Source organism: Schistocerca nitens, chromosome 11, assembly GCF_023898315.1.
Source record: "Schistocerca nitens isolate TAMUIC-IGC-003100 chromosome 11, iqSchNite1.1, whole genome shotgun sequence".
NCBI classification, from domain to species: domain Eukaryota; kingdom Metazoa; phylum Arthropoda; class Insecta; order Orthoptera; family Acrididae; genus Schistocerca; species Schistocerca nitens.
The window spans coordinates 134,952,204-135,024,292 of NC_064624.1; positions in this window are offsets into that span (position 1 = coordinate 134,952,204).

Genomic DNA, 72,089 nt, shown 5'->3' on the forward strand with positions numbered 1-72,089 from the left:
TTTCATTAAGGAATAAATATACTAGGAAGCAGTGGTTAGAATACAAAGTTCCTTGAAGAGATTCCTACATGAATTTATACCACAAACGATTTTTATTACACGCTTTTACATGCTAAAAACTTTTTCTACGTTTGATGAGTTACCACAGAATATGCTCCCTTATGAAATAATACGGTGAATAAATGTGGTATGCCCTTCCCAACTGAATTTATTATCGAGTTGTAGTCCCAGAAATGTAACACTGTCAACCTTTTCGATCTGCATGTCTTCATATGTTATAAACATGCTGTAGCTGGAGAAATCGAGCAGTTTCCAAATCTCACATAAAACTTGGATTAGCGTACTCACATTTTCCCCAATAGGACTATCTTTTACAGCACAGGAGTAAACGAATCTGTCACATTACGTAGATTTTTTGTTGTATTACAAGGCTGTACACTTTATTCTATTATGTGAGCAGCACAAGAAATTAAGTTTCGAATTTAACCTACAGTACTCAGTTTACATATTACTTCATACTTAAAAATGCACGTTGTTAACCTTTTACTTAAACAGTGCTGTGGCGAAGTTCCGCGTACTTTCTGTTGCAACTGCGAAGATAATATTTCTAATAGCGACCGATAACCTACAAACATATAATATGAAACACTAATAATCGTTCTAACATCAACTAAAATGTACCCAGAGTTAATAAGCTAAGGTTATGAGACGATTCCTACGACATTCCTGGCATTTCACACTACTCGCAGTTATACTGATAACTAAACTGATGGATTCCAACTATGTCGTTATTTAATTGTAGCCCCTCGGAGTATTCGGTATTCGATAGCGAAAAATAACTTGGCAGTTATTTTATACAATATGAATGAAAAAACACACAACGAATTACTTCGTATAATCACAGTTGCTTCACGTACCTACTTAATCTCTCTAGTATATCTTATTTATTTGTAATTTAGGACTGCTTACAAACAAGTTTATTTTTTTCAGCCACATCTTTGGGGTATGTCAGCAATGTTTACTGTTCAATTCATTTCCTTGTATGAACAACTGTTGTAATTTGTACATACTTCATTAGTCTTGTTTTAGTTAAAAGCCGAAAGTGTAGTATGATTTAATCAGTTCTGTAGGAACTGGAACTCAGCACCTTGGTTTATCTCTCTTCATGAGTGGTAAGCAGCTTTGATACGCTCACCCTTGAAGTAAAGCTTCATGTTTAACATTCTTTCACGACCGGGGTGGTGAGGGGGAAGGCAAGGCTGGAGATTTGAATATTATTCAGTTTCCTAACAGATTTAGCAATAGCGAAGAATTGTCTCGTTCGCTACTTCGATGTGAACACGAAATGCACTCTGTAACTACACCGAATCTAGAATTGCGTCCCTCTGCAACAGTACGCTCCTTCTGGTCTATAATGTAGTTTACAGTGACTTGGTCGATATACACTAAAATATTTGTGTGTAGTGAATGTGATAAATTACCCATCACAGCTCTCAATGGAAAACATTGAAAGCCGCCGAACTCATGCAAGGAGTGTACGCGCTGCCATCTAGCGGCTACGTGGAAAAATAGATTAGAGGTTAACTTAAATGCCGCCAGATCGTCACATGAGTTACTATAATTTACTTCCGTATATAATTGTCAATCAGATTCACAGGTATGATAGATTGTTATACAATTGAAACAGAACTACAACTATGTATTAAATACAACCTTTGGCAGGTTAAAAAGGTATTATTTCGATAAATAATTTAGAAATTATATGGCTGTTCTCACAATGAATACTGTCAATAATGTTTTTAAGTAAAACGTTGAAAAGCGTCGGTGCTCTCCCGACCACGTCGAACTCCACTTTTACGGACTCGATTCTAACCCGAACAATTTGTTTGGGCGAGTCGGTCTTTGTACAATTTTTGAAGAGGGATGTTAAAAGCATCTTCTCAAAATAATTGCTAATTAAACTCTGTAGGACTATGATTAGAGCTGGTGGGGGAGCGCAAGGTATGGAGGCGGACGTAGTTTGAAGCTGTTCAAGGTGCAATTCTTTGGTAGCTTCCACCAACCACCCAAAAATGTTACGGACTTAGGAGAATTGGAGCTGGTGGGGGAGCGCAAGGTATGGAGGCGGACGTAGTTTGAAGCTGTTCAAGGTGCAATTCTTTGGTAGCTTCCACCAACCACCCAAAAATGTTACGGACTTACGAGAATTGGTTCGTAATTCTTTATGCTATGGACCTGTCATTACATACCGGTTGTTGCTATCCCCCTCCACTGCGTTGAAAATTTGTTTATTACGGTATATTGTTTGTTGTAAAGCTGATTTTCGCATTTTCTGGAACTACATATGCCTCGTATATATTAATCTCGACAAAACATAACGGTTTTCATTCTCAAATGATGTGATCTTTAAAAAACACACCAGTTTATAAACCGTGGCCACCACAAGTAAATGGGCAGAGAAAGGAATACGAGGTGAAGCATGCATTGCTTGTGTAGATAGCATCTTAGGTAGAGCACATCTGTGCCAAAGCATACGTAGCTGCAACAAAATGTAAGTACAAATCAATCACCCTGTGCATACATCCCATAAGATTAATGCAGTTTAACTATATAGCGTTGGTGAAACATAACTCTTTACTTGCAGTTAATGATTCCCATCTGATAATCCTCGTATGCATGTGATGGCTAGTAGGGAGTACAAAATGGGTATTGGTACAATTCATCCACATGAAGAAGCTATGCATGAAATAGTGTGTATTTAATTTAATTTAAATATGATAACAAACCAGCTGCACAGGTTCGCAGCCACTTGATAACAAACCAGTGGCCGAACACGATTGTTGTTTCAATTTTGATTTTAATAACTGATTCACAACTTGTACTTCTTCCACCTAACACCAGTTTTTCTAGCCTGTGCGGTACCTACTGCCCCTCGATCCTGACTTAAATAACTGTTGGTTTTGGCCGCGTCTCTCCCATCCACCCATCTTGCTTTACCAAAAACCTTAACTGTTTCAATTATCTTTCCATCTGACCTCTCATACAGATTCTTCATATCCCATCATTTGCTTCATTACACTATAATTAATGATTGTCAAATGGTAGTGTGGCTCCTGGGAAGACTCACTCTACATCTTTCATTTGTAACACAATGAGGAATGGAATTTTGTGTCTTCTGGGATAAAAGTGTTGAGATAACACTTGTCAGACAACAAAATGGTTCAAATGGCTCTGAGCACTATGAGACTTAACTTTTGAGGTCATCAGTATCCCTAGAACTTAGAACTACTTAAACCTAACTAACCTAAGAACATCACACACATCCATGCCCGAGGCAGGATTCGAATGTGCGACTGTAGCGGTCGCGCGGTTCCAGACTGCAGCGGCTTGAACCACTCGTCCTCCCTGGCCGGCACTTATCAGACAGCTACACACATTTTGTTTGTGTCCTGAGAACAAAACTTTTTCCCTTAGGGTACATGACGTCTTGTCGTGTGTACAAATGGATTGAAATTGGTCGTTATTTGTATATGTGATTTCTCTGACTTATTTAGTTGGCCTACCTATTTGTATAAGCATAGCTGTGAGTATCTGATCAGCCACTAGTTCTTAATATTATTGCTGCATTCATCATCAGAAATATCTTTCCACACCCCTCCAGCTGCCCTCCTTTCTTACACTTTACCATTCCTCTCCTAACACTGAGGTGATGTCATGCCTAATATGCTCTGGTAGCAGTTGGGAGGATCAGTTATGGTTCTTGGTCCGGCAATCAAAATTTATGTTTTGTATTGTTCTCCAGATCTTACCAGTCAGGTGCTAAACCTAGTAGCATGTGATAGCCAGTAGGGACTACAAAATGAGTATCAGTACAGTTCACCCACATGAATCAACTATGAACGAAATACTGTGTATTTAATTTTATTTAAATATGATAACAAACCAATTGCAGATATGGTTCCTTCTGAAGTGCATAGCCACTTCTTTTCCCAAAAAGTCTGATCAGTACCTGTCTCTAAAGACCATGGCCATCAACAGGACATATAACACTGCACTTACTTCCATTACAAAAACAATAATGTAAATCTGTGACGATATTCTTATAAATTTGGTGGAGGAATATGCTAGTACGAAGATTTACCCCTAAGGACAGCCTTATGTGGGAGCAAGGCACCACCCCCTTCCTCTCCCAGGTCTCATCAAAAGGAAAAATATAGTATAATCAGGTGTTTTTCTTTCAAGAAAATGATTTAAAAGGTAGCATTACACAGATTTCTGATAGGGATTGACCTGGAACTTTTTTATGGCTACTTAAAAGTCGCCATTCGAACAGTTTACTTCAGTAGCTCCGACATTTTCGCTGTCATACAAAAATGCAGAAGCATGACAGGTGCTTGGTAGAAATCATTTCACACACATACACACACACACTCAGTGTTTCATTGTTTCCAGTAATCAAATTTTAATCATACCTTCCGAGTTGGTAAAAGCCATAATGTTAAAGCTTGTTTTATAGATACACTAAACAATATAGGCAATGTATTGCTATGAGATCTTTGATTGTTTTTATAGTTCCAAGACCATGTGCTAAGAACTGAACTACCGGCGGTACAAGTAACCTGCAAACCGGAATTGAAAACGTTGAAATTTGCATATTATGATAGGCAGCGTCCTGAATTATGCTGAAACACAATGGTTCACATTGTAGCAGATACTGAGAGTATTAAAAAGTAACACCTCACATTCAACATTTGCAGGCCATCTAATGGCAGAGAATCACCATTCAACAAAAATACAAAATGATTTAAAAGTTCTTAAAATTATCAGTAGCCTACATAGTGGAAGTTTCTGAATATAAATAAACGTTTTGAAATTCACGCGCCAGTGAGCAAATAAAAGCACAACGAAACAAATAAACATTAAACAGTTGCACTAATGTGCTAGGTAAGAACAGAAACATTTTATGCATTCGCTATGTAGATAAAGTAAACATGTGTCAAACCATCAGAGCATCTCTTATAAAGAAAATAAGTCCCATAACACATCGTAAATAACAGAAATAGACTGGAAGAAGCAAAAATCGTATGTAACAGTATAAATAGTAATGGAAGAGGAAAAGAAACCGTTTGTTTATGTTGCAGGTGACAGATTGTAAGAAAATGTCTGGTAGTTAGAAATTTACCAACAAAAATGCAACTCATTAGCATATTGTAAAGTATGTACAGAACTATGTAAGTATTTGTTATCGAAACCTGTATTCTGTGACTAATATTCATGTCAACAAAAACATTCAATGTGTCATGTGCAGGATAAGCGCCATTGTGTAATTGTCTGCATCTATAAACCAACGCAAATTTCATGCCTGATGATCATTTCTTCAGGTGTACACGTATAACATTTTAAGTTGAAATTTGATTGTAACCGGAACATAATAATTTTCAGACTGGAAAATACAAACATCTCACTGATGAAGGCACAGAAAGAGCAGTAATTTGGGAAAAGTCATACAAACAGCATCTTGCATAAGGCGGAATTTTTATCAGCAAGCACAGAAAGAAGGAGAGCGACATGTAAAAGATGAGCTAACAACTAATTCACACAGTATGCAAGAATTACATAAGTTAGATCTTCACTGTTCAAGGAGCAGGAAGTGTATGGAGGAGAAGTCTGTTGATGAAGAATTTTCATGAGGACTTGAGTTGTACACTATGTAACACAGTAAAATATCTGGGAGTACTGTAAGGATATTGTTTGCCTTAACAGATTCTTTCCATCATACAGGTTGCAGTAAACAACAGATGAGAATTTCAGACTTACTCTCATTGAAGATTGTAGACAGAGTAGAAGATTTATTGGGTTTTACCATTGAAGATAATAGATAATTCGAGGGTTGGATCCCCACACTTCCTAATCGAGGATTCACACTGCTACACTTGGGGTGTATCTTCGTCTTGGAAGAGCCCCTACCGTTTCTGTTGTATCGTTGCCTGTCTGCACGCGATCACTGCTGCCTGCCGTCCGGTCCTCACCACCGCCACTGCCAGGAGCTTGCCGCCACCGCTGCCGCTGCCTCCGGTGCTCGCTGCTGCTGCTGCTGCAACCGCCGCTGCCTCCCGCCACCTAGTGCTCGACGCTGCCCCCAGTTTTAATTCCTTTCATACTTCGGCGACTCCTGTCGCACGTGGGCACTGCCTGCAATCATGGACACTCCTACTACCACCATCATCTACACCTCTCCTTCACCTGCCCACACTGTAACAACGTGGAGTGCTTCCACAGGGATTAACCCGTCTCATCAACCTCCCCTACTCACAGTCTCCTCCCCTTCTATCTCCTCCTCATCAATGTATCCTCATCTGTATGTCACTCCTTCCTCTCTGCCCCTGCTCCTGCGCGTGCTTCTGCTCCCCTCCCACTCCTGTTGCCCGCCGAGTCGACTTCCCCCCCAACCTCCCCCCTGCAACTACCACTGCATCCTCTGCCTGAGTAACCACCCGCTGCACCACAGTCGCCACCATAGACCGCCCTAACCTCACGCCAGTGCCACTGCCACACAAGAGGGCCCTGCCTCCCACCACCTCCCCCTCCATCCAGTCCCTCATCCCTTCTCCCAGGCCACACCCACCAAAAAATCTTCCAAACGCCCCAGTGGCGACCTCTCCTCCACCCCTTCATCCGAAAACCACTGCCCACCCCACTTCCCTCTGACCACGCCATGGATACCACCCCACCTACCTCCACTCTAGCCCCCTCCCTGTATATCTTTGTCCTTGCCAATCCTGATCCAAAATTCCTTGATTCCTGCACCCTCACCCTTGAAATCCAGAAGTACATCCCCAGTGCACCCATCACCCAACTTATACCTCGCAGAGATTCTGTTCTCATCAAGTCCCCCTCTCTTTCTTTCCATATTGATCTCCTCCGGCATCTTCCCCGCATCACCTTTGGCCCCCATGCATCCCTCACCCCTTTCCTTACATCCTCCTCTCCTCAGCAGCCCCAACCCCCCACTGTACGCCAACCCTCACCACCGTCATCATAAAACTCAGCTGTGTGGTCAAGGAGGCAGAAGTGTTGATGAAACTGGACTCCCACCCCACCCTGTAAATCTGCTCGGCCCGCCGTATTTACAACTCCTCTGGCCCTACTTTCCTCATGCATATATTTACGGAGTCCGCCTCCTCCATCGACCACCTCCTCACGCAGGGAGCCCAGATTTTCAACTGCCACCACTCTGTTGACCCGTCCCATTCCCCTCCTCAATCCTACTGCTGCCAGTGCTGTCTCCTGTACAACGACCACCTCACCCAAAAATGCAAGAACCACCCCCTCCCCCCACCTGCCCCCATTGTAAAGTCTCCCACTTCCTTAAACAGTGTCCCAAACCTGCCTCCCTTCCTTCCTGCAACACCTGCAACGAACCTCACCCCATCTATTCCTCCAAAAGCAAAGCCAAACCCCTCCCACCAACCCTGGGCTCACTGTCCCCATTCGCCCCATCTACCCGCCCATTCATCCCAACAACTCCATCCCCACACCACCTACAGCAGAAGACATCATCCGGTTCCTCACCATCGTCCTACAGAACATCCATCCCTTCCAGTGCCCCCACACACTCCAGCAGATTTCCCTTGCTGCCCTCTCTGTTTTCCACTTAAACACTTACGCCATCTACTCCCAAAACCAGGCCCACTTAACCTTCACCCGCCTCAGCACCCTCATTTAAGCACCTCTTCCCACTTCCTATCCACCTTCTGCCTCCTGGCACATCACCTGTATCATCTCCTCTACCTCAACATTCGCTCCCTCCCTGCCAACAAATACCTCTTCATGCATACCCTATCCCAGCACCAGGTTGACTCCTTCATCATTAATGAAACCTTCCTCCAACCCCACCCTGTTCTCCGCACCCCCTCCTATCTCCTTCACCACACTGACAACCCCCTATCCCTCGCCCGAGGTGGGGTTACTATAGGCCACCTCAAGCATCTCCCTGTCTGGCCACAACCCCTACTCAATGACCCGACTGAACACCTTCTCCTCAGCATATTTTTTCCCCTCCCTCACCATCACCTGTGCCACTATCTATATCCGCCCTGCAGCTCCTCTCCCCTTCAACTTCATTTCCCATGTTGACCATACTTTCTCCACCTATGTGATCGCTGCTGACCTCAACATCCACAACCGTGACCCTGCCACCCTTCGGCGGTGGCATCAGTTCCTTGCCACCCTCCATGGCGACCATGTTCCTCTTCCATAGCACACGCATCCTGAAAGTAACTCCACCCACGATGTTATCCTCACTTCCCCCAAACTCCTTGGTCGCATAGCCATTTACGTCCTTGATCCCATTGGTAGTGACCATCTCCCTGTGATTCTCACCACCTCCTCTGCCTGTCCCACACCTGCCGCCACCTGCCCAGCTGCCCCTCCCAAGTCTGTCCATGACTACTGCCGTGCCGACTGGGATGCCCACCAGGAATCCATTGCCTTACAGGTCAAAAGCCACCCCCTCACCTTTCACCATCCTGCTGACATCACCCATGCCTCTTCCCTCCTTCAGAAGACCATCACCGACGCTGTGGAGGCTCATGTCCCTACCAATCTCATCTACCCTCACCGCCCTACGCTTCCTCCATGGGCCATTCTTCTTCTGCAGAATCCCGCAGGCTCTACAGCTCCTTCCTCTGCAATAGTGACCGGGATACACTCGTCTGCCACTGGCAATTACAGCGACACACCTGGATCCTCTTTACAGCAAAGAAATGCCGGGACTTGCGCCAGACATGCACATGCCTCAACCACCCTCCATGTCAACTCCTCCAAGTACTGGCCAGCTTTCCATCGCCTTACTGGTAGCCTACCCACCCCGCATTACCCACTCCTCCAAGACGATTAACCCTTTCCTGACAACCTCAGTAAGGCTAACCATTTTGCTTCCCATCTCTACCAGGTCTTCTCCATTCCTGATTATTCCCATTTTGATTACTCCCTCTTCCCCATCATCCTTGACTGCACTGACACCTCTGTCCCTCTGCTCGCCCCTAGCTTCCAGTACTTGGATCGGTTACCCCCCTCAGACATCAACACTCCCATCACAGCACATGACATCATGCTTCTCCTCCAATCCAAATGAAACACCACACCTGGTCATGATGGTGTCACCTACCGCGACCTCAAGGAATCGCGCCCCCCCCCCCCCCCCCCCCATCCTTTCTGAATGTCCTTGCTACCCAGTACAATATTCTCCTCTCCACTGGATTTTACCCCGGCCTGTGGAGGACTTCTCATGTCCTGCTGTTCCCTAAACCCAACAACCCTCCCCCCTATCATACCTTTTCCTATCATGCCATCTGCCTCACCACCGTATTCAGTAAGGTATTTGAGACCACCCTCTCTCACCATATTCACCGCCACCTTAACCAGCACCACCTCCTTCCCCTTACCCAATGTGGCTTCTGGCCTTCCCTCTCCACCGACGACCAGCTCCTTCACCTTACCAATCTTCCTTCCTTCCCCTCGCTCCACTATCTTTGTTTCCCTTGACCTCCAGAATGCCTTTGACCATGTCTGCCATCTTGTCCGTCTTGTTGCTTCCTTCATCTCTCATCGTCCCTCCTATGTGACTATCCACAATTCCAACTCCTGTAATTTCTATCCCTCTGCCGGCGTGCCCCAAGGTTCAGTCCTTTCCCCTCTCCTCTATCTCCTGTTCTCTGCTGATATGCCCAAACCTCCCCCACCTGTTCATCTTCTCCAGTTCACTGATGACACCGCCTTCCTAGCCCTTTATCCTACCCTTCAACAGTCCCAACGTACCCTCCAAACCCACCTTGACCAATTCACTGCTTGGTGCAACCAGTGGTTCCTCCGTATCAACTCCTCCAAGACCCAGGCGATCTCCATAGGCCACACCACCCGCTCCTTCCATCTCCATGATTTCTACCTCACCATTTATGGCTGTGCTATCCACCTCACGCCTACCCTCAAATAACTTGGCCTCACCCTCGACCACCACCTCACCTGGACTCCCCATCTCCTTACCATCCAACACAAAGGTCACAACAGACTCCGCCTCCTGAAGTCCTGTCTGGCCAGACGTGGTGTCTGCATCCTTCCGCCATCCTTCACACCTTCAAATCCTTGATCCGCCCCATCCTCTGTTATGCCAAGATAACTTTAATTTCTGCCCCTCTCAGGTTCTATAAATCCCTCAAAATCCTTGAACGCCATGTGCTCTGCCTCGCCTTCCGCATCTGCCTTCCGTCCACCACACACATCCTCTACGACCTCATCCCCTTCACCCACCTTCTCCTTTTCCTTGAACACATCCACACATTATATATTGCCTGCCGCACCGATCTCCACCCCTTGGTGTCTCCCTTCGTCTCAACCCCCAGCCCGTTGCCTCGCCTTTACCATTGTGTCCCACCCTCTCTCAATCTCCACACCCTCTGCCTCCTTTCCCAACACACCTCCACCATCTACCCCTCCCAGATGATGAGCTTCACCCTGACATTTACCCTTCCTACCAATTCTAACCCCATCTTCCTCCTGCCTCCTCCTCAGAGCTCCCTCTCCTCCCCCTCCATTCTCCTGAGCAGCTTTCCCCTCCTACTCCACCACCCTCTCTTGTGCTCCCCTTCAGTGTCTCTGCACTCCCTCCTACCTTGTCTTCCCTCTTCATCTCCTGCCCCACCAGTCTCCTACCTCTTATTGTACCTGCTGATGCCCCTACTCTCTTCATTCCACCCCCTCCCCTTGCTGCCCCTTGCTCTCCCCTCCTTTTCCATCCTCTCTGGCCTCTCCCTTGGCAGGTCCAATCTGGCAGTTTTATTATTCATCATGTGAGCTGCAAGTGGGTTTTAAGTTTGTTGTTCTGGAGTGTTTTTAATACTGTGGCTGACTTTTAACCTGTGCGTGTGCCTTCAGTGTCTTCTTTGTGTTTTAAGAATTGCCAGTTGTGTTTTTTAACTTTAAGTCAACCTTTTTTAACTGTCCCCCCATGAACGTCTCCATGTCTGTGTATTTTTACCACCATTGTCTCCCCTTACTCTGTTTTATGACCCCTTTTTTTATCGCCTTACATGTAAAATTTTATTCTTGTCCTAGTTGTCATATCACTCAGATGAAGAGCAGCGGATTGGCCGATGACAGCCCATCCCTGTCCATGTGGGGCAGGGGAATGAAATCACAATAAAGAAAAAAAATTTGAGATAATGAATACATAAATACTACTAAACACATGTTGTTTCCCATTTCCTGTGTACTTCGTGAAAAACAGTTTACTTCACCATTTACAGATACTGGAATTGTGTTCTCCCAGAGACCACGCTGGTTTGAGGTGGCAGACAGATGCTGTTTGAGGTGTGTCATTAATTAGCGTGCGAATGTTAGCGATTAGCTCCTTGACGTGCCTGACAAATTTCGAGTTGCAGATTTGATCTGGAGGAACTGAAGGCTCAACTAGCTCGGCTGGGAGTGTGAGGGGTTCTCTTTACAGTACTTCTGCCAGGGATGCGCCGAGGTCCTCTATGTACATGGACAGAACGCCTAACATTACCCACGGTAAGGTGTCAGCTCACTCACCACCGTGGCATATTTCTCTAGTGAATTCAAAAAAATTAGTTTAAAACCAGAGTTCTGAATTATGTCAACAAACTGTTTTGAGCCACTGCTTTGACTTATTACAATTACATTACAATCAGCTGCTATTATGATATTTTTCCTCCTTACTTTCTTAAGATTATCAAGAAGACACTGGAGTTCGGACAAGAAAGTTTTAGTTACTGTACTTCCCATAATTCTGTGAATTGAAGTGACTATTTTGTTCATGTCTTCTAGTTCAACACAACTACTTTCAAAGGAGCACTCCTCATGTAAACAATCAAAATCTGTTTGTATTTCATATGTTATGCAGGTATCGAGAAGTATGCAGTCAAAAGCAGAGGAAATTCATCATTAGGAACTGTTGCCTTATCTCATCATGCCTCTAATATTTTGGGTCAAGTAATTTTAAGAGTCTGAAAAAATGCCATGCCAAGTAGCTGTGTCAGGTGTGCTGAATTTGCTGGAAGAAATATAAATCTTACGTTGTCATCTTGACACATCTCAACTGATTCTTAGAGAGGCGCAACAATAAATTGTCCCCAGTGAGAACTTTCTTCACTTCCAGCTTTATCAGACATGGGACAGCAACTGTAAGGACCTAATCTGCGAAGCAGAACACAGTTAACCAGCCAGACTTCATCTGATTGTATCTTGCATCTTTTGGCCTACCTTTAATCCGGCCTTGATATAAATGCAAAGCATTATACACAACATAAGGGGATGGTATTGTGCAGTCTGCAGCAACTGGTAACATCATGGGGGGGTCAATACCGTCCTGGAGTCCATGACCCTTTTAGGATATTTAGTTCCCCTACATGCGATTACATTTCATTTTCCTCAATTGCCTGTAAGGTCCATCTCACCATAATTCATTATATTGGACAGCGGCAAATTCTCTATTTTGTTTGACAGTTCATCAAAGTAACTGTTGGCAGTTTCTGGTGTCACTCTTTGTTAGGCACCTAAGTGTTACTAGCAGAGTACCCATGTAGATGTAGATGGACACTGGCTCTGGAGTGTTTTATGTTTTGGCACATTTGCTCTGTCAGTTGATCTTTGTATTGTCTCATAAATGATTCCACAAAATCATGACTGGGAGATTACGCTTAAACCTTTCCACCTGTACCCCTTTTTGTCCAGAAAGTCCTCTAGTAGAAGTTGTAAAACTGCAGAGTCGTTAGGATAGCCCCATTCGCTGCATATTTTCAATCTATCTACAGACAGCTTCAATTCTTTGAAAGATGGAACAGTTTTCCCAGCCTGAAGTTTAAAATTGAGGCTACCTTTTAGATGTCTGTGCAATTCACTATAATGAATCCCACATTTTTCAGCTACTTTCTGCAGCCTAACACCAAATTCGATGTTAGAGAGGGCATTTTTTATATGATCAGGACAGTATTTCTTGTAATCGCCTCCAACACTGTGTTTGTATTTCCATGACATACTTGAACAGCAGCTCTGAAACAAGAAGAATATGTTAGTTATTCATATAACATAAGTAGAGAATGGATAATAGCTTTTTATACAGCATTAGCATGGCATACTAGATTTCTTTTTAATCTTGCTATAATCAGGTGAATAGAAACACCAAAATTGTTATGTTTCTATACACTGCACAAACTATAAAAACCAAATGTAAAAAATATGATAATTCTCAAGAGCTGATTCGTTTAATGTAAAACAGAACCCAACCTTTACTGTTTTATACAGATGTTAGAAGTAGTATTTACAATGCCATTAACTAGCACACATATAATTCATATTTACTTTCCAGAGAAGTTCAAAGTAGGTAGGAAAACATCTTGAAAACTTTCGAGAAAGACACTAGAATAAATGTCAATGTACAGTGCTGACAAACAAATAAAACATAATTTCCTTGTTGGTTTAAAGTGTTGCTGACCCAAAACCAATAGTAATTAAAAATAATGTCAAATACAAACTTACAGTTTTCAGAGTAATTATGTGTATGGAGTTTGGTCTGTATTCACCCCCATTGTTTCTATTCACTCCATTTTACATTATATAAGGGAAGAAGAGTTACTTAATAGCCAATAATAACAAAAATAAACGCAAATACCTAATGAAAAAGAATCTTGAGCCCTTAGAAATTTTTAATTTGAAGGAAAGGTTTTACAAGAAATTGGAAAGTGCACTTTTGAGTTTTTCATGTTATTGACATCTAATGCACAAGTTTGGATTCGCGTCATTCTATCCCACACGTGTCATGTAATTGGACAACGTAAACTGGTATGCACTTCCAAACACATGTGTTTGGTGTGCTGTGGTGCAGGTATAAGTCTTTGTGTAATACGGGCTTTCCTATTTATACATTATTGCATGACAGTACGAATCCAGTGCTACTGAGTGCATGACTTTTGGTATTGAGTTGCTGCACCACTTTGCATAGCTGGAGATTTTTTGTGGAGACACGACAATAAAACCTGATGGCAAACTTGAGAACTATATTTAAAATTATTATGATATGCCTTGAAAATGTAAGTCTGATTTAGCAAATCGATCAAAGAGAGGTCAAGTTACTAAAGCCACTAGAATGCAACAAACCTTGGAGCAATCTCAGATCTGCCCGACCTTGTAGGCAGAACATAATGCTGTCTTTAGACCTACAGATGGTGGAATAGACAGAAGCCAATTGCTGTTTTGATGCTGAGCATCATGCATCTCTTCTAGCTTTTGAGACCCCTGAATGTTCACAATGGCAGCATCATTTAAAGGCTGTGGGACAGACACAGAAGTTATGCCTTTATATTTAGAACATGGAAGGAAATCAGTGAGGCTACATTTAATTATGATCCATTAATTGACTGTAATCCTAGGGAGAATGCCATTATAACCCATTTAAATGGAAGAAAGACTTGGTTTGTGTTGCTCTGGTGGCAAAATCTCTCTTCCATAGCTAGGTGAGCCAAAAGAATCCCTAAAAACTCTACTTCTGTGGAAATCCAATGAATCAAGGTTCTTTTTTTATTTTATTTTTTTAATTTATTATTATTATTTTTTTTTCTTTTTTTTATGATAAGAAAATATAATGCGTGCTTTCAGATAACTTCATTTGGCGGGGACGCAGAAATCAAATGCCAGGTTTTTCACCAACTTTTATGATTCAAGGTCAAATTTACCATAGAATTGTCTCTTTGCTTTCACCAGACAATCATCACAGCAAGTTCCTACAGATTTATTTCAGGGGTGATGAAACCAATGAAACAGACTATAGGTTTAGTAATATCCAAGTAGGGAATATGTGGGTGATATATTGCAGCATTAATAAATGAAGTAGCAGCCTTGGGTATAGTTGAACAGTTTTAAAGTCACAGAATCATTTTGTATGTTCATGATGGCAGACTAACCAAGGTGTCTCATGCAAAAATATATTATGATGCATTCCAGTATCCACAATTTGAGCCTACAACATGCTTATCCTTCCAAAACAAAAAAAGTGCCATGTATTGAAAAAAGTGCCACGTATTGACTGTTACGCACATCATATGATTATACAACAAAATGATTTTAATATGATATCACAATGCAAGCAACTCGCCAATCAATATTGCTTATAAATGTATGTTAAGGTGGAAAGTGAATGGCTGTGATACATATCATTTAATAAAGCTTAATTGAGAGAAGGGAATTATATTCATCTGAAAGACAGTGTTGCGAATGATACAAATATAAATCCTAATAATATGGGCAAGATGGTAACCCTATCCTATTCATCTGTTAATAGTCCACAATACCTGCATGAGTGTACTCAAGACAACATGTAACCCAGCATGGAAGGAAGTAGTTGATTCATTACCAGGACATGTGGCTGTTCATAGACATGATATAGTAGCAAGATTTTTAGGCTAAAAATAAAGAAGCTAATGTCAGTTATAACTAAGGGAAAAATATATGGAAAAATGCTATGTTTTATGTATACTGCTGGGTGACAAAAGTGAGCTTACAGCATGTACATATTTTACTTTGGTTAAAATATAGGTTGAGACCTTGTCAAGGTGCAAAAATACCCAATTCAAGTACTGACAAGACACTGCACAATATTATTGTAAAAGTGTGATCCATGGCTTACATGGATTTAACAATTCTCAATCTCCTTGCATCAAACATGTATATTGCACAAAAAAGTTCCCATGTAGGCCTCACATGCAAACCATACACAATGCAAACAGATATCCTCTGTACTGATGTAGAGCACCAGAACACGACAGTCAGACAGCAGTGGTAAAGCTTTGAAAAGGCGGTTATGTTAATGTCGATAATAGGCGGGTTGTCCTCTATTACCCAATTTTGTCAATAATGTTTAAAGTGCATACCAATTTGGAGGCTTGCAGTTCACTGCATGCCATAAAATGTATTTTGAAATACATTAACAGAGGCAGTAAATAAGCTATTTTCAACTTCAGAAACAAAGATCTCACAAATCTGGTAAATCAAGTGCACAGGTATCAGTCCAGCTGTTATTTCAGTAGCAACGAAGCTGTGTGGCGTCTTTTAGGTTTTCTGCAATTCGGAGACACCCCACCATAGCACACATCAATGTTCGTTTAGAGAATGGTGAAAGAGTGTATTTTAATAAATAATTTTTGTTAGATAATATTAAGCCTGCAAAAAGCACCACTGATTGCATTTTTTGATCATTGTCCAAGCAACGATTTCACAAAAACCCTTTTATATGTTGAGGTGACTAGATATAATACCTGGATTGTATCAAGGACAGAATGTAAATGTCACATTCAAGGAATCCATGTTCACAATTGACCTGGTGTTAAACCTGGCTGTGTTTTAGGCTGAGTCTATACAGTGCATGTCAGCAACATGGAATGCTTTTGCTTGAAAATGATGCTGCACCATTTATGAGGCCCAAACTGTTTCAAAGATCTTAAAAAATGCAAGGGTCAGGAATTATTGATATTTAGACAGGTGAGGGCTAAGAGTTGGTAGGAAGAGATAACCATTTTGCTCCAACACTGGAGGAGGCCGTACGGCACAGATCAGTGACAAAAGTGAGGCAGCTTTTTGCAATATTAATGGCAACCTCTGGGCTTTCAGATCCACAACAGGTGTGCGAAAACTACAGAACTGACATGGGAGAGGATATAATGCACACATTTAAATACCTTACTACTACATAGATTGATTTAAACTACAATGAAGCTCTCATGAATGTGGAAGACCACATAATAATGATACCTGGCAAAGATTCATCATACTCTGTATTGAGTAGACCAATTCAAACCGAAGGGATTAGCAGTGATTTACTATGAGAAATGAGTTATGATGCTGTTCATTGCAACAGCAAACTTGTGTAAATGTTCCACAATTAATACACAACTGACAACAGTTTTCTACAATGTTATGCAAAAAACTGGCAATGATGAAGGTGGTTTGTTCTTTCCAGATGTTCTGGCAGGAAATGGCATGGCATGAACATCATCAACACCTGTGGAGTGATGAAGCCATGATTCATGCAAGGGAGAGGGGTTGTTTATCCTCATTATAGAGCTTACTGGACAAAAGGTGATCCCAAAGGCACTACTGAAAAAATGCAGGGAAAGCAAAAAGTGACAGTGTGGTGTAGATTAACTTCTTCCAGTGTCATTGGATCCTGTCAATTGAGACACTGACAGATACCTGCAAATGTTAGAACATTTTCTATGGCCTACCATTTCTGAGTGCGACAATTCACATGAACTGCTGTTTACCCAAGATGGATCTCCTCCTCATTACACCTACAATGGCTCTACAGACACTTCACAAGATGCTGAATAGGTCGCTGAGATCCCACAGAATGTGCTCAAGAAGTCCAGACCTCACCCCATGTGGCTACTTTTTATGGGAGTAGGCTAAGGAAGAAGTGTATTGCAGCAAACAGCAAACACTTGGCAAGCATGAAAATAAGATCAGTGAGGTCATAAATGGTATTCCCACCAAATTATTGAGGATGGTCAGAGCTAATTTACCTGTTGATTTCAGAAACTGCCTAGAAAATATTGGAGTGCACACTGAATTTAAAATTAATGGTGTACAATAACTACATGAGTGCAAAAAATAGAATTTATGCCTACAGTATTTTAGGAGGGAAAAATATTAAAAACAGGAAGCTACTTTCCACCCATCCCATACTGTAATAACAATGAACCACCAGTACACTGCTTGATGCTATTCATACATATACCATCTAAAGGTAATTGAATATATTAGTAAGGGAGCTACTACTTTGGCAAGAGCTGGTGTCTGTGGCTTTACTGTACAGCTACTGTTTATCTGCTGTCAGATGCATAATGTGTACTTGATTGCAATGGCATTATCAAAGGCAAATATTCTTACATCTGTGACACCACGTAGATAGTCATCGTGATGACACACACAGTGAGCATTATCGCTGCCTAAAGACAGTTGTTGCCAGTACTTTGCTTAGGCGACACGTAATGTAATTGTGCTCTGATCAAATATGCAAGGTGTTTCTGTGAGAGTGTGCATAAATGTAACAGGACATAGAAAACACTCCACCAAACAATTTTAGCTTGGGAACCTGGGGTTGGAGAAACCAGCTTTGTCTAGCATTCCTATTTACTACTCACATGCATACAAGTATACACATATTGCACTGTTTACTTACATTTATGCTGGCCGTTGTGGCCGAGTGCTTCTAGGCGCTTCAATCTGGAACCACGCGACCGCTACGGTCGCAGGTTCGAATCCTGCCTCGGGCATGGATATGCGTGATGTCCTTAGGTTATTTAGGTTTAAGTAGCTCTAAGTTCTAGGGGACTGATGACCTCAGATGTTAAGTCCCATAGTGCTCAGAGCTATTTGAAACATTTTAACTTACATTTACATTTCTTATTTCCTGTGAGGAAACAAGGAGGACTAGCCTGATTACCAGGAAGTCATGATGGCGTTTTAGTTTACTTTATCTGTCTGGAAGGTGGCCTTGCTGTATCGTATTTGCATTGTGCCGTGACAGAACAGGCTATGAATCAGTGATAGAGCCATTCATTTTTCAGTGCTGTTCAGAGATGTGTAGTACAATATGATGGAGCAGTACTGGAACAATTTCACAGAACTCACTGACATGTGTATGGGGAAGTAAATTTCAATGGTCATGCTGTTGAAAGGCTGTACCAGGTCCAATTTCCTAACAGGCATCCTCCATCATGATGAGTGGTTGTTTCTCTAGATTGACAAATGTGGGATTCTGGTTCACTGGACAGAAGAAATGAGGGACATGGCAACATCATGACCACTTGCATGTTGGATTTTGAATAAAAGGTGCTGGAACATGTTGCAGCAGACCCCACTACAAGTACTCATTGTATTTCATGTGAAACAGACACAGCACACATTAGTGTGTGGTGAATACTCCATCAACAACAATTACACCCATATCACCCGCAGTGAGTCCATGCACTACTTGTGACTGACTTTGCACTAAGGATTGCATTGTGTCAGTGGTTTGTCCAACAGTGGATTAATAATTATGGCATGTGACGAGGGCCTCCCGTCAGGTAGACCGCTTGCCTGGTTCAAGTCTTTCGATTTGACGCCACTTCGGCGACTTGCGCGTCAATGGGAATGAAATTATGATGATTAGGACAGCACAACACCTAGTCCCTGAGCAGAGAAAATCTCTGACCCAACCAGGAATCGAACCCGGGCCCTTAGGATTGACAGTCTGTTGCACTGACCACTCAGCTAACAGGGGCAGTGGATTGATTGACCAGATTTCCTCCAAATTGTTCTGTTTACTGATGAGGCTTCATTTGATTGTGATGGTACTTCAAACAGCAGGAATAGCCATGTGTGGGATGAGCAAAACTCTCACACTGTAGTAGGGTCACACCATCAAGTATGTTCTGCTGTGAATATCTGGGCCAGCATTGTACGCAACTATCTCATGGGGCCAAATCTTATATGTGGCCATCTGAATGGCCACTTGTACAGAATTATTACAAATAATACAAAAGAAATATATAAAAGTACCTCTTGCAAGAGGATATCTGGTATAACACAAAATACACATTAATAGGTATAGAAAAATTACATTAAAAATATGGTAGATCTTAATAGCTAAATGAAAGACACAGTAATGTTAACAGTGATTGTGAGTATTGTAATGCACAATAGCATATCAAATTAGTAAATGAAAAAGTCTATTACATTTAACTCTATTCTACCGAATAGAAGGAATTACCTAATAAATACTGTTTGAGATGTTGTTTAAATTTGGAAGCTCGTGGATAAGTAATTTCAGTGATGGTGGGAGAGCATTGAACAACTTGCAGCTCATGTAATGGACTCCTTTATGTACAATAGTAAGGTTTTTGATTAATAATGGAAGTCCATCTTCCTCCTGGTATTGTGTGTATGGTATGAATCATTGGTTTTGTACGATTGTCCATTTTTACCAATGAAACATAACAGGGTGTAAATATATTGGCATGTGATTGTCAGTATCCGTAATTTTCTGAAAACATTCCTATGTCTAGGCTGGACTCCGTCCATTATCCTAATAACTCTCTTTTGGGCAATTAATATTTTTTTTGGATAGTGGCTGATTACCCCAGAAAACCATACCATACAGCAATAATGCATGGAAATAACTAAAGTAAGCAGTTTTTGAGGTGTCTCAGTCACATACAGTGGAAACAATACGAACAGCAAATGTTGCTGAGCTGAGTTTTTTGTGGAGGTGCAAAATACGTTCAGATCATTGTAGACTGTTGTCAATGTTTACACCCAGAAACCTGGTTGACTCAACTTGCAGTAACTCACTACCATTCAATGTAATACTTAATTGATCCTCAAATTTTTCCTTACTTGGAAATGCACAAACTGAATCTTATTAACATTTAGTGATAACCCATTATTTACAAACCAATTACATACTTCACTAAAGACAATGTTGGCCGATTCCTCAAGATTGAGATTGGGAGTTTTGTTGATGAGGATAGAGGCGTCATCAGAAAAAAGAGTAAAGTGGGTTCTAAAGCTGGTATGCAAGGGATGGTCATTGATAAAGATGAGAAAAAGAAGGGGGCCTTTGACTGCCCCAGAAGGCTACACTGTTACATAACAGAGAATGAAATATGTGGAATAAAGCAACACCTGACCAAATTTCATCGTCTGTGTGGTTGATTCTACTTAAATGTTTTCTTTTGTGATAAATTTATGAGAATATAATCCCCTTGATCAAAAGGATCTGCACTGAAATGAAAGACTAAAACTTCACACTGCTTTTCTTACTCTGGATCTTTCTCTTGCACAGAAAGGAACAAAGTATGCAGCCATAAGCATATTCGACCATCTCCATTCTATATTAAAGCTTCTGGCAGATATCGAAAGTTTGAAAAACAAACTCCAGTTACATCTCCTCACCAATCCTTTTAGTCCATAGATGAGTTTCTGAGTGTATAATTTCAGGAGCAGTCAAAAAGTTTCTTTTCAAAGGCTGTACCATCCAAAATTGGTTTGCCACTCAGGAAAAGCGCTATGAGAATTGAGGTAATCAACCCACTAAAACACTAGGTTGAAGATACCCATTTGATAAAACACTGTGTTGTGCTGCGTGAAGTAGCCTGTAATGGCCTGCTAATGTCCTCATATGACAGGAATTGTCAAGCCTTCGAGGCCTTCTTTAAGGACCAAAGGCACGATAATCACATGGGGAGGGATCAGGATGGAATGGTGGATGCTCGAGTGTCTCCCACACCTGTTGGCGTAACTTTGCACATCAACTGTAGTCTCGTGCCAAATTGTGACCGTCACAGAACTATGCATACCATTCTACAGCTGCCCCATATACATTCGTAATTCTCTGATGGATGTCTACTTGTGTTTGTCCTTCAACAGTTAATCAAAGAATATCAGCACATTGGTTCTGTTTGGGCACATGTGGTAACAACATCACCATACTTCACATTTCCGCATTTACTGTTTATACATTGAAAAGACACAAATGTCACACTTGTCCCTTACCCATATGTTGGGGGTTATATTGCTGCATTGGAGTTGCACTATGTTGCTTATACACTGCAGCAATGCCCTCGAATGGTAACTCATTGATCGTCCCTTGTTTGTAGTGCTTACCTGGTTAGGTTGCATTTTTAAGCTTCCATTGTAATTTAAGAGTAAAATAAAATATCCAGTTATGTAAATGGCCAGCAAGTAGCCACTTTTTCACATCGCATTTCGCATTAGGCAAGTAATACTTTAGCTAGCATTGTCCACTTCCCTCTGAGCCTACACTTTCGTGTTTCCTTTCTCACCTGTGCTTTTGGCAAAAGTTGTACATCATCTTATACTATCAAGAATGCAGTCAATGGACTGATAAAACTAATTTCAGTATGACTAGCTAGAGAAACTTTTTTTTTTTTTTTTTTTTTTTTTTTTTTTTTTTTTTTTTTTTTTTAAAAAAGCACAAGGTGGTGTAAAATCAGCTTCTCCAACAACACAGGCTTATTAAGGGTAACATATTTATTACATATTTATTATTAAAACACAGAAAGTAATAGTTCTGACTCTTCAATAAATACACAAAACAAATACTTGTGGAGGTGAGTAACTTGGGGTGTATACAGTACAGTGAAAGTTGGTCACATAACTGACACATTGGTGCTGAATAACAGTGTTTGTAGGTTGGACTGGAAAGCACTCAGAAACGAAGCACACACTCAGTGCACTCATATGTCAACACTTTGTCCACTAAAATCACAACTGTCTGCCAAATGGTGAGCAAAGGCAGTCCCAGACTGAGTGGATGCATAATCTCATGCTCTAGACAAAATCAATGGTATGCTTCAACAGGGTCGAAATGACAGTCCGTGAGAAAATTTCATACCACAGAGGCATTGTCAATAGGCACACCAAAGAGCCTGCAGTAAACATCAGCAGGTTGTGACAAGTTAGAACGTGGAACTCCACAGAAGCCCTTAAATCTGACACATGTGTTTTTCCATGTGACCTGACACCAGCAGACGTATTCTGTTGTGCCATACCCAGCCAACTTGCCAGATTTATATGGAATTACATCAGTTGATCTGTCAGTACATATGGTGGGATTGTGAGAGGAAAGACTCGTTTGCTTTCTCCAATACCTCCATCATAGATCCTTTGATAGCAGATAATGAAAGAAATTCTGGCTTGAGCTACCGGAGTCGGCAGTAGTGTGTATGTGAGCCTGTGTAAGTGCCATTTAACTGTGCCTGTCTGCAACTTAGTGTGTTATCCTTACAGTAAATAACAATCTACCTTTTCCTATGTTGTTGACATCCCTACCTGGAGTTTCCATTGTTTGATATTCCCACCTGGTGGGATAAAACCTGCAGCGTGAAATCCTTAAATTTGGTTTTTGATTATGTCACGGTTCTAGTATAGGAATCATTAGTAAACAGTGCCACATCTACATCTATACTCTGCAAAACATTGTGAAGCGCATGGCAGAGGGTACATCCCATTGTGCTACTTATTAGGGGTTTTGCCTATTACATTCATGTATGGAGAGTGGGAAAACTGATTTTTTTAAATACATCTGTACTGGCTGTAATTAATCCACTCTTTGTGGGCTCTTCAGCATTACCTGCAGTTAACATGAAGTTATTTGCAACCAAACGTCAAAAGTTTTAAATGGCAAAATAATACACAACATTACAGTACTCATTTTCCACAGAGTGTGGTCTCCAGGGTATGGTACACTTCTGTTACAAGGCTGCACTTTGCAGCTGGAGTGTGGAGGGAATGACATTATTCTTACACCATTTGCTTTTTCCAAGCTAATGATTGGTATCCTCAAACTGAGTTTCATGGTTGTCTGTGAGCTACAAAGTTAGCCTTTATGCACTTGGCATTAAATAGAGAACAAAGGACCAGAAAACCTGTGTGACAAATTGTTGGAATAAAATTAATTTAAGCATTATTATTAGAACTGATTATCATAGTTGGCTGATACGCATATCCGAGTTTTCATTTCTCTCCTGAGATTTCCTTTGTCACGGTTCAGGCATGGAAGTGTCGTTGATGGCTTAGCAATCCAATCCTAGCGTGGAACAGGCAGCCACAGACATTACAGCTGACGGAAGGTGGAGGACGTGGCTGAGCCTGGAGGAGTTTACGTCTCCGGCGTTTGAAGTTCCAGCTCAAAGTTTTGAAGAGCATTTGAGGTAACTGAGCACCAGCAACTTTGGTCTTCTACTATTGTGGTCCAGTTACTCGGATTGATGTTAAAGTTTTTCAGATTTTTCTTGTACTGATCCTTATAACGTTTGAGAGGGGCACCTCGTGGCCTTTTACCTGTGCTCACTTTGCTGTACAGCATCTGGCATGGAAGTCTGTCATTTTTCATCCGCTGGACATGTCCGACCCATCTCAGTTGATGCCCAATGATAAGAGCTTCCATGCTATACATTTTTGCTTTCTAAAGAACAGCTGTGTTGGATATGAAGTCATCCCATTTCAGGTTCATGATATATCTTAGCTTCTGCTGGTTGAAGCGTTCTAGTTTCTTCAGATCACAGCGATATAACGTCCAGGTTTCGCAACCATATAGCAGGGTGGAAATGACTACAGCTTTGTACACCATCAGTTTGGTGTACAGTGTTAGGTCTTTATTCAGGAAGACACGCTTTGTAAGACGTCCAAATGCTACATGGGCAGCACATAATTGATTCTCCACATCTTTTCCAGATGAGCAGTTAGATGACAGTATGCTTCCCAAGTACAGGAAATGGTCCACTTGTTCCAAGGGTGAATCATAAATGGATATGCTGAAGTCAGGAACTGATTATATAGCACTGGCATATCAATTGATGACAGAACACTTTTTAAATGTATTAGAATGTAAGACTCATAGTTAGTTTGTTTACTCATTATTACTACTATAATTTTTGTTGTTGTTTAAACACTTGAACCTCATGTATCAGTTTATATATGATTTAGTTTGTAAGCCTCATGACCATTTAGATTTAGTCATTACTGTAATAATCTGACACATTCTGCATCCTAGCAAACCACTGCATCAAGGATCTATGGAACACGAAAATAAATAAATAAAAATAAATCTGTAGTTGGCCTTCTTCTCTTCCTCATCTTTATCAATGACCTTCAGATTGGAATAGAATAGAATAGAATATTTTAGAATAGAATAGAATAGAATATTTTAGAATAGAATAGAATAGAATATTTTAGAATAGAATAGAATAGTGTAGTGCATCTAAAACTAATTTTACTATTTTCACTGATGACACCTCCATCCTCATCAACAATACTCCCAACCACAATCTTGAGGAATTTGCCTACATTGTATTTAATGAGGTACTTACTTGGTTTAAAAGTAATGGGTTATTACTAAATGTTCACAAGACCCAGTCTGTTCATTTCCAAGTAAGTAAAACAGTGGAGGATCAATTAAGTATTAAATGTAATGGTAGTGACTTACTACAAGTTGAGTCTTCCAACTTCCTCAGTGTACACATTGACAGCCATCTAAAATGGTCTGAACAGACTTTACAACTTCTCAAAAAACTCAGCTCAGCAACATTTGCTATTCACATTATTGCAACTGGGGTAATCAGCCACTATCCAAACACAAATTCACTGCCCGAAAGACAGTTATTAGGATAATAACCAGAGTCTAGCCTAGATATTCTTGTAGAAACCTTTCCAGAAAATTTTGGATACTGACAACTGCATGTCAACATGTCTGCTCCCTATTATGTTTAATTGGAAAAAATGAGCAACTACACAAAACCAATGATTTATACCATACTCACAATACCAGGAGGAAGATGGACCTCCATTACGAATTAAAAAACCCTAGTATTGTACCAAAAGAGGTCCATTACAGGGGCTGCAAGGTGCTCAATCCTCTCCCACCATCAATGAAATCACTTGTGCATGAGCTTCACAATTTTAAACAACAGCTCAAACTCTATTTAACAGATAATTCCTTTTATTTGGTTGAACAATATTTCAATTGTGTCAACACTAATTGATTTTTTCTTTTAACTAAATCTGATGTACTCTTATGCATTATAATATTGAGAATCATTGTTAACATTTCTATGTCTTTTAAGCAGCTCTTAATGTCTACCTTCATTTTAACTTTTTTAAATGTAATTTAGTCTATTCATCTTAATTGGTATTTTCTCTTACTCCTATGTCTCCTCTTGCAAGAGGAATTTTTTTTGTGTGTTCCTTTTGTATAATTTGTAAGAATCTGACTCGTCCTACATCCATGCGAATGTCTCACTGTATTGGATTTATGGGATCTAAATAAATAAATGATAAAAACTATTTACACAGTTCTGTACATACATAATGCTGATGAAATGCATACAATCCACTCCAACAATTCCCTCTGACATCCCCCTAAGCCTGAAGACATCAACCAGTTCCTGATCATCATCCTGCAGAACATCCACCCCTTCAGAAGTCCCTACACCATCCATAAGATCTCCCTTGCCGCCTGCTCTGTCTTCCATTTGAATGCTTATGCCACCTACTCCCACAACCAGGCCCACTTTACCTTCACCCACCAAGACACCATCGTTTAAGCCCCTCTCTCCTCCCCTGCCACTTCCTTTCCCCATCCCAACACCTGGTGCATCAATAAAATCGTCTCCTCTACCTAAACATTCGCTCCCTCCCTGCCAACAAATACCTCTTCATGCATACCCTGTCCCAGAACCAGGTCAACTCTTGCATCCTTAATGAATCCTTCCTCCAACCTCACTACATTGTCCGTACCTGCACCTATCTCCTTCACCGCACCAACAACTCCCTTCCCTTTACATGACGCAGGGTTGCTATTGACCACCTCAAGCATCTCCCTGTCTGGCCACAACCCCTACTCAATGACCCAACCAAACATCTTCTCTTCAGCATTTTTTTTTTTTGCCTCCATCACCTCTGCCACTATACATATCCAGCCCACAGTACCTCTCCCCCTATGACTTCATTTCCCTTGTTGACCATACCTTCTCCATTTATGTGATTGCTGCCAACCTCTACGTCCACAGCTGTGACCCTGCCACCCTCTGACAGCAGTATTCGTACCTTTGCACCCTCTATGGTCACCTTGTTCCTCTCATACAGCACACCCATCCTGAAAGTATCTCCACCATGGATGAAATCCTAACTACCCCCAACCTACTTGGTCGCATCATTGCAGGCACTCTCGATCCCATTGGTGGTGACCACCTCTCCATCCTTCTCACCATCTCCTCTGCCCTTCGCCCCCTTCTGCCCCCTCCCCCTACCCTGCTGCCCCTCAGAAGTCAGTCCACGATTACTGCCATGCTGACTAGGATGACTATCAGGAATCCATTGCTTCACAGGTCGAAAGGCATCCCCTTACCTTTCACCATCCTGCTGACATCACCCATGCTTCTTCCTTCCTCCAGAAGACCATCACTGACACTGTGGAGGCTCACTTTCCGACCAAACTCATCCACTATGACTGCCCTATGCTTCCTCCACAGGCCAACCTTCTCCGTGGGTCCCACAGGCTCTACTGCTCATTCCTCTCCTCCCGTGACTGGGATACACTCCTCCATAACCTGAAATTGCAACACATCCGCAACCCACACATAGCAAAAAAATGCAGGACTGGTACCAGATATATACACACCTCAAGTCCACCCTCCCTGTCAGCTTCTTCAAGTACTGGTCTGCTTTCCACCACCTTACTGGTAACACTTGGGCCCAGCATTACTCCGTTCCTTATGGCAACCATGCCTTCCCTGACAACCTCAGTAAGGCTAACGATTTTGCTTCCCACCTCTCTGAGGTCTAATCCATTCCTGATGATCCCCATTTTGATTACTGCCCTTCTCCGCCGTCCTTGAACACACTGATGCCACTGTCCCACCACACACACCCGTTTCTAGTACTTGGATCAGTTACCCCCTTCCAACATAAACACTTCCATATGACACACCACAAAAACACGTCCTCCATTCCAAACACTACACCATTCCTGATCACGACAGTGTCACCTACCGCCTCCTCCAGGAATTCCCCCTATGCTTCCTTGCTGCCCTTGCTACCCTGTACAATGTCCTCCTCTCCACCAGTTTTTACCCTGAACTGTGGAAGACTTCCCATGTCCTACTGTTCCCTAAACCTAACAAACCCCCCTCTGACACCTCTTGCTATCGTCCCATCTGCGTCACCTCCGTGTTCAGTAAGGTCTATGAGTCCTTCACCACCTTAACCAGAACCACCTTTTTCCAACTAACCAATGTGGCTTTTATCCCTCCCTGTCAGCCAAAGACCAGCTCCTTAACCTTACCAATCTCCTGTCCCTCCAACTTATCTCCTGTTGCTCTGCTGTCTTTATTTCCCTCAACTTCCAGAATGCCTACAACTGTGTCTGGCATTCCAGGCTCCTCTTCAAACTCCAGACCATTGCTCTCCCCATCACTTTTGTCCATCTTTTTACTCCCTTCCTCTCCCATCGTCCCTCCTATGTCCCTATCCAATATTCCAACTCCTGTACTTTCTATCCCACTGCCAGCATGCTCCAAGGCTCCATCCTCTCCCCTCTCCTGTATACTGCTGATATGCCCAAACTTCTACCGCTTTTCATCTCCTCCAATTAACTGATGACACCTCCTTCTTAGCCCTTTATCCTACTCTTATATGGTCCCAATGTACCCTCCAAACCCACCTCTAACATTTCACCACCTGGTGCAACCAGTGCTCCTTCGCATCAACCCTTCCAAGACCCAGGCAATCGTCATATGTCATATGACCAGCTCTTTCCAGCTCCACGATTTTTACCTCACGATTTATGGTCATCCTAGCTATCTCACTCCTACTCTGAAATACCTTAACCTCACCATTGACCATCAACTCCCCTGGTCTCCTTATCTCTTTACAAGCCAACACAAAGCCCACAATAGACTCCGCCTCCTGAAACTCCTGTCTTGCTGAACATGGGGACTGAATCCTTCCATCATCCTTCACACCTACAAATCCTTGATATGCCTCATCCTTTTTTATGCCACCATCACTTGGATTTCCACCCTTCCCAGATTCTATAAAGCCCTCCAAATCCTAGAACACCATGCACTACCCCCCCCCCCCTCCCACCTTCCATATTCGCCTTCTGTCACCCACGCCCTTCCTCTATGACTTCATCCCCTTCCCCCACCCTCTTCTTTTCCTTGAACACGTCCACAACCTGTACATTGTCAGTCGACTCGATCCCCCACCACGCCCTTGTGTCCCCCTTCCTTTCCACCCCCATCCTGTTGCCACGCCTTTACCGTAGTGTCCTGACCTCTCTTCATCTCCACACACTCCACCTCCTTTACCAATGCAACATCCAGCACCTACCCCTCCAAAATGATGGGCTTCGCCCTGACATCTACACCTCCAGCCAACTGTTACCCCATCTTCCCCCTCCTCCTCCTCCTCCTCCTCAGGGCTCCCTCTGCCCTCCTCTTCCCTTTCCCTGAGTGGTTTTCCTCCCTCCTATACCCCCCTTTCCTGTGCACCCCATCTGTGTCTCCGTGTTCTCTCCTGCCTTGCCTGCCTTCTTCATATGCCAACCCGCACATCTCCTGCCTCTTGGTGCGCCCCCCACCACACCTTTTCTTTCCTTTTCTGGCACCCCCAACCCCCCAACCCACTGATCTTCCTCTCCCCTCCTTTTCCCTCCTCTCAGGCCTACCATTCCTTGGCAAGTCCCTACCAACAGTTTTTATTCTTCATGTGTGCTCTGTCGTTTGCAGCGCTATTTTAAGTGTCTCTCGCTCTGTGTGTTTTTATACTGTGGCTGACATTTAACTTGTGTGTGTGATTTCACTGTATTTTAAGTGCCTCACAAATTGCCAACTGTGTTATTTTAACTGTTTGTCACTTTTTAACTACCCCCCAATGAATGCCACTGTGTTTGTGTATATTTTCACCTCCATTGTTTCCAATGAATGGCACTGTGTTTGTGTATATTTTAACCTCCATTGTTTCCATTTACTGTGTTTTTATATCCCCCTTTTTCCTTCATTTTTTATGTATCGTTTTGCTCTTTTATTATTTGTATGCCACTTGGTTGAAGAGCTGCGGATTGTACCACTGCCAGCCCTCCCGTAACCATGAGGGGCAGGGGAATGAAATTGCAATAAAGAAAAAGAAAAAACAAAGCTGTTCAGCATCAGGATGGTTGTGTGGTACAACCAAATGTATTGTTAGGGCGAATCTCTTACTCACTCAAAATTTTTTTTTATGGAGGATGTCATTATCCTGTAGTATATTGAAATGTTAAATATAGTTATACACACTGATTGATGTCAAAATTCGAGCCTTCAGAAATGGTCCTACACTTGACTCACTCAGTGACATTCATGTGACTCAATTTTAATTATGCAGAATTATATAAACATGTCTGATGGCCATTTTCTGGACCGAGAAGCATACATGTCTGAGAAGTTGAGAACACTGAAGGTTGTACATTTTGGTAGCAATGGAGGGATCCACAGCTTATGCAAGACAAAAGGGATCGTGAAGCTTATGAGCAAGATGTAGGTGTCCACGGCTATGCTTCCTCTGTGAGAAGAGATGTGCATATTACCGCCAGTCACCTAAAGGCATTACAAAACATAAGAGAATTGATGCCTAATGTTTTTTATGCTAGAGATTTGATGCTACATAATTGCATACCAAAAATTATACAGTGGAAAATACAGGATGGGATGTGATAATACCAGGGAAGGATAGTTGCTACTGACCACATAGCAGAGATGCTGAATCACAATAGGTACAACAAAAAGATTCACACAATTATAGCTCTTGGCCATTAAGGCCTTTGTCAGCAGTAGACACACATACACACATGCACACACACACACACTTACAGAAACACATTTTGCACACACGTCTGCAGTCTCAGAGAAATGGAACCACACTGAGGAACAGCAACAGTGCATGATGGGAGTGGTGACTGGGTGGGGGTAAGTAGGAGGATGGATTGAGGAGGGGGAGGGATAGTATGGTGGGAGTGGTGGACAGTTTAGATGGAAAACAGGAGAGAAGGTCTCAGAATGAGATTTTCGCTCTGCAGCAGAGTGTGCGCTGATTTGAAACTTCCTGTCAGATTAGAACTGTATACCGGACCAAGACTCGAACTCGGGACCTTTGCCTTTCACGGGCAAGTTCTCTACCAAGGCCTTGAGTTTGAGTGTCACTCTGGCACACATTTTTAATCTGCCAGGAAGTTTCAGGAGAGAAGATGAAGAGGGGGGAGGGGGTAAGTAGTGGAAAGGAGAGAAATAAAAAGAAATTAAAAGACTGGGTATGGCAGTGAAATGATGGCTGTGTAGTGCTGGAATGGGAACAGGGAAGGGGATGGATGGGTATGGACAGTGACTAACAAAGGTTGAGGCCAGGTGGGTTACGGGAACATAGGATGTATTGCAGGGAAAGTTCCCACATGCACAATTCAGAAAAGCTGGTGTTGGTGGAAAGGATCCATATGGCACAGGCTGTGAAGCAGTCATTGAGATGAAGGATATCATGTTTGGCAGCGTATTCAGCAACAGGGTAGTCCACTTCTTTTTTGGCCACAGTTTGTTGGTGGCCGTGCATGAGGACAGAAAGCTTGTTGGTTGTCATACCTACATATTCTAAGTGAACAGTACTTTATTTTAGGGATTCATTAAAAATGTGACGCAAGACTGCATTTATAAAGCCATGACAGTGATTGAGTATCTTGGTTTAAATATTATCAACTTGACAAGAGTTTTTTCACTTCATCTCTTTGATTGTTTTATTGATATCCCTAATTGCTATGCGGTTATCTGCATCTGGCAAACTCTGGCATTGTTAGCTATCACGTCAACCACTGAGCCTTCACAGCCAATTTCTTCTACAGCTGTTAAAAAATGTTTATTGAAGATATTGGCAACTTCCTCAGTATTTTTTACAACATTTCCACCCTGAATTAAGTCTAGGTCAGTCAAATACTCTACTTTTTTACCACTCTCCCTTTTTATAATTTGCCACTTGGTTTTTGATTTGTTGTTTGGGTTATCTATTTCAGATGTTATGTACATAGTTTGGATATTTTTATTCCTCTTTTTAAAATATTATTGTACAATCTATGGGAACTACATTGGTAATCGGGATATAGGAAACTTAATTTCCATATATGTCATAGATCGTATATACACCCTTGACACTGCGTCCGTACAGAATGAAGTATAACAAAGAACTGACTAAAGTTAAGATGGAGGCTTGACAGAGCACTTAGAGTTCACAGATATTACGTTTCGTGGTCGATACGAACTACTGTCGTCGTACAGCACCCCTCCCCCCCCCCCCCACAGTACGGAGTACTACAGATGTCCAAGGGTGAGGGCGTGTGGGCGTCGACATCAGTGGAAAATCGTGCGCGTAGGCAGGTGCACCACAGATACTTCCATCTAGAATGAGTTGGGTTGTGCAGGTGGAGTGGCAAGAGGCAGGTCCACTTTGTAGTCAGTCAGCCACTGTGGCTGGATGAGACAGCAGCGAGCCCGGGAGTAAGTGGTCGGGGCGGTCGATGGCGTGATGGACGCGTGCGTGGCCCTTAAGTAGATCGAGCCGTCCTTAGAAATGAAAGCACGTAGAGATGGGAGTGTGAGGTTGAGTGCAATGTTTACATGTAAGACACCGTCCGATGGGACCTCGGTGTCTGTCAAAAGAATGAGCACTCTGTCGTCGAATGTCACTATAGAAAAGTCTTTCACTCGGTGCAGCTGCACACTGCAGGACAAACTGATAGTGGGTGTGTGTGACTCCAATGTTGGAGGTGAGGGAGAGAATCCTGCACAGGGGGAAACGGGGCAAGGTCGGGAAACCAACAAACAGTGGTGAACAGTCTTCAGCAGAAGAGGTCGTGCGGTGGTGTTGATGAGAGCACATCTTTGTTCTCAAACAAGAAGGATGGATCGTCTGCAGAGTCTGACTGTGGTGGTGTGATACCATCAGGGAAAACGAGAATGTTGTCCAGATAAGCAAAGGAAAACTCGAACTGTCACAAGATAGAGTCGATGAAATGGCGCCACGTTTGCACCGCATTCTTTAGGCCGAAAGGCATGAAGTGGTATTGGAATAAGCCGCGTGGCGTTATAATAGCCGTGTTAGGAATGTCTTCTTGCGTGATGGGAATCTGGTTGTAGACGCATTTACAGTCAATAACACTGAAAATTGTAGCGCACGATAACATATGAGTGAAGTCATTGATGTTGTCGCCGCACATTCGAAAAGATCCATCGTGTTTGGGCATGAGGTGGATTGGTGAAGACCAGTTGCTGTCTGAAGGTTGCAGAACACCTGCCGCCAAAAGTTCATTAACCTGCTGCCGGGCCACGCGCAACTTGATAGGGGTGAGGTGTCAGACCTTATGCCTAATAGGAGGGCCAGTAGTGGTAACTATCTTGTGTGTTGTTCCATCAGTGACGGAAGAAACTGGGAACTGCAAATAAGATTGGTTAACGTCCTGGCATCGAGTTTTCAGACAAGTAGGTTGTGACAAGGTGTAGCCATTAGCACGAGTGGGGAAAGGTAGCACGAAAGTCACATGTCTCTTATGGGAGCACGGTGTGCGCTTGTGTGGAGGGTGTCTGTGTGTGTGTGTGTGTGTGCAGTGCTGAGCAAGGGGAACAGGTGGCAACTGTCTGCTGTTAACCTTGCACTGGACAACCGGCCACTGGGTCTTGTGGCCGGTGACTCAGGGAGGGGGAATGTTTATCAGCACGCACGGTAGCTGTCCAAGAGTTGGGCGTCATCGCAACGGGCAGGCGGCTGTCATTAGCAGCACTGTTTCAAACGAACGGCACTGGATGAGGCGAGGATGACGGTAGGGGGGAGGGGGGGGGGGTGGACATCACATGTAAGTAAAAATTGTGGACTAACCTGGTGAGAGTTCGAGCTAGGCTCGGCCGAGCAATCTTGTTTAGATGGCGGTGCCATGGACTGCAGTTGCAGAAGCGAGGTACAAGCCGCGACGTGCTCACTGTAAGTGGATGTGATGCGTTGTTGCAGCTTCTCATTGTCCTGGCGGAGTTGTGTCGCCAAGTCATATTTTGACAGTTGGTCGGTAACACAGGTCACAATGTTTCCCGCTAGGGCGGAGTTCTTGCATATGATAACGTATGTTGCGGTGGAAACAGAGTGTTGGACATAGATGCAGGTGCACAGAATGTGAGTATTGCTAGGATGGTGGAGCACTGAAGCCTGTACGATCTTCTGAGATAGTTTGTAATGAGACAAAAAATCCATAACAAGGATCAGTTCATGGATGTCGGCAATGTAGAACATCCACGGAAAATGTAGAGAAGAAGATGGGTACACTTTAACCTTTACTGAGCCTGAGGTAGGTAACGTTGTTGTGTTGACAGCTCATAGAAGAGACTTCATCTGTGAAGAAGTGGGTGGAACCATCTGTAACACCATAGCTCTTATACTCTACTAATTTATTTTGCTTTTGTTTTATTTAATGTTACATCGTTGAGATTCTGTAAATGTGTTTGTGTGAATCGATAACATAAAATTGTATACTCCTTTCTTTGTAAGAACTTTGATGTCATGATTTGATTCTATGCAATGTAGTGTATCTGTCATTTAAACTCTTTGTCCCATTTGGAGGGAACAAAACTTGCTGTATATGATTGTAATTTCTGTGTGAACAATTTTTTGTAGATATGTCAATATGTGCAAATGTTCTGTTTTATTTAAAATGTTTGTTTGCTGTTGTGTAAACTGCTGACCTTCACTTAGGGTTCTTAGTTATTTTGTACGTAAAACATCTTGTGGTTCCCCTCGCGAACAGAACTGTGTAGTGCATGCAAATTGTGGTTGGCATAGCTAGAAAAGGTGGAAACAAGTGTCAGTCGGGGACGAGCTACCAAACTGTCCACTGCCATGTAAAAGTTACATGTTGTGCTGGTTCATAGAGAGGCTTTTTCTGCTACTTTCCAATGCCTCGGATGGATGGATAAATAGCTGGAACGATTCTGGAAAAGGTATTCATCATCGTCACCAAGAAGGGCCAGAGTCCAGCAATTCTGTCTGCAAATCCACCTACCAACATACAGTTGCCACCACATTGCGCAATCACTGTAAAGGAGTTCTATAATAATGTACAGTGAAGGATCAGCTTATTGGGCGATTTAGTGTGCACAAATATAAGGTAACTTATAACTAAATTTATGTACCTACCTTGATTTTTTCCCTATCACAACACCTCTCAGGTTCCTCTCCATTTGAATTATGATTACCAAGTGTCCTATTTTGTGGAAAAAATGAAAGCCTCCAAGTTAGACAGTTAATTACATAATATTGTTTGATCTTTGATGAGAAGGGAATATTCAGATTTACTGTGGATTTAGTGAAATTGTGGGAGGCAGTAAATGTAGTTTTGTGAAGTTTAAAGTCACCTATTGAATCATTTACTTGAAAGTAGAAGACTGTGGTAATAAAGACAATTTGCAGTTTCTTTTAAAGATTAAAAGCTCTTAAAACTGAAGCTTATAAAGTTTTGCTTAGTAGATGATCACATTGCTGTCTGTAGTAAATTCTAAAAGGTGAGTCAGTCTCTTGCAATTTTGTCAATATTGTGTTTCACTGTAGTAAAAGTGGAAAACTGCAATAGTAGAAAATTATATGTTCATGATTTCTAAGTGTTTGTCTCTCTTGTGTATTGGAAGTGCATATTAACAGTATAACAGGATCCACAGTTTGCCTATTATGCTAATGCTAGGTAACAAGTAATGGGAAGACAACTATTTATGAAAACCATAATATCTTTATTCAAAAGATAGTGAGAAGCAACCTGTTAGGGGATTCCAATTAACTTTCATTTTAAATAGTAAAGTATTTAACTAAAAGAGACTTAATCTATGTCCAATTTATGATCCTGCAGTGAATGTTAATAGTAATGTTATAAAGACCATTCAGTTTGAACAAGACCTGAAAGTAATAGTGTGTTTTGGTATCTGTTATATTTTGCAAATAGTTTGTGCTGCTCTAGTTGTTAGCTTTAAACTTACCGTAAACATATGTATGTGTCAGAGTTCATTGCACTTGCGTGTGGCCAAGTCTAGGTTGTGTTTGTCCATTGAAGTTAGTTCATACCTATTTTCTTAAATGAGAATGTTAATCTTTCTCTTGCCTAATTAGGCTGGCGACCATTTTCCTTATTCTTTAAACAGTATAGCTAGGCAAAAACATTGTTTGTTACTGTCTGAATATTTATGTAATTCTGACTTTCATTTCCGATAAGTCATCTCCGTTAGGTGCAACATGGTCAACCTAGCAAAATTCCTCTCAGAGGGTAACACTGCTCTGTTGCTTTATACCATAATTGCTTTAACAAGATAGTTTTATTTCACGACCTGCCTCCAACTTTAAGGTTATGGTATAGCAGTAGTGGACAGGAGTGTTATACATCGAAGTAGGTATGATCAACACGTCAGCACCAGTGTCGACCAGAAAAGCTAGACCAACGCAATGTCACACACATAGAGACGACCACTCATCTGAGCAGACAAGTGAACATTGTGTAATGTAAGAGGACACCTGTTAGGTTCCCCACAGGATTCGGTGTCTCTTAATTCCAGCAGCCGGGATTTGGGTGTTGGCACGGCAACCTGCACTTCTTGGCTTCGTCGCCAAACACTTTGTGGTACCAGCAGAAAGAGTGAGGAGGAGGTGGAGACTGTGACAGTGGTGGTGGCTTGTCCTAGTTGATTTGTTCCAGCAAATAGACCGGAACCTAAGGTGTGCGGGCGATCCTGGAGTGTTCAGACAACGGAGAGCGTGAGCCGACGCTGCCAGGAGAAAGAGACGAGGTGACAGTGGAGCGAGCCCTGCCTCTGCCGGCCGAAGGTCAGTATGCAGGGGTGGCTGTGCCAACAAACGGTGTGGAATGAACCAGCTGATGTTGCCGCAGCAGTGAATACAACTGGCGAGAGCCGATGGACTCAAATGAGTGTGGTAACTGGTGGATCTGTAGATTGGTAGGTAGTTTGGCAGACACACAGTATATAGTATAGCGTCAGGCATGGTATGCTCGTTCACGAGCAACCAAAGGCGGTGCCAGAGCTGTGAGGGGCTGTGTTCCCCTAGGTGCACCTCATAGAGAATCTTGATTATTAACTCTTGTGGCAAACAGGCAAGTCGTTCCATTACAGTCTTCTTTGCAACCTCGTATTTTGATGCAGGTGGCGGCGAAAGGAGCAGATCACAAATCAAATCCAAGTGGTCATGGAGGTGTGTGACAAGGCAGATAAACTTTGAGTTGTTGTCAGACACATGATGTAACTCGAACAGATGCTCAACGAGCGCGAACCACAATGCCGGGTTGTCCTCGTATAAGGGTGGTAGCTTCGGCAGGCTGCCAGGAGGATGTGATGATGGTGGCTTCAGTGTCTCCTATGGTAGCAGCTGAACTGAGGTTAAGTCAGAGGCCGGCACAGAAGGCCCGGATTTAAACAAGGCGAGTGAATCCATAGCAGTGGCAGCTGTCATAATTGACTGTGTGTCATGAAAACACAGCGCGGCAGGCACAGATTGTACCACGGAAACAGGCGGATGGACGGCACATGAGGGGGGCCCAGAAACTGGACCGTGAGTGACGAGTGCTGGATGGAAGCAATCCACTTCCGGAACAGGGCAAGAGACCCGTGCGGAAGACACAGGCGGGTCTGTGTGAGAAGCTGGTGGTTGTGCGCTGACCCCGGGAAGTCGAGGGGAGGGGGGGAGGGGGGGGGGTAGTGGGTGTAGTTGAGAAAGCTACCTGTGTGGAAACTATCTGATGCACACAGTGCATGTGGCGGGCCACTGAGGTGCAAAACACTGAATTGTGCATGTAAATTGGATACAACTGGAACACCAGGTGCGCCCAACAGATCCGGCGTGGTTTGTAGAAATGGCAGCATCGCACACAGCCCGACAGTGTCTGATGTAGCAAGACGGTGGGTGGCTAAACCAGTGTTCAAATGGAGATCACTTTGTTCTTGGAACATTCAAACAAGGCATTGTTTGGCATGGTCATTGCGTAGTGCATATAACTTGTTGCATAAACACCAGAGCGGAAGATGTGAAATACGAACTGCAGAGCCATCATTATGGGAACGGGATCAGTAATCAGAATATGAAAAACTTAATTCCCATTCATGTCATACCTCATATATATTTACACTTGACACTGCATCCGTACAGAATGAAGTATAACAAAGAACTGACTAAAGTAAATTTAAGATGGAGGCTCGATAGAGCACTTAGAGTTCACAGATATTAAGTTTCGTTGTCGATACAAACTATCGATGCCACAAATCTATCGTCCTCATTTGTGATGGGATCATCAGATACCTAGCCTTACAGATTCATATAAATTTCCTTTTCTTCTACAGGAAATTCTGATGCCTTCAGTAATCCAGGGTTTCCATTTTGCAGCCTGAGGATTATTTCTCAAGATAATTTTTGGAAATAGAGATTAAATTTTTCATTAATATTGCTCTCCATAAATACAGGGCTCCAGTCGATCTGCTGTAAGAGAAGGTAGAAAATTTCTAAGTTATTATTGGCTGGCCTGACAGTTTTAAATGAGTGTTTTGGTTTATCACACAGTTTACTGTAAGCAGCTGATCATGATGATCTGACAGACTATTGAGAATTTGACTTACAATAATACTGTTGCTTCTGTATCTGCCCAGTGATATATTGTCAATAAGGCTCTTACAAGGACTAGTTACTCTAGTGGTAAAGTTAACAACTGAAATTAGGTTAAATGATTCCATCAGGTGCTCTAGTTCTCTTCGGCTGGTAGTTAAGAAGTTAATATTAAAACCATCCATGATAATTAAATCCTTGTGTTTTGAATATATCTGGTACAAAAGTTGTTCTATGTGGTTCAGAAAGATGCATATTTTCCTTGCAGGGGCCCTGAAAACTGACAAAATTATAACTATTATTTATAGTAATGTCGGTTCCACAGGCTTCAAAGTGAGAATTTACACTGTAAGTTTGCACTATCAAAAACAGATAGCAGCCGTGAATTTGCTCACTACCTCAAAAAATACAAGTTAACTCTGAGTTGTGTATTAATGGAAGCAAAATTAAGGGAAAATGACAAACTTATTATGAAATCATCAAACAAAGCTAAGACAACATGGAGCTCGGTACAGAGACTTACTGGAAAGGTGGAAACACACAAAACTATTGTATTGTCACAGGCAGGCAACAAGATCACTGATCCAAAATTAATTGCTAACCACTTAAATACTTACTACACCAATATTACTGGTGAGCTAGTGAAGGAACAAATGGGAAAAACATCAAACAAAATATTACAGGAAATTTCTGGAATTAATGTAACAAATACATCCATGTTCCTTCGACCAATAAGTAGGGAAGAACTGTTAGGCCTAAACACCATAAATTCATTAAAAACAAATATTCAGCCGGAGTTGACGATGTGCCACACTATATTATAAAAGTATTAGCTGAACAGATACTCGCACCACTGCTAGATATATGCAATTCTTCGCTATCAAGTGGTATTTTCCCACAACAGTAAAAACTGCAAAAGCTGTACCCCTTTACAAAAAGGTTGATCGGCAGCAGATGGTCAACTATAGGCCTGTGTCACTCCTCTCAGGTTTTTCAAAAATCATTGAAAAACTATTTCTGTCACAATTAACTGATTTCTTTAACAAAAAATAAAATATGATCTCAGGAAGTCAGCATGGTTTCAGGCCTCAGTGCAGCACTGAAACAGCCGCTTTTAGCCTCATAAATCGTATTTTAAAGTCAGTGGATAGTCACAAAAATGTTTTGGGGATTTTCCTGGATGTAACAAAAGCATTTGATTTAATAGACCATGAAATTCTCCTAAGAAACTTAGAGTGGTATGGTGTAAGAGGCCTGCCACACGAGTGGCTGAAATCCTACCTAGAAAATTGCTCTCACATAACAGAGGTAAAACACATGAGAAAACATGAACTACAAGCTTATCAATCGAAACCTTCCTCATTAACCCACGGTGTACCACAAGGATCAATTTTAGGTCCCCTTCTCTTGTTAATTCTCATTAACGACTTCCCCCTACACATTCAACACTCCGAACCAGCGCTACTTGCAGATGTCCCGAGCATATTAATTGAAGGTAAAAACGAAATTGCTGTAAGTTTAAATGCTAAAGTCACAAATGAAAATGTCACAGAATGGTTTATGAGGAATAAATTACTGATAAACCATCAAAAAACAGTCGTCGTACACTTCAATACACAACAAAATAAAAACCCATTAAAACAAAACATGTCCATGGAAAACCAAATAAGTAACAGTGTCACTAAAAACAAAATTCCTTGCCATCTACTTACAAGACAATCTTAAATGGAATTCCCACACCAAATCATTAAATTCTAAACTATCGAAAATGACTTATGCAATGAGGATTATATGGAACAACACAAGTCCTGAAACAGAACAGTGTATTATGCTTGCGTACACTCCGTATTGAGATATGGCATCATATTCTGGGGAAATTCTATTCATAGCATAATAACATTCCAGAAAAAAAGGATTGTGAGGATAATGAAAAATGCTGACAGCCGAAAATCATGCAAACCATTCTTTAAAGAACTGGGGATTCTACCCCTAGCATGTATCTATATACTAGAAGTTGTCATATACCTAAAAAAAAGCATACTAAAAATGGAAATGTATTTATTCAAAATAAATCTGTACATGAACTCCATACAAGGGCAAATAGTGACATACACAAACGTCATTGTTATACCACACTGTGCAAGAAAGTTGTATATCACTCAGGTTCACATTTGTTTAATAAGCTGCCAAGTAACTTAAAGGCCATAAACAAAATTCACAGCTTTAAAAAATCTGTAACTTCATATCTCTTGGAAAACTGTTTTTACTCCATAACACAATATCTAGAAAAATAAGTTAATTTCTGTTGTAACAATATGAAAATGTAATGTAACAATATAGCAATATAACAATGTAACAATTTATAAATGTAATGTATACAATCAATGTAACAGTATATTAATGTAATATCATTTTGTCAAACATCTAGGGTATAGTATATGTACCTCAAAGATTCAGGAAGTAAATAAATAAAATAAAGTACTTATGTCTAGGGTTTTATATTTCACGTTAGTTTTAACATAGACTGCAGTCTCTCCTTTCTCCTTTATGGATCCGCAATAGCTTTCTATCAGTGAGTAACCATCAATTTGAGGTATTTCAGTTCCATTTGTCACATGGCGTTCTGTAAGACATGTTACTTGTGCATGGTTTACAGATTCAGCGTCAATACTGTCGAGATTTAGAAGCTCCAGTTTGTTTCTGAGACCACTGGTGTTTTGATGGAACACACAGAGTTTACTGCTACTGGCATTTCTTGGTTCGTAACTACACTTTCATAGCTTAGCATTCCCCTATAAACTCGGACTCTTTATTACACCTCGGATTATCACCAGTCTTAACATTTAGCCTACAAAACCTTAGAAACAGATTGCTGATTTTCGTCTAACGATATTAACCGCGTGATTACCTCTTGAGGCTTATTTCCTATTTCACTCAGCACTTTATTCGCTACAAGTCGTATTCCCAGGCCATTTAGATGCCGTTCATGGGCCGTGTGAAATCGGTGGTCAATATTGTTTATATTCAATACAGCAAAGTTTTTGAAGTATATACCAATTGATTCATATTGATCATTAGCAGCAGGTATTTCATGATTCAAGCATGACCATTGTGGCAGATCATGATGATGCGGGATCTTGAGAACAACAATGTTAGAATGCGTTAAGTGATTCAAACATTCCTTTTGTTCCTGATAGGCATTTGATGTTTCGTTTTTAATGATATCGTTCGATCCTCCAATTACCACATCATAATCATTTGTGGATAATTTACCGACTTCTCCTGAGTTTGCATGTTTCCTCAATTCAGTTAAACCTGCACCTGGTTTGATGTATCCCATAGCAGCAATCGTTGTAGATGCCTCATATAGTATCGGAGAGGCGATTCCGCGCCCATGGCTGTCGGTAATAAGCATAAGTTTCCTTCTTGATTTTTCTTCCTTGGAGCATTGAGATTGTGGGTGATGGTATTGGGGAACAGCTGCGTGTTGATCAGACTGATTAGCTTCAGCGCTGTTATTCACCTAAAGCACCACTTATTTGAGTGTCTAATGTACGTCGATTAAGTGTGCCTTCACTGATAAATTGTGATGAAAGGGTTTTGTTGGTGTAAACACTATAATCCTTAGAACTGTTTTCACTTGTATGACTGGCAAGCACTTATTTGTGATGTTTATATCAGAAGTATCGGAGAGATCTGGACTGCTGTTCTTATTGAGTATGCATAATTCACACTTCCACACTTGTACGTAACGTACCTTATTCTTTAGTGAGGGGTCTAGTTTGCTACGTCCATAATGAAAAGTGCTTTTGCAGCACACACATACGCCACCATCCTTCATCTTTTTGGAACACTTTTTGCTAGAGGTGGCAAAAAATAACGTAACTGATAGAAATAACCAGTTACTGAGAAGTAACGGTTACTGCAATAATCGTTCCTCTGATACAGGCAGTTATTTCAATAAGTGTCTAATGTCAACTGTGCCTCGCGCCATCTGTTGACCGAAGATCGTACTACGCTTTCCCGTCAACTCATCGGAGATCTGGCTAGGAACTAAGGAGAGGGTAGACCATTTGGAAGGCGTTCTATAGGGCATGGGAATAACTGTGAGACTGTGCGCGATCTGTTGATAAGAACTGTGTACTATATCGTGCGCCTTCGTTACTTTTAGCACAAACAATTAAATAAAGTTAATGTCCGAGTGGTGACTGATAGGAGTTGCAGTACAGTCATTTAACAAGTATGGTCGTTCACTTAAGCCACTGCCTCATATGACAGTTTAGCTTGGACAGGTAGTATAAAGAGAGGTACCATAAGGAATTCGAGCGACTATGAAATAACTGTCAGAGATCGGTATTTTCCTCTGACTTCTCCGGCGGTGCTCCGCAAGGATACCGCCCTTCGATTGTGCCATTCCAGCACTAATTGAAGTGCTAGGTTTTCAGGTGGCAGCCAGCCAGCCAGCCGAGCAGCAGCGGTCCAGCTGTACAGCAGCAGCAGCGGTCCCTGCCAGCAGCAGCGGTCCCGGCCAGCAGCCAGCCAGCCAGCCCGCCAGCAGCCAGCCAGCCAGCCAGCCCGCCAGCAGCAGTGGTCCAGCCAGCCAGCGCTCCATTAGCAGCAGCAGCAGTAGCAGCAGCAGCAGCAGCAGCAGCAGCAGCTGCGGCATTCCTGCCAGCTGTCGTCGGAGTCAGCGCCTGCGCCAGCAGTGTGGGACTCTGGTCTTTGTCCATCTTCTTCTTCATCCGTCTTCGTCTTCATCCGTCTTCGTCTGTCCCCAGTTTTTTCTTTTCCTTTTTGTCCTGTGCATTTTTGTTTATCCCTGTCATCATGTCAGCCCCCACCACCACTACCACCACTACCGCCACAGCCATAGTTTATACTTCCCCCTCCGCCACCCCCACCACCATTACATGGTGTGCCCAGTCACACCCCCCTCCTTCCATCCCTCCTCTTCTCACTCTCCCTTGTCCCTCGCTCTTTGTCGCCCTCTCTCCAGCTTCTTCCTCCCGCTCCTCTCCCTCTGATCCTTTCTCCCCACTCCCCCAGCCTGTCACTGCCACTCCAGCTGGGGTGGTGGCCCATCGGGCCACTGCCCATGCCCAACTCTCCCCATCGCCTTCGCCATCACCGGCGTCGGCGTCGCCGTCGCCTTCACCGTCACCATCTCTGGTGCTGTCTGCTGTGTCCACGGCGGGACCTGCCCCTACCCGCAACCTCCCTATAGCGCCCGTCCCTCATATCACCACCCACCCTTCTGCTGCCATTAAATGCCGTGGTGGCACCTCCACCTCTTCCGCTCCCAAAAAGGCCCTGCCCCATCCTCCTTCCCCCCCCCCCAGGATGCGATGGATGTCTCCTCGCCTGGCCATGCTCCCTCCGCCTCCTCCTCCTCCTCCTCCCCCCTCTTTATACAAATACCTCCTCTCCTGTCCCGATCCTACCCTTCTTGAGGCCCAGAATCTCTCCCTCCTCCTCCGCCAACACTTCCCTGGTGCCCTCATCTCTCTCCTCACTCCCAGACGGGATTCCGTTCTCATCTCCTCCCCCAGCCCCATCCTCCATACTGACATCCTCTCCCGCCTCCCCATCACCTGTTTTGGCCCCAATGCCTCCCTCACCCCTGCTCCTTCTCCATCTCCTACCCGCCAACCCCAACCCCCACATCGCCCGCCGACCCTGACCGCCGTGATCACTCGGCTCAGTCCGTCGATCACGGAGGAGGAGGTGTTGGCGGAGCTCAAGGCGCATCCCACACTGGAGGTGCGGGCGGTCCGCCGCATTTTTAACTCGGCCGGCCCCACCCGCCTTACGCAGGTTTTCTCCGAGGACGCCCCCTCCATAGACCGTCTCCTGAAGGAGGGTGCCCTCCTCTTCAACCAGCGCTATAAGGTCGACCCCTCCCATTCCCCTCCTCAATCCCTGCGCTGCCAAGGTGTCTGTGCTATAACACACACCCAACAGCTGAGTGCTGGGAGGCCCCCACCTGCCCGCATTGTAGGCAAGCGCACTTCCTCCGGCAGTGCCACAACCTGCAATCTCCCCCATCCCACCTACTCCCAAAAGTGTAAAGCCCGACCCCCTCCGATCACTCCTGAACTCACCGTCCCTGTCTGTCCTCTGGACGCCCCCACCCCTCCTGGCAATTCCCTTTGTCCCCCCCCCCCCTCACCGCTGAGGCATCATCCGGTTCCTCGCCATTGTCCTACGGAACATCCACCCTTTCCAGCGCCCTCACACCCTCCAACAGGTCTCCCTCGCCGCCCGTTCCATTTTCCACTTAAAAATGTATGCCACCTGCTCCAACAACCAGGCCCATTTCACCTTCTCCCGTCTTGACACCTTTGTCTAAATCCCTGTCATGGCGCGACAGCACCATATCCTTTTCAACAACATCCGCTCCCTTCCCGCCAACAAGAACCTCTTCTTGCACCCCCTTGCAACCCACCGTGTGGATGCCTTCCTTCTCAATGAAACTTTCCTCCAACCCCACCACACCGTCCACACGTTGCCCTACCTCCTTCACCGCTCCAGTAATCCCCTCCTGATTGCGCGTGGTGGAGTTGCCGTTGGTCACCACCGCCAGATCCCAGTTTGGCTCCAACCTCTCCTTCCCGACCCCACCGAACACCTGATCCTTAGCTACTTCTTCCCCGGCCTTGCCGTCACCTGCGCCACCATCTATGTCCGCCGTAACGTCCCTATTCCCTTCGCCTTCCTCTCCGGCATTGACCGTACCTTCTCTTCCTACGTGATCGCCGCCGACCTCAACATCCATAGTCGTTCCACCGACCAGTTACAGCAGTGGCATCAGTTCCTCTCCTCCCTTCAAGGCGACCTCATCCCCATCCCCTAGCACACCCGTCCCAAATCCAACTCCACTTCCGATGTTATCCTTTCCTCCCCCAACCTCCTTGGCCGCATAACGGTGGATGTCCTGGAGCCTGTTGGTAGCGACCATCTCCCTGTCCTCCTCACTGTTTCAGACGGTAGTCGCCCCCGCCCCGAGCCACACAATGACCCTCCCCCTAAGTACGTCCATGACTATTACCGTGCCAACTGGAATGCCTACTGGGATACCCTTTCCACCCAGGTCGATAGCCACCCCTTCACCTACCACCACCCTGATGATGTAACCAATGCCGCCGCCTTTCTCCAGCAGACCTTCTCTGAGGCCATGGAGGCCCACGTCCCTACTGTCGCCATCCACTCACACCATCCTACCTTACCCCCACAGGCCGTCCTCCTCCTCCGTGAATCCCTCCGTCTCTACCGTGCCTTCCTCCACACGCGTGACCCGGACACACTACAACACCACTGGCAACTCCAGTGACATGTTCGAAATTTGCTTGCGGCTAAGAAACGCCGAGAGTGGCAACAGACATGCACCTGTTTAAATGTTCCCCTACCTATAAACTCGTCCAGTTCTGGTCAGCCTTCCGTCGCCTGACCAGAACTAAACCCTCCCCCTACTATCCTCTTCTCCATGATGATCACCTCTTTCCTGACACCCTTAGTAAGGCCAATCACTTTGCCTTTTGAATGAAATTTTTACTCTGCAGCGGAGTGTGCGCCGATATGAAACTTCCTGGCAGATTAAAACTGTGTGCCCGACCGAGACTCAAACTCGGGGCCTTTGCCTTTCGCGGGCAAGTGCTCTATCAACTGAGCTACCGAAGCACGACTCACGCCCGGTACTCACAGCTTTACTTCTGCCAGTACCTCGTCTCCTACCTTCCAAACTTTACAGAAGCTCTTGCCCGCGATAGGCAAAGGTCCCGAGTTCGAATCTCGGTCGGGCACACAGTTTTAATCTGCCAGGAAATTTCACTTTGCCTCTTACCTCTCCGATGTCTTTTCCATCCCCAATGATCCCCAGTTCGCTTACTCCCTCTTCCCGGATGTCTGGTTGAACTGACACCTCTGTCCCTCATTGCTACACTCACCACGAATCGCAACACCGCTCCTGGTAATGATCGTGTCACCTACCGTCACCTTCGTGAAGCTCCTGTCTCTTTCCTCTCAACTCTGACCAGGCTCTACAATGTAGTCCTGTCCACCGGTTACTACCCTGACCTGTGGAAAACTTCCTGTATCCTGATGTTCCTTAAACCTTGTAAACCGCAGTCTGCCGTCTCCTCCTACCGTCCCATCAGCCTTACCTCGGTCTTCAGCAAGGTCCTGGAATTTATCCTCACCCGCCGCATCCACCAGCATCTCCGCCAGCACCGCCTCGTTCCCGTTAACCAGTGTGGCTTTTGGCCATCCTTCTCTTCCGACGACCTTCTCCTTCACCTCACTCATCTCCTTTCCAAACAGCTTAATTCCTGTCGCTCCGCAATCTTCCTCTCCCTGGACCTCGAACGTGCTTATTACCGTGTATGGCATTCCGGTCTCCTCTTCAAGCTCCAAACCTTCGCCCTTCCCATTAATTACGTCCGTCTGATCGGCTCCTTTCTCTCCCACCGTCCTTCCTACGTCACCATCCATAACACGGATTCCTACACCTTTTTCCCCTCCGCCGGTGTGCCCCTAGGCTCCGTCCTCTCTCCCCTTCTGTACCTTTTATATACGGCAGACATGCCGCCGCCGTCACCCCCCGTCCACCTTCTCCAGTTTGGCGATGACACCGCCTTCCTTGCCCTTGCCCCCACCCTGCAGCACTCCCAACACCTTCTCCAATCCCATCTTGACCGCTTCACTGCTTGGTGCAACCAGTGGTTGCTCAAGGTCAATCCCTCCAACACCCAGGCAATCATTGTAGGCAAAACCACCCTCTCCTTCCGATTCCTTGATTTATATCTCACCATCTACGGCCGTCCTATCGCCCTCACCCCCCACCCTTAAGTAACATGGCGTCACCCTCGACCGTCGACTCTCCTGGACCCCCCATCTCCGGACAATCCAAGCCAAGGCACGCTCCCGACTCCGTCTCCTCAAGCTCCTTTCTGGCCGTACGTGGGGTCTGGAACCCTCCACCATACTCCACACCTATAAATCCCTCATCCGCCCTATCCTTTGTTATGCCCATCCAACCTGGATCTCCGTCCCCCCTACCTTTTATAAATCCCTTCAAATCCTTGAACGCCATGCTCTCCGCCTCGCCTATCGCATCCGTCTCCCCTCCCCCATGCGGATCCTGTACGATCTCATTCCATTCCCCCACCTCCTCCTTTTCCTTGAAAGGATACAGATCCTGTACACCTCTCGCAAACTCACCCGCTTGTCTCGCCCATCGTCTCCCGCCCCCGCTTGCTGCCGTGCCTGTATTCCCCCGTCCCACCCGGTCTCCATCTCTCCACCCTACTTACCCTCTCCCAAGGTGGCTTCCACCAGCTCCCCCTCCCTGATGATGTCCTCCTCCCCTCCATATACCCCTCCTACCAACATTGATCCTCCCTCCTTCTTCCTGTGTCTGTTCCTTTGGGCACCCTCCCTCCATCCTCCCTTTCTCCCACTCCTTCCCCCGGCCTCCTCTCCCCTGTCCCTCTACTCCTCGTCCCATCTCCTCAGCCATTGGCATCTTTGTTCTCCTCTCTCCACCCTCTCCACCCCCCCCCCCCCCTCACCCTTCTTCCCCTCTTAGCAGGTCCCCGGACTCGCACACTCTACGTGGACTTTCGCACGCCAGAGATCATCACCATCAGTGTCTCGTGTGTGTGAGCTCGTTTTGTGTTTTTAGTGTCTGCCATCACGCTTCTACGTTCACTTGTGCCGTCGGATTCTTCAGTGTTATGTGCGCCGTGTCAACGGGTTTTCAGTGTCGTCATCATCGAGTGTGAACGGCTCCGTGTTTTTTGTGTATCTGTGACCACTATTTTTTGCCCGTCACTATGTTCATTTTAATTCTCCATTATTGTACTGTTATTGTCAACAGTATGGCTGAAGAGCGGCGTAGCATGCCGCTGACAGCCTACCTGATTGTTCAGGTATTAAAATAACAATAAGGAAAAAAAAAAGTATTTTCATCTGGCAGTTATCGTTAATGGCTCACAGTTCTTGCTCTATGGCAGTTATCGGCTACCATTACAGGTAACCTGGAAGTTGGTAAAGGAATAACCGTGTGTCTGTGTTCCTGCACAGTGACTCCAGTATTAGGCCCCGGTGATATTTCAGAGACGATAGTTACTGGAGCGAACAAATATTTACGTACTTCTTCAGAAATAGCCGCTGGCCATTGCTAATGACAAATAACATGTCAGAATGTATAACATAATACAGTTGAATATAATAATTATTGTCAGGAGATTGTCAAAATATGTGAATATATTACAGTAATTGCTAATATTTACATAATTGATACACTGTCAGAATAAAACACAGTTACGCACTTTTAATAAATTTATCATACACAGAATACCCGATCTTGACTGTTGCAACCAAGTGCTGTCAAAACTGAAATATAGCAGAATTTTTACCTAAGCTGGTCTATCAGCCTCTGTTACGATTTTCATCTACAGGGTAGAAGGAGGGGTCAATGGAAGCGTCTGATTCTACCCGTCTGCTTCGACGTAAAAAGGTGTTGTGGTGTGTGAATGTCATTATGGCACGGTGTTTATCAACTGGTTTTTGTGTGTGTGTGTGGGGGGGGGGGGGGGTGGGAGGGGGGGCTGGCCCATCTAGTTTGCAGTGCCGGAATTTGCTGGTGGTAATTAATTTTTTTTTTCTAGCTGTGATGTTTTCTGTATTGACGGAGTATTGAATGTTATTTAATTTATGTAGGGATGATTGATTTGTGGACATTTGGGATTGTGGTTTTATTTTTCGCTGTTGTAGGTGTTGGTTTTTTGGCATCAGTAGCTGTGGTGGACCTATATAGCTCACCGGAAATGACCGATTCCCATTTTCATAGTTGTACGTGTTGATGTTTTGGTATCGTCATCTGAGGTTTACCTATGTAAGTCAAGGGAAATGTCCGATTCCAATTTTCGTGCTTTTAGTTGTGGGTATTGGTGTTTTGGTATGGTCACCTATGGTTGACCTGTAGTGTTCTAGGGAAGTGTCCGATTCCTGCAGATTTTTGTTGCTGTATTTTTTTTCTTTTTGTTCTTCATTTTGTGTTTTGAGATCATGGTGTGTTTTTTTTACTAGCTTGTCCTCACCCTAAAATCCCCAAATTCCCGCAGTTGTCTCGTTCGTTTGACTGTATTTTTGGTGGGAGATGTTATTGTATTATTTATATGTATCTTAGTGTTTGTTGCCATGTGTATGTAGTGATGTCATAGACACACTTAAAATAGCCATTTCCGGTATATTGATAATGGGTGGAATCAGACACTTCTGTATCATAAAGTCTTTCAAACACACTGTAAACCGTGCTCTATCCGAAACCAAGTTTTTAATGGTTGCTGACTTGCTGGCAGTTTATTGAAAATGCATGTTCCTGAATATTGGACCCCTTTTGGGCCAAGGTAAGTGATTTTAGGTCTTTATGTAGTTTGCTGTTCCCATTTCTAGTACTGATATTATGTATTGAGCTATTGGTTGGAAATACTTGTAACAAATTTCATTAAGGAATAAATATACTAGGAAGCAGTGGTTAGAATACAAAGTTCCTTGAAGAGATTCCTACATGAATTTATACCACAAACGATTTTTATTACACGCTTTTACATGCTAAAAACTTTTTCTACGTTTGAGGAGTTACCACAGAATATGCTCCCTTATGAAATAATACGGTGAATAAATGTGGTATGCCCTTCCCAACTGAATTTATTATCGAGTTGTAGTCCCAGAAATGTAACACTGTCAACCTTTTCGATCTGCATGTCTTCATATGTTATAAACATGCTGTAGCTGGAGAAATCGAGCAGTTTCCAAATCTCACATAAAACTTGGATTAGCGTACTCACATTTTCCCCAATAGGACTATCTTTTACAGCACAGGAGTAAACGAATCTGTCACATTACGTAGATTTTTTGTTGTATTACAAGGCTGTACACTTTATTCTATTATGTGAACAGCACAAGAAATTAAGCTTCGAATTTAACCTACAGTACTCAGTTTACATATTACTTCATACTTAAAAATGCACGTTGTTAACATTTTACTTCAACAGTGCTGTGGCGAAGTTCCGCGTACTTTCTGTTGCAACTGCGAATATAATATTTCTAACAGCGACCGATAACCTACAAACATATAATATGAAACACTAATAATCGTTCTAACATCAACTAAAATGTACCCAGAGTTAATAAGCTAAGGTTATGAGACGATTCCTACGACATTCCTGCCATTTCACACTACTCGCAGTTATACTGATAACTAAACTGATGGATTCCAACTATGTCGTTATTTAATTGTAGCCCCTCGGAGTATTCGGTATTCGCTAGCGAAAAATAACTTGGCAGTTATTTTATACAATATGAATGAAAAAACACACAACGAATTACTTCGTATAATCACAGTTGCTTCACGTACCTACTTAATCTCTCTAGTATATCTTATCTGTTTGTAATTTACAATTGCTTACAAACAAGTTTATTTTTTTCAGCCACATCTTTGGGATATGTCAGCAATGTTTACTGTTCAATTCATTTCCTTGTATGAACAACTGTTGTAATTTGTACATACTTCATTAGTCTTGTTTTAGTTAAAAGCCGAAAGTGCAGTATGATTTAATCAGTTTTGTAGGAACTGGAACTCAGCACCTTGGTTTATCTCTCTTCATGAGTGGTAAGCAGCTTTGATACGCTCACCCTTGAAGTAAAGCTTCGTGTTTAACATTCTTTCACGACCGGGGCGGTGAGGGGGAAGGCAAGGCTGGAGATTTGAATATTATTCAGTTTCCTAACAGATTTAGCAATAGCGAAGAATTGTCTCGTTCGCTACTTCGATGTGAACACGAAATGCACTCTGTAACTACACCGAATCTAGAATTGCGTCCCTCTGCAACAGTACGCTCCTTCTGGTCTATAATGTAGTTTACAGTGGCTTGGTCGATATACACTAAAATATTTGTGTGTACTGAATGTGATAAATTACCCATCACAGCTCTCAATGGAAAACATTGAAAGCCGCAAAACTCATGCAAGGAGTGTACGCGCTGCCATCTAGCGGCTACGTGGAAAAATAGATTAGAGGTTAACTTAAATGCCGCCAGATCGTCACATGAGTTACTATAATTTACTTCCGTATATAATTGTCAATCAGATTCACAGGTATGATAGATTGTCATACAATTGAAACAAAACTACAACTTTTTTCTAAATACAACCTTTGGCAGGTTAAAAAGGTATTATTTCGATAAATAATTTAGAAATTATATGGCTGTTCTCACAATGAATACTGTCAATAATGTTTTTAAGTAAAACGTTGAGAAGCATCGGTGCGCTGCCAGAGATGTCTGCGCTATAATGCACATACAACAGCCGAGTGCCGCGAGGCCCCCACCTGCCCGCATTGTCGACAAGCGCACTTTCTCCGGCAGTGCCCCAACCTCCAATCCCCTCCCTCCTGTAATACCTGCAGCCTCCCCCACCCTACCTACTCCCAAAAGTGTAAAGCCCGGCCCCCTCCCACCACCCCTGAACTCACCGTACCTGTCCGTCCCCTGGACGCCCCCACCCCTCCTGGCAATTCCCTTCGTCCCCCCCCCACTGCTGAGGACATCATCAGGTTCCTCACTATTGTCCTCCAAAACGTCCATCCCTTTCAGCGCCCCCACACCCTCCAACAGATCTCCCTCGCCGCCCGTTCCATATTCCACCTTAAAATGTACGCCACCTATTCCAATAACCAGGCCCATTTCACCTTCTCCCGCCTTGACACCCTCGTCTAAATCCTATCATGGCGCGACAGCATCGTATCCTTTTCAACAATATCCGCTCCCTTCCCGCCAACAAGAACCTCTTCCTGCACACCCTTGCTACCCACCGTGTGGATGCCTTCCTCCTCAATGAAACCTTTCTCCAACCCCACCACTCCATTCACACCTCCCCCTATCTCCTCCACCGATCCGATAATCCCCTCCCAGTGGCGCGTGGCGGCGTTGCCATTGGCCACCACCGCCAGATCCCCGTTCGGCTCCAACCTCTCCTTCCCGACCCCACCGAACACCTGATCCTTAGTCTCTTCTTCCCCGGCCTTACCGTTACCTGTGCCACCATCTATGTCCGCCCTAACGCCCCTCTTCCTTTCGACTTCCTCTCCCACATCGACCGTACCTTCTCCTCCTATGTGATCGCCGCCGACCTCAACATCCATAGTCGCTCCGCTGCCCAGTTACGGCGGTGGCATCGGTTCCTCTCCTCCCTTCAAGGCGACCTCATCCCCATCCCCCAGCACACCCGTCCCGAATCCAATTCCACTCCCGATGTTATTCTCTCCTCCCCCAACCTCCTTGGTCGCATTACGGTGGATGTCCTGGAGCCTATTGGTAGTGACCATCTCCCTGTCCTCCTCACCGTTTCAGACGGTCGTCGCCCCCGCCCCGACCCTCGTAATGACCCTCCCCCCAAGTACATCCATGACTATTCCCGTGCCGACTGGAATGCCTACCGGGATACCCTCTCCACTCAGGTCGACAGCCACCCTCTCGCCTACCGCCGTCCCGATGATGTCTCCCATGCCGCCTCCTTTCTCCAGCAGACCTTGTCTGAGGCCGTGGAGGCCCACGTCCCTACTGTTGCCATCCACCCCCACCGTCCTACCTTGCCACCACAGGCCGTCCTCCTCCTCCGTGAATCCCGTCGTCTCTACCGTGCCTTCCTCCGCACGCGTGACCCGGACACCCTACGACGCCACCGGCAACTACAGCGACACATTCGACATTTGCTCGCGGCTAACAAACGCCGGGACTGGCGACAGACATGCACCCGTTTAAATGCTACCCTTCCTATAAACTCGTCCAAGTTCTGGACCGCCTTCCGTCGCCTTACCGGAACAAAGCCCTCCCCCTACTATCCTCTTCTCCACGATGACCACCCATTCCCTGACGCCCTTAGTAAGGCCAACCACTTTGCCTCCTACCTGTCCGATGTGTTTTCCATCCCTGATGATCCCCGGTTCGATTACTCCCTCTTCCCCGATATCCGTGATCGAACTGACACCTCTGTCCCTCCCCTCGCTCCTGGTTTCCAGTACTTGGACAACATTCCACACACGGAACTTAATGCCCCCGTCACTACACAGGATCTCATTACTACACTCCGCACCAAACGCAACACCGCTCCTGGTCACGATCGTGTCACCTACCGTCACCTTCGTGAAGCTCCTGTCTCTTTCCTCTCCACCCTGGCCAGGCTCTACAATGTAGTCCTGTCCACTGGTTACTACCCCGACCTGTGGAAAACCTCTCGTATCCTCATGTTCCTCAAACCTGGCAAATCGCCGTCCGCCGTCTCCTCCTACCGTCCCATCAGCCTTACCTCGGTCTTCAGCAAGGTCCTGGAATCTATCCTCACCCGCCGCATCCACCAGCATCTCCGCCAGCACCGCCTCCTCCCCGTTACCCAGTGTGGCTTTCGGCCGTCCTTCTCTTCCGACGATCTTCTCCTTCACCTCACTCATCTCCTTTCCGAACAGCTCAATTCCCGTCGCTCCGCAATCTTCCTCTCTCTTGACCTCGAACGCGCATATGACCGCGTATGGCATTCCGGTCTCCTCTTCAAGCTCCAAACCTTCGCCCTTCCCATTAACTACGTTCGTCTGATCGGTTCCTTTCTCTCCCGCCGTCCTTCCCATGTCACCATCCATAACACCGATTCCTACACCTTTTTCCCCTCCGCCGGTGTGCCCCAAGGCTCCGTCCTCTCCCCCCTTCTGTACTTGTTGTACACGGCGGACATGCCGCCGCCGCCACCCCCCGTCCACCTTCTCCAGTTTGCCGATGACACCGCCTTCCTTGCCCTTGCCCCCACCCTGCAACGCTCCCAACACCTTCTCCAATCCCATCTTGACCGGTTCACCGCTTGGTGCAACCAGTGGTTGCTCAAGGTCAATCCTTCCAAAACCCAGGCGATCATTGTAGGCAAAACCACCCCTTCCTTCCGCCTCCTTGATTTCTATCTCACCGTTTATGGCCGCCCCATCGCTCTCACCCCCACCCTTAAGTACCTTGGCGTCACCCTCGACCGTCGTCTCTCCTGGACTCCCCATCTCCGGACAATCCAAGCCAAGGCACGTTCCCGACTCCGTCTCCTTAAGCTCCTTTCTGGCCGTACGTGGGGTCTGGACCCCTCCACCATCCTCCACACCTATAAGTCCCTCATCCGCCCTATCCTCTGTTACGCCCATCCAGCCTGGATCTCCGCCCCCCCTTCCTTTTATAAATCCCTCCAAATCCTTGAACGCCATGCTCTCCGCCTTGCCTATCGCATCCGTCTCCCCTCCCCCACGCGGATCCTGTATGACCTTATCCCCTTCCCCCACCTCCTCCTCTTCCTCGAAAGGATACGAATCCTCTACACCTCCCGTAAACTCGATCCTCCTCACCCGCTCGTCTCCCCGATCCTCTCCCACCCCCGCCCGCTGCCGCGCCTGTACTCCCATGTCCCACCCGGTCTCCATCTCTCCACCCTCCTTACCCTCTCCCGAGGTGGCTTCCGCCAGCTCCCTCTCCCTGATGATGTCCTCCTCCCCTCCATCTACCCCTCCTATCAACTTTGATCCCCCCCCCTCCTCCTGTGTCCTATCCTTTAGGCACCCTCCCTCCCTCCTATCCCCTCCCTTCTCTTTCCTTTCCCCCCTCCCTCCTCCCCTCTCCCCCGGGCTTCCCCACCCCCTTCCTCCCTCCCCCTCTCTCCTTTGCCCATGGCATCCCTGCTCTCCCCTCTCGCTCTCCCTCTCCACTTCCTCCTCCTCCTCTCTTGGCAGGTCCCCGGACTCGCACACGCTTAGTGAACATTCGCGCGCCGGAGATCATCGCCTTCTGTGTCTCGTGTGTGTGCCGCCGTTTAGTGTTTTTGGTGTCCGCCGTCCCACTACTGCGTTCACTTGTGCCGTCGGATTCGTCAGTGTTGTGTGCGCCGTGCCAATGTGTTATCAGTGTTGTTATCGTCACGTGTGAACGACTCCGTGTTTTTTTGTGTCTATGTGACATCTTTCTTTTGCCCGTCACTTTGTTTCATTGCCTTTCTCCGTTTTTCTACTTTTGTAAACCGCTGTGGCTGAAGAGCGGCGTAGTGTGCCGCTGCCAGCCTACTTGCTTTGTACAAGTATTAAAATAACAATAAAGTAAAAAAAAAAAAAAGCATCGGTGCTCTCCCGACCACGTCGAACTCCACTTTTACGGACTCGATTCCAACCCGAACAATTTGTTTGGGCGAGTCGGTCTTTGTATAATTTTTGAAGAGAGATGTAAAATGCATCTTCTCAAAATAATTGCTCATTAAACTTTGTGTGACTATGATTGGAGCTGGTGGGGGAGCGTAAGGTGTGGAGGCGGACGTATTTTGAAGCCGTTCAAGGTGCAATTCTTTGGTAGCTTCCACCAACCACCCAAAAATGTTACGGACTTACGAGAATTGGTTCGTAATTCTTTATGCTATGGACCTGTCATTACATACCGGTTGTTGCTATCCCCCTCCACTGCGTTGAAAATTTGTTTATTACGGTATATTGTTTGTTGTAAAGCTGATTTTCGCATTTTCTGGAACTACATATGTCTCGTATATATTAATCTCTACAAAACATAACGGTTTTCATTCTCAAATAATGTGATCTTTAAAAAACACACCAGTTTATAAACCGTGGCCACCACAAGTAAATGGGCAGAGAAAGGAATACGAGGTGAAGCTTGCATTGCTTGTGTGGATAGCATCTGAGGTAGAGCACATCTGTACCAAAGCATACGTAGCTGCAACAAAATGTAAGTACAAATCAATCACCCTGTGCATACATCCCATAAGATTAATGCAGTTTAACTATATAGCGTTGGTGAAACATAACTCTTTACTTGCAGTTAATGATTCCCATCTGATAATCCTCGAATGCATGTGATGGCTAGTAGGGAGTACAAAATGGGTATTGGTACAATTCATCCACATGAAGAAGCTATGCATGAAATAGTGTGTATTTAATTTAATTTAAATATGATAACAAACCAGCTGCACAGGTTCGCAGCCACTTGATAACAAACCAGTGGCCGAACACGATTGTTGTTTCAATTTTGATTTTAATAACTGATTCACAACTTGTACTTCTTCCACCTAACACCAGTTTTTCTAGCCTGTGCGGTACCTACTGCCCCTCGATCCTGACTTAAATAACTGTTGGTTTTGGCCGCGTCTCTCCCATCCACCCATCTTGCTTTACCAAAAACCTTAACTGTTTCAATTATCTTTCCATCCGACCTCTCATACAGATTCTTCATATCCCATCATTTGCTTCATTACACTATAATTAATGATTGTCAAATGGTAGTGTGGCTCCTGGGAAGACTCACTCTACATCTTTCATTTTAACACAATGAGGAATGGAATTTTGTGTCTTCTGGGATAAAAGTGTTGAGATAACACTTGTCAGACAACAAAATGGTTCAAATGGCTCTGAGCACTATGAGACTTAACTTTGGAGGTCATCAGTATCGCTAGAACTTAGAACTACTTAAACCTAAGAACATCACACACATCCATGCCCGAGGCAGGATTCGAATGTGCGACTGTAGCGGTCGCGCAGTTCCAGACTGCAGCGCCTTGAAACACTCGGCCTCCCTGACCGGCACTTATCAGACAGCTACACACATTTGGTTTGTGTCCTGAGAACAAAACTTTTTCCCTTAGGGTACATGACGTCTTGTCGTGTGTACAAATGGATTGAAATTGGTCGTTATTTATATATGTGATTTCTCTGACTTATTTAGTTGGCCTACCTATTTGTATAAGCATAGCTGTGAGTATCTGATCAGCCACTAGTTCTTAATATTATTGCTGCATTCATCATCAGAAATATCTTTCCACACCCCTCCAGCTGCCCTCCTTTCTTACACTTTACCATTCCTCTCCTAACACTGAGGTGATGTCATGCCTAACATGCTCTGGTAGCAGTTGGGAGGATCAGTTATGGTTCTTGGTCCGGCAATCAAAATTTATGTTTTGTATTGTTCTCCAGATCTTACCAGTCAGGTGCTAAACCTAGTAGCATGTGATAGCCAGTAGGGACTACAAACTGAGTATCAGTACAGTTCACCCACATGAATCAACTATGAACGAAATACTGTGTATTTAATTTTATTTAAATATGATAACAAACCAATTGCAGATATGGTTCCTTCTGAAGTGCATAGCCACTTCTTTTCCCAAAAAGTCTGATCAGTACCTGTCTCTAAAGACCATGGCCATCAACAGGACATATAACACTGCACTTACTTCCATTACAAAAACAATAATGTAAATCTGTGACGATATTCTTATAAATTTGGTGGAGGAATATGCTAGTACGAAGATTTACCCCTAAGGACAGCCTTATGTGGGAGCAAGGCACCACCCCCTTCCTCTCCCAGGTCTCATCAAAAGGAAAAATATAGTATAATCAGGTGTTTTTCTTTCAAGAAAATGATTTAAAAGGTAGCATTACACAGATTTCTGATAGGGAGTGACCTGGAACTTTTTTATGGCTACTTAAAAGTCGCCATTCGAAAAGTTTACTTCAGTAGCTCCGACATTTTCGCTGGCATACAAAAATGCAGAGGCATGACAGGTGCTTGGTAGAAATCATTTCACACACATACACACACACACACACACACTCAGTGTTTCATTGTTTCCAGTAATGAAATTTTAATCATACCTTCCGAGTTGGTAAAAGCCATAATGTTAAAGCTTGTTTTATAGATACACTAAACAATATAGGCAATGTATTGCTATGAGATCTTTGATTGTTTTTGTAGTTCCAAGACCATGTGCTAAGAACTGAACTACCAGTGGTACAAGTAACCTGCAAACCGGAATTGAAAACGTTGAAATTTGCATATTATGATAGGCAGCGTCCTAAATTATGCTGAAACACACTGAACCATTGTAGCAGATACTGAGAGTATTAAAAAGTAACACCTCACATTCAACATTTGCAGGCCATCTAATGGCAGAGAATCACCATTCAACAAAAATACAAACTGATTTAAAAGTTCTTAAAATTATCAGTAGCCTACATAGTGGAAGTTTCTGAATATAAATAAACGTTTTGAAATTCACGCGCGAGTGAACAAATAAAAGCACAACGAAACAAATAAACATTAAACAGTTGCACTAATGTGCTAGGTAAGAACAGAAACATTTTATGCATTCGCTATGTAGATAAAGTAAACATGTGTCAAACCATCAGAGCATCTCTTATAAAGAAAATAAGTCCCATAACACATCGTAAATAACAGAAATAGACTGGAAGAAGCAAAAATCGTATGTAACAGTATAAATAGTAATGGAAGAGGAAAAGAAACCGTTTGTTTATGTTGCAGGTGACAGATTGTAAGAAAATGTCTGGTAGTTAGAAATTTACCAACAAAAATGCAACTCATTAGCATATTGTAAAGTATGTACAGAACTATGTAAGTATTTGTTATCGAAACCTGTATTCTGTGACTAATATTCATGACAACAAAAACATTCAATGTGTCATGTGCAGGGTAAGCGCCATTGTGTAATTGTCTGCATCTATAAACCAACGCAAATTTCATGCCTGATGATCATTTCTTCAGGTGTACACGTATAACATTTAAAGTTGAAATTTGATTGTAACCAGAACATAATAATTTTCAGACTGGAAAATACAAACATCTCACTGATGAAGGCACAGAAAGAGCAGTAATTTGGGAAAAGTCATACAAACAGCATCTTGCATAAGGCGGAATTTTTATCAGCAAGCACGGAAAGAAGGAGAGCGACATGTAAAAGATGAGCTAACAACTAATTCACACAGTATGCAAGAATTACATAAGTTAGATCTTCACTGTTCAAGGAGCAGGAAGTGTATGGAGGAGAAGTCTGTTGATGAAGAATTTTCATGAGGACTTGAGTTGTACACTATGTAACACAGTAAAATATCTGGGAGTACTGTAAGGATATTGTTTGCCTTAACAGATTCTTTCCATCATACAGGTTGCAGTAAACAACAGATGAGAATTTCAGACTCACTCTCATTGAAGATTGTAGGCAGTGTAGAAGATTTATTGGGTTTTACCATTGAAGATAACAGATAATTCGAGGGTTGGATCCCCACACTTCCTAATCGAGGATTCACACTGCTACACTTGGGGTGTATCTTCGTCTTGGAAGAGCCCCTACCGTTTCTGTTGTATCGTTGCCCGTCTGCACGCGATCACTGCTGCCTGCCGTCCGGTCCTCACCACCGCCACTGCCAGGAGCCTGCCGCCACCGCTGCCGCTGCCTCCCGGTGCTCGCTGCTGCTGCTGCTGCAACCGCCGCTGCCTCCCGCCACCTAGTGCTCGACGCTGCCCCCAGTTTTAATTCCTTTCATACTTCGGCGACTCCTGTCGCACGTGGGCACTGCCTGCAATCATGGACACTCCTACTACCACCATCATCTACACCTCTCCTTCACCTGCCCACACTGTAACAACGTGGAGTGCTTCCACAGGGATTAACCCGTCTCATCAACCTCCCCTACTCACAGTCTCCTCCCCTTCTATCTCCTCCTCATCAATGTATCCTCATCTGTATGTCACTCGTTCCTCTGCCCCTGCTCCTGCGCGTGCTTCTGCTCCCCTCCCACTCCTGTTGCCCGCCGAGTCGACTTCCCCCCCAACCTCCCCCCTGCAACTACCACTGCATCCTCTGCCTGAGTAACCACCCGCTGCACCACAGTCGCCACCATAGACCGCCCTAACCTCATGCCAGTGCCACTGCCACACAAGAGGGCCCTGCCTCTCACCACCTCCCCCTCCATCCAGTCCCTCATCCCTTTTCCCAGGCCACACCCACCAAAAAATCTTCCATACGCCCCAGTGGCGACCTCTCCTCCACCCCTTCATCCGAAAACCACTGCCCACCCCACTTCCCTCTGACCACGCCATGGATACCACCCCACCTACCTCCACTCTAGCCCTCTCCCTGTATATCTTTGTCCTTGCCAATCCTGATCCAAAATGCTTGATTCCTGCACCCTCACCCTTGAAATCCAGAAGTACATCCCCAGTGCACCCATCACCCAACTTATACCTCGCAGAGATTCTGTTCTCATCAAGTCCCCCTCTCTCTCTTTCCATATTGATCTCCTCCGGCATCTTCCCCGCATCACCTTTGGCCCCCATGCATCCCTCACCCCTTTTCTTACATCCTCCTCTCCTCAGCAGCCCCAACCCCCCGCTGTACGCCAACCCTCACCACCGTCATCATAAAACTCAGCTGTGTGGTCAAGGAGGCAGAAGTGTTGATGAAACTGGACGCCCACCCCACCCTGTAAATCTGCTCGGCCCGCCGTATTTACAACTCCTCTGGCCCTACTTTCCTCATGCGTATATTTACGGAGTCCGCCTCCTCCATCGACCACCTCCTCACGCAGGGAGCCCAGATTTTCAACAGCCACCACTCTGTTGACCCGTCCCATTCCCCGCCTCAATCCTACTGCTGCCAGTGCTGTCTCCTGTACAACGACCACCTCACCCAAAAATGCAATAACCACCCCCCCCACCTGCCCCCATTGTAAAGTCTCCCACTTCCTTAAACAGTGTCCCAAACCTGCCTCCCTTCCTTCCTGCAACACCTGCAACGAACCTCACCCCATCTATTCCTCCAAAAGCAAAGCCAAACCCCTCCCACCAACCCTGGGCTCACTGTCCCCATTCGCCCCATCTACTCGCCCATTCATCCCAACAACTCCCTCCCCACACCACCTACAGCAGAAGACATCATCCGGTTCCTCACCATCGTCCTACAGAACATCCATCCCTTCCAGCGTGCCCACACACTCCAGCAGATTTCCCTTGCTGCCCTCTCTGTTTTCCACTTAAACACTTACGCCACCTACTCCCAAAACCAGGTCCACTTAACCTTCACCCGCCTCAACACCCTCATTTAAGCACCTTTCTCCTCTTCCCGCTTCCTATCCACCTTCTGTCTCCTGGCGCATCACCTGTATCATCTCCTCTACCTCAACATTCGCTCCCTCCCTGCCAACAAATACCTCTTCATGCATACCCTATCCCAGCACCAGGTTGACTCCTTCATCATTAATGAAACCTTCCTCCAACCCCACCCTGTCTGGCCACAACCCCTACTCAATGACCCGACTGAACACCTTCTCCTCAGCATATTTTTTCCCTCCCTCACCATCACCTGTGCCACTATCTATATCCGCCCTGCAGCTCCTCCCCCCTTCAACTTCATTTCCCATGTTGACCATACTTTCTCCACCTATGTGATCGCTGCTGACCTCAACATCCACAACCGTGACCCTGCCACCCTTCGGCGGTGGCATCAGTTCCTTGCCACCCTCCATGGCGACCATGTTCCTCTTCCATAGCACACGCATCCTGAAAGTAACTCCACCCCCGATGTTATCCTCACTTCCCCCAAACTCCTTGGTCGCATAGCCATTTACGTCCTTGATCCCATTGGTAGTGACCATCTCCCTGTGATTCTCACCACCTCCTCTGCCTGTCCCACACCTGCCGCCACCCACCCAGCTGCCCCTCCCAAGTCTGTCCATGACTACTGCCGTGCCGACTGGGATGCCCACCAGGAATCCATTGCCTTACAGGTCAAAAGCCACCCCCTCACCTTTCACCATCCTGCTGACATCATCCATGCCTCTTCCCTCCTTCAGAAGACCATCACCGACGCTGTGGAGGCTCATGTCCCTACCAATCTCATCTACCCTCACCGCCTTACGCTTCCTCCACCGGCCATTCTTCTTCTGCAGAATCCCGCAGGCTCTACAGCTCCTTCCTCTGCAACAGTGACCGGGATACACTCGTCTGCCACTGGCAATTACAGCGACACACCTGGATCCTCTTTACAGCAAAGAAACGCCCGGACTTGCACCAGACATGCACATGCCTCAACCACCCTCCATGTCAACTCCTCCAAGTGCTGGCCAGCTTTCCATCGCCTTACTGGTAGCCTTCCCACCCCGCATTACCCACTCCTCCAAGGCGATTAACCCTTTCCTGACAACCTCAGTAAGGTTAACCATTTTGCTTCCCATCTCTACCAGGTCTTCTCCATTCCTGATGATTCCTATTTTGATTACTCCCTTTTCCCCATCATCCTTGACTGCACTGACACCTCTGTCCCTCTGCTCGCCCCTAGCTTCCAGTACTTGGATCGGTTACCCCCCTCAGACATCAACACTCCCATCACCGCACATGACATCATGCTTCTCCTCCAAGCCAAATGAAACACTGCACCTGGTCATGATGGTGTCACCTACCGCGACCTCAAGGAATCGCCCCCCCCCCCCCCCCTGTCCTTGCTACCCAGTACAATATCCCTCTCTCCACTGGATTTTACCCCGGCCTGTGGAGGACTTCTCATGTCCTGCTGTTCCCTAAACTCAACAACCCTCCCCCCCCCCCCCCCCCCCCTATGATACCTCTTCCTATCATGCCATCTGCCTCACCACCGTATTCAGTAAGGTATTTGAGACCATCCTCTCTCAGCATATTCACTGCCACCTTAACCAGCACCACCTCCTTCCCCTTACCCAATGTGGCTTCAGGCCTTCCCTCTCCGCCGACGACCAGCTCCTTCACCTTACCAATCTTCTTTCCTTCCAGCTTAACTCCCCTCGCTCCACTATCTTTGTTTCCCTTGACCTCCAGAATGCCTATGACCATGTCTGCCATCTTGTCCGTCTTGTTGCTTCCTTCATCTCTCATCGTCCCTCCTATGTGACTATCCACAATTCCAACTCCTGTAATTTCTATCCCTCTGCTGGCGTGCCCCAAGGTTCAGTTCTTTCCCCTCTCCTCTATCTCCTGTTCTCTGCTGATATGCCCAAACCTCCCCCACCTGTTCATCTTCTCCAGTTCACTGATGACACCGCCTTCCTAGCCCTTTATCCTACCCTTCAATGGTCCCAACGTACCCTCCAAACCAACCTTGACCAATTCACTGCTTGGTGCAACCAGTGGTTCCTCCGTATCAACTCCTCCAAGACCCAGGCAATCACCATAGGCCACACCACCCGCTCCTTCCATCTCCATGATTTCTACCTCACCATTTATGGCTGTCCTATCCACCTCTCGCCTACCCTCAAATAACTTGGCCTCACCCTTGGTGCAACCAGTGGTTCCTCCGTATCAACTCCTCCAAGACCCAGGCGATCACCATAGGCCACACTACCTGCTCCTTCCATCTCCATGATTTCTACCTCACCATTTATGGCTGTCCTATCCACCTCACGCCTACCCTCAAATAACTTGGCCTCACCGTCGACCACCACCTCACCTGGACTCCCCATCTCCTTACCATCCAACACAAAGGTCACAACAGACTCCGCCTCCTGAAGTCCTGTCTGGCCAGACGTGGTGTCTGCATCCTTCCACCATCCTTCACACCTTCAAATCCTTGATCCGCCCCATCCTCTGTTATGCCAAGATAACTTTAATTTCTGCCCCTCTCAGGTTCTATAAATCCCTCAAAATCCTTGAACGCCATGTGCTCTGCCTCGCCTTCCGCATCTGCCTTCCGTTCCCCACACACATCCTCTACGACCTCATCCCCTTCACCCACCTTCTCCTTTTCCTTGAACACATCCACACATTATATATTGTCTGCCGCACCGATCTCCACCCCTTGGTGTCTCCCTTCGTCTCAACCCCCAGCCCGTTGCCTCGCCTTTACCATTGTGTCCCACCCTCTCTCAATCTCCACACCCTCTGCCTCCTTTCCCAACACACCTCCACCATCTACCCCTCCCAGATGATGAGCTTCACCCTGACATTTACCCTTGCTACCAATTCTAACCCCATCTTCCTCCTGCCTCCTCCTCAGAGCTCCCTCTCCTCCCCCTCCATTCTCCTGAGCAGCTTTCCCCTCCTACTCCCCCTCCCTCTCTTGTGCTCCCCTTCAGTGTCTCTGCACTCCTCCTACATTGTCTTCCCTCTTCATCTCCTGCCCCACCAGTCTCCTACCTCTTATTGTACCTGCTGATGCCCCTACTCTCTTCATCCCACCCCCTCCCCTTGCTGCCCCTTGCTCTCCCCTCCTTTTCCATCCTCTCTGGCCTCTCCCTTGGCAGGTCCAATCTGGCAGTTTCATTATTCATCATGTGTGCTGCAAGTGGGTTTTAAGTTTGTTGTTCTGGAGTGTTTTTAATACTGTGGCTGACTTTTAACCTGTGCGTGTGCCTTCAGTGTCTTCTTTGTGTTTTAAGAATTGCCAATTGTGTTTTTTAACTTTAAGTCAACCTTTTTTAACTGTCTCCCCATGAACGTCTCCATGTCTGTGTATTTTTACCTCCATTGTCTCCCCTTACTCTGTTTTATGACCCCTTTTTTATCGCATTACATGCAAAATTTTATTCTTGTCCTAGTTGTCATATCACTCAGATGAAGAGCAGCAGATTGGCCGCTGACAGCCCACCCCTGTCCATGTGGGGCAGGGGAATGAAATCACAATAAAGAAAAAAAATTGGAGATAATGAATACATAAATACTACTAAACACATGTTGTTTCCCATTTCCTGTGTACTTCGTGAAAAACAGTTTACTTCACCATTTACAGATACTGGAATTGTGTTCTTCTGCCACTTCAAGTAGAAAATTTGGAACAGGTTTTTTGGATTTCTGTTTCATTTTTAGGGCAAGCAATGGATGAACTACAAGTTCTATCTATGAAAGAGATTCCAGTTGCAGACTACCTTCAGTGAAGCCTCAACATAGTTAGCAACTGCATTAATTTTTAATTAAAATATCACTTGTGGGCAAAGTCAATTAAAAATAAATGCCATTGTATTCCTTCTCAGGTCACATGATTTATTTCTGCCAGCAGCTGAGAGGCACTGTTGTGTTCATTGTCCTGTTCCTCGCTGTTGTGGGAAATGTAATGCACACAAAGAAGATTACCATTGTGCATTACCTGGTTGTGTAACATTGAGGTATGTTAAGAGAGAACATTTATTTGCGTCAGTGCATATCACTTTGACTCAAATGAACATCTTCAAGATGCAATAAACAGGAGCACTACACAACTAAACCCATGGCTTAATTCAAACAGACTACTCCTACATATAAAAAAAGACAGCTGGTATTACTTTCCACACAGTCCAAAATAAAAACCCACCAGTACCAAACATATCACTGAGTGATGATAAAATCTACTATGTAAAGGAAACCAAATTTTTGGGGGCTACCATTACTGACACACATACATGGAAAAGTCATATTGATATAACCTGCACCAAACTGAGTAAAGTATGTTTCATGATTAGACAAATAACGAAAATTGTTAATACCAGCACCCTCACATCAACGTATTATGCTCTTTTCCACTCTATATTAAGCTACAGAATTATCTTTTGGGGCCAGAGTGCAGAAGCAGTGGGGCTGTTTAAACTCTGAAAAAGAAGTAGTTAGAATAATATTATTCAAACAGCAGAAAGAATGATTTTAAAATAAAATGACAGTCACTCCTAATTAAACACTGCCTCTACAGCATACAGGATTTCCTCAAAAACAACCTGCTATAAGGAACTGCTCAACAAAAACATCAGATAATGGATCCCAAACTACTAACCATATGTAACATAACTGAATGTAAATTTTATTGGTATAAATGCAAAATTCTGGTACAGAATAAATATAAGACCTAAGTACATTACACATGTGACATAAATATGTAATCATTTTATAGATTCATAGACATGTACCTCTTCTTATAAATGCCTAATATGTATCAAATGACCTGTTCTACATCATGATGTGCATCATTTCTGTACTATGTACGATTCAGAGGGTCAAAACAAATAAATAAATATAAATTAAAACTCTTTAAATAATCGTCATAGCAATATGCCTATCAAAGTCAGATGAAAGATAAAAACAATAAAACTATTTGATAACCTTACCTTTGTGTGCAACAGAAACATATGTTCCTGGAGGACAAATAAGGCATTGTGCTTCATATTCACTTCTTTCTGTCTTGAAACACTTATACTTTAATGACAATGCATCACTGAATTTGAATTTTGATTTTCGCATTTTGGCTTGTCAAAAAGCACTGTGAATTAACTTTTGACTTTCCACAATCTTAATCTTTGATAACCAAACTGCAAATGGAAGAGAGAGAAAATCAAGTCATTGGCTCTTCACATCTGTATTATGATTTGTTGTCTTGATTTCTCGTCATTCACCACACCGTTACCAACATCTGCAAAGCACGCAGACACCAAAGTCCAATTTAAGCCAGAGTTCAAATGCTGTGGAGCCACATTGAACATTCTTTGTTACTATGGAATGTGTTTGCTGCATCACTGTAACTGTGTTGCCATAGGCGACTTGCAGTTGTGTCTAATAACCAATTATTCGTTTCTATTTCCACAGCTGCCAGTTCATATCTAACGATCACTGTTTGTTTCCGCAAATGTAGGACATTAGAGACTTTTCCAAAATTCCCCCCAGAAGCCAGACAAACGGTTAAAATGTAGGGCATGTCTGGGAATTTCCAGACTTCTGGTAACCCTAATTGTCACACTCAATAAACTCATATTTTAGAGTATATCGAGCAAGTCAGTGTAAAGTAAAATGTAGAGCAGAAGGACAGAATGCCTGATGCTTCCTGGGACCCTATTCTTGATTAAGTGTAGTTATAAAGTGTATTTTGTGTTCACATAGGACTAGTTTCCGTCCCACGTCCGTCCCTCCCAGGCCCTCTTCAGAACTCCCCCCCCCCCTCCCCGGCTCCTCCACTCCCTCCCTTCTTCCCTCCTCCTCCTCCTCTCCCACTGCCCTCCCTTCTGCCCTGATCCCTTGTCTGTATGCCCCTGGGAGATCCCCTCTGTTTCATCCTTGTCAACAGTGTACTGTGCCAGTGTTGTGTTGGGTGCTGCTCTGCTGTGCATCAAGAGTTGTGACTTTAATTGTAATAGTGTTATTGTCAGTGATTGTTATGTGCTACGCCGTCTGTCCACACTTTTATGATCCAGTGCGTGGTTTTGTTTTGTGTGCACTCATTTTTTACAGTATTTATCAGCCTTTTACAGTTGCCCAATTTTTGTCTGTTCTCCGTACTGTTTCCTCATTTTTTATGTACATGTACACCATATTTTCTCCTTTCTGTTCTTTCAAATGTCTTCGTTTGTATAATTAATGTCTTTCGGCTGAAGAGCAGTGCATATGCTGCTGCCAGCCCAACCCAGATGGGACATTGAAATACAATTAAAAAAAAAATAGAACTATTGAACCAAACAGATATGTAAGATAGCTGTATGGGTTTAGTGTTGTAGGATTGCTGAATCCAATGATGCACACTGTATCACATGTAACAAGCACTATGTTATTACTTGGAAGCACACATACACAGTTATATACATTTACTGTTTCACACGTGGCCACAGACTACTGCAAAGAGCTTGCCGAAAACAACGATATTATATGTGACTTGGTCGATAATCACCACATAACCCCCCCCCCCCCCCAAGAGTGTGGAGCACAAAACATAAATATTGGGGCATACAGGTGAAGGAAACACCCAGGGGGAAAGGAGAGGGTGTTTAAATCGAAACCATACCTTACATTACATTAGTAACGGAAGTCTTCGAGCGAGTGAGGGGGGCAGATGGTCCTGCCTGACAGGGTGAATCCTCGTACAGCAGTTCAGGGATCCGGGGAGGGGACAGTGGGTTGTGAGGAGCCAGGGTAGCGGACCTGAATGCGTAGTACTATTACCATTGATGGGGTCAGTACTAACAGGCAAGGGGACAGACTGGAGAAAATGAATGTGGGGTAAGTTGTCATCGTGGGGAGCTGGCTCTTTCGTAGAAGATACACACACTATCTGGCTGCATAACAAAAAACACTTTAGATCTGCAAATAAAATCTGTTTGACATTCGGTAGCACTTCCATATACGGGTTGACAGAATCTCCACAAGAGTCTTTGTTGGCGACATCACACGTTCCGAGGCTGGCCCCTGATACGTAACTGAATCCTGGCAGGAGAGAGACAGGGGGCTGCGTGTAGGAGGGGAAGTCATCACACGCATCACTGTGCATGCGAATGTCACACGCACCTGTAGCACTGTCGCACGACTGGGAGTGGGTAATCTCACGAGTGCGGCAATGGGCTCACTCATCCGCGGACTGTCGGTAGATGCCTTGTGTGAGGCAGATGTAGCAGGGAGTTGGGGCTGACTGGGTGGGGTATCGGGCAGTTCTCCCAGAGACCACGCCGGTTTGAGGCGGCAGACAGATGCCTTTTGAGGTGTGCCGTTAATTAGCGTGCGAATGTTAGCGATTAGCTCCTTGACGTGCCTGACAATTTTCGAGTCGCAGATTTGATCTGGAGGGACTGAAGGCTCAACTAGCTCTGCTGGGAGTGTGAGGGGTTCTCTGTACAGTACTTCTGCCAGGGATGCGCCGAGGTCCTCTATGTACGTGGACAGAACGCCTAACATTACCCACGGTAAGGTGTCAGCTCACTCACCACCGTGGCATATCAGGGAAGCTTTAAGGGTTTGGTGTTGGGAAATGTCATGAGGGGGTCACTATTGTGGTCCAGCACAAAAAATTCACACTGTTTTGATAAGTAGTCACATTTACATCAGATTTTGTTCCATTTATGAGAAACTTATTAAAACATTGACCTATCTGATCAGGGTTTGTAATAATATCGTTTTGATAAGTAGTCACATTTACATCAGGTTTTGTTACATTTATGAGAAACTTATTAAAAGACTGAGCTATCTGAGCGGGGTTTGTAATAATATCATTGTTTCGTTCAATTTTTAAATTTCCTGGTGGTTAACTGTTTTAACTAATTATGATTTAATAACAGACCATACTGCTTTAGTCTTATTCATATTTTCTAAACTCAACTTATTATTTGACATTCTTTTGGCAGCTTTATAATGTCTCACATAGTTAACAAATTCAGGGTTTTTATTGTGTTTCATTTCTTTCTGTAGTTCTCGTTTTTGAGCACTAGATACCTTTGAGTCTGCAGTAATTCTTTTTAGTTTACTTTTAACTTTTTGGTGCCAGATCCTAGGTGGGATGATTCATTAAATACATCTAGACAACTTCTTAGAAAATTATCAAAGTTCTCAATACTTGACACACTATTATTTATGGGCCATTTTAACTGCATCTATCTTGTCTTGGAATAGGTTCAAGTTATTTTGACTAAACTCTTTTCATGAGATCTGGTTTATTATTTTCCTGGCTGTGGAATGAACAATGCAGAATGATCAGAAATTCTTAAATATAAACAGGACTTGATTTCACTGTCGAACACATAATTTGTTAAGATGTTGTCTATACAAGTAGCAGAATTGGCATTTCTCTAGTGAATTCAAAAAAATTAGTTTAAAACCAGAGTTCTGAATTATGTCAACAAACTGTTTTGAGCCACTGCCTTGACTTATTACAATCAGCTGCTATTATGATATTTTTCCTCCTTACTTTCTTAAGATTATCAAGAAGACACTGGAGTTCGGACAAGAAAGTTTTAGTTACTGTACTTCCCAGAATTCTGTAAATTGAAGTGACCATTTTGTTCATGTCTTCTAGTTCAACACAACTACTTTCAAAGGAGCACTCCTCATGTAAACAATCAAAATCTGTTTGTATTTCATATGTTATGCAGGTATCGAGAAGTATGCAGTCAAAAGCAGAGGAAATTCATCATTAGGAACTGTTGCCTTATCTCATCATGCCTCTAATATTTTGGGTCAAGTAATTTTAAGAGTCTGAAAAAATGCCATGCCAAGTAGCTGTGTCAGGTGTGCTGAATTTGCTGGAAGAAATATAAATCTTACGTTGTCATCTTGACACATCTCAACTGATTCTTAGACAGGCGCAACAATAAATTGTCCCCAGTGAGAACTTTCTTCACTTCCAGCTTTATCAGACATGGGACAGCAACTGTAAGGACCTAATCTGCGAAGCAGAACACAGTTAACCAGCCAGACTTCATCTGATTGTATCTTGCATCTTTTGGCCTACCTTTAGTCCGGCCTTGATATAAATGCAAAGCATTATACACAACATAAGGGGATGGTATTGTGCAGCCTGCAGCAACTGGTAACATCATGGGGGTCAATACCTTCCTGGAGTCCATGACCCTTTCAGGATATTTAGTTCCCCTACATGTGATTACATTTAATTTTCCTCAACTGCCTGTAAGGTCCATCTCATCATAATTCATTATATTGGACAGCAGCAAATTCTCTATTTTGTTTGACAGTTCATCAAAGTAAATGTTATTAGCAGCGTACCCATGTAGATGTAGATGGACACTGGCTCTGGAGTGTTTTATGTTTTGGCACATTTGCTCTGTCAGTTGATCTTTGTATTGTCTCATAAATGATTCCACAAAATCATGACTGGGAGATTACGCTTAAACCTTTCCACCTGTACCCCTTTTTGTCCAGAAAGTCCTCTAGTAGAAGTTGTAAAACTGCAGAGTCGTTAGGATAGCCCCATTTGCTGCATATTTTCAATCTATCTACAGACAGCTTCAATTCTTTGAAAGACGGAACAGTTTTTCCAGCCTGAAGTTTAAAATTGAGGCTACCTTTTAGGTGTCTGTGTAATTCACTATAATGAATCACACATTTTTCAGATACTTTCTGCAGGCTAACACCAGATTTGATGTTAGAGAGGGCATTTTTTATATGATCAGGACAGTATTTCTTGTAACCGCCTCCAACACTGAACAGCAGCTCTGAAACAAGAAGAATATGTTAGTTATTCATATAACATAAGTAGAGAATGGATAATAGCTTTTTATACAGCATTAGCATGGCATACTAGATTTCTTTTTAATCTTGCTATAATCAGGTGAACAGAAACACCAAAATTGTTATGTTTCTATTCACTGCACAAACTATAAAAACCAAATGTAAAAAAATATGATAATCCTCAAGAGCTGATTCGTTTAATGTAAAACAGAACCCAACCTTTACTGTTTTATACAGATGTTATAAGTAGTATTTACAATGCCATTAACTATCACACATATATTTCATATTTACTTTCCAGAGAAGTTCAAAGTAGGTAGGAAAGCATCTTGAAAACTTTCGAGAAAGACACTAGGATAAATGTCAATGTACAGTGCTGACAAACAAATAAAACATAATTTCCTTGTTGGTTTAAAGTGTTGCTGACCCAAAACCAATAGTAATTAAAAATAATGTCAAATACAAACTTACAGTTTTCAGAGTAATTATGTATATGAAGTTTGGTCTGTATTCATCCCCATTGTTTCTATTCACTCCATTTTACATTATATAAGGGAAGAACAGTTACTTAATAGCCAATAATAACAAAAATAAACACAAATACCTAATGAAAAAGAATCTTGAGCCCTTAGAAACTTTTAATTTGAAGGAAAGGTTTTACAAGAAATTGGAAAGTGCACTTTTGAGTTTTTCGTGTTATTGACGTCAAATGCACATGTTTGGATTTGTGTCGTTCTATCCCACACGTGTCATGTAATTGGACAACGTAAACTGGTATGCACTTCCAAACACATGTGTTTGGTGTGCTGTGGTGCAGGTATAAGTCTTTGTGTAATACGGGCTTTCCTGTTAATACATTATTGCATGACAGTACGAATCCAGTGCTACTGAGTGCATGACTTATGGTATTGAGTTGCTGCACCACTTTGCATAGCTGGAGATTTTTTGTGGAGACACAACAATAAAATCTGATGGCACACTTGAGAACTATATTTAAAATTATTATGATATGCC